We start from the raw sequence: 72,089 nt of genomic DNA on the forward strand, positions 1-72,089 counted from the left end.
GTGGGAAGAAAAGAAGGTAAGAGAAGAAGGAAGGGGCTCTGGATGCTGGGACAGCAAGTGCAGGAGGAGCTCCTATGAGGAGTCAGCCTCACCTCTATGACTCCCAGCCATGGCTGCCCTTCCAAGATACACACCCCTCTACAAGTGATGAGGGCTGCCCTGTTTTCTTTGTCCTAGTGCTATCACAATTTGCTATGAATCAATGGTAGCTACAAACTTTCTTGTGAGGTAAGCCTTTCACAAACACTTTTACTCTAAGGAAGTAAGTCCCTCAGCTAGTGCTTGTCTTGGGGATGTATTCTTGGGTAGGATGACTTGTCTTCTCCCCTTGTCATGTCTGGCCAATGGGGAGGGTGGGGTCCGTAGGACAGTACTCCCTCCTCAGCAGAAGTCCACCTTGTTCAACCTGCAGCCCCAACTCTGGCCTCCTTGACCTTGGCAGTTCCCTCTTACTATAGGGCACTTTTCGAGGGGCCCCTGGGGCTGCCCACATGGAGGACTGCCAGCTGTGCCACCCAGGGGCCTTCTGTGGCAGAGCCGGCCTGGCCAAGCCCCAAGGACTGTGCCGCCCAGGCCATCACTGTGGACCAGGATCCAGCACTGCATCTCCGGTGAGTGCAGGCCCCTCAGAGCCTCCCACAACAGGGCAAAGCTCAGTGCCTGCCCACTAGTGCTTATTGCCTTATGGGAAACAGAGAAGGGCGAGTAGAACAATGGACACTAACTTTACCCAATGAACATGCAGTGACAATAAAGGACACATCTAATGTCCAGGGGTTCTACTGTGCAAAGCCCAAATACAAATATGTCATCAACTGAAAGAAAGCATTGCCCTAACATCAAGGGCACATGAAGCAATATCATTTTTGTGCCAGACACATCTACTAACCCTGGAAATCATACAAGTACTACAGTCCTTGATGGCATTTGCCAGTAAATGGATGAAACTGGAGACTATCATACTAAATGAAATAAGCCAATCCCTAAAAAGCAAAGGCTGAATATTCTCTCTGATGTGTGGATGCTGACTCACAATGGAGGGGAAGAGGGGGAGGAGTGGAGGTTCAAGGAATTGGAAGGGGGGATGGAAGGAAGGGAGGAGATGAGAATGGAAAAGACCATAGAATGAATCAGACATAACTTTCCTATGTTCATACACGAATACACAACAATTATAACTCCACATCATGTACAATCACAAGAATGGGAAATTATACTCCATGTATGTATGATATGTCAAAATACATTCTACTGGCTTGGCTAACTAAAAAGAACAAATTTTAAAAAGTACAGCTGGATGGAGCTGGGGATGTAGCTCAAGCGGTAGCGCGCTCGCCTGGCATGCGAGGTGCAGCTGACAATTTGCCTGACACCTGGTGTAGCAAGGCCTCCCCACTGCACATTAAGTGCCCTTATCCGTCAGGGCCCTACTTTGATTTTCTTCCCTAACTGATAGATAAACTGATTAACTAATATAAAAGATAGGTGATAGATTAACTGATAAAAATATAGATATATGAAAAGTGGACATATTGATTAATTAATAGAGGATAGATGGAAGAAAGGCAGAGAGGTACACTCACCATAATTAAAGCTGTGTATCAGAACTATGAGCTAAGAAACATGGAGTTGGGATTGTTTAGGTTATTAAACAACTTAAAAACTAAAACCGGTTACATTTTTCTGGAAGTTAAGATCCCAGAGTGGTTTCTGGAGAGATACTGGAGTGCAGGAAAACAGATGTGCCTGGACTGAGCCACGCTAAGCTAAGCTAAGCTGAGCCAGCCATGGGAGGGAAGCCAGCTCTCAGCTTTTAAACCTCAATGGCCCCTCTTTCTTCAGGAGGGACTCCCCTTTGGTGACCTCTGCCCACCTGGCCACTTCTGCCCTGCTGGCACCAAGGATCCCAGGCAGTGGCCCTGCCCTGCAGGGACCTGGAATGCAAAGAGAGGGGCTTGGGACCAGAGCTGGTGTCTGCCCTGCCCACCTGGGCTATTCTGCACTGAGGCTGGTGAGGCAGCCCCTAGGGGTCCATGTGCACCAGGTGAGAGCACAAGTGGGAAGAACACCCAATAACCCTGGGAACCACAACACCTAAAAAGAACCTCCAGAGGACAGGCATGCTAAAGTGTGCCTTGGTCAGCATGGCCAGGTTTGGGCTAGGAAGAGGGAGGCAGGCTGGAGAATGACCAGGGTAGGGATGGGGCCTCACACAGTAACCCTGTCATAAGTCATTTGCATCAACCCAGCCCCAATGCCCAAGTAGAGTGGGAGAAGAAGGGGAGAAGGACAGAGGTATCCTCAAAGCTGAATCAGAGGTTCCTGCCTGCTCACTCAGGGAAGAATTTGTATCCTCATAAGACACTTTGGCCAGGCTCTGCGGAAAGCCTAATCATCCTCCAAGAGCCTCTAGGATGGGGGTCCTGTGCACCACAACTTCCTGTGGGCTTGGTAGTTCTTCCACCATTTTGCTACTCAAACCCACAGCCTTCCCTGATCACACAGGGGACAAATTAAAGATGTGGGTTGAAATGGGCCCTAAATCATGAGTTCATAAACATGCTATACAACCAGCACTGGGCAGCAGAAACCTGAGCTGGGTGAGGTGCCAGGCTCCAGTCCACAAAGCTCCAGTCCACAAAGCTCCAGTGTGTTGCTTCTTCTGCCTGCAGGATTTTATTGTCCAGGAGGGGCAAGGACCCCAAGACCTCTGGGAGGACTTTGTGAACATCTTGGAGGCCCCCTAGTGGCCATATCCAAGCTGGACAAGGAGCACAGCAATGCCACCTTCTGAATTACCAAGTACCTGTGCCATTGACTTGCTACAGACCAAGGGGGATAGACTCTCAGATGAGCAGAGCCACTTCTTTTTCAGGGCAAGAGGGCTTCCCCAAGAAGACCTGTCCTCCTGGTCACTACTGCCTCTTGGGCTTGTCCAGTCCCTGGCAGGGTCAAGGCCAGATGCAGAGCTGTCTGCCATGTCTTGCAGGTAAGGAGAACGGGCAGCTGGGGTCTATCCTGGGGAAAGAAGCCAAGATTGTGTCCTGGGATCAGAGAACATTGGCTTGCTAGAAACTGCTTCTTCTGCAGCCTCTGTTTGAAAGTTAAGGTGGGGGGGCTGGGGTTGTGGCTCAGTGGTAGAGCGCTCACCTAGTGCTTGTGAGGCCCTGGGTTCGATCCTCAGAACCACATGAAAATAGATGAATGAAGCAAAGGTATTGTGTCCAATTAAAAATAAATAAATAAATAAACATCTTTTTAAAAAAAAAAGGAAAGTTAAGGTGGGACCTTTGGATAGAACAGAACTGGTTTCCCCTTTGGGGAAATCAGTTCACTCAGGAGCTCTAAGCATCCATTCTCCTTGTAGATCTGAGGTGAACATTAAATAACATAGCGCCAGGAAGTAATAACAGACATTTACCTCTCTCCTGTAACCTCAGAGTGATGGGCACAACTTTGTGCAAATTATAGGATCCTAGTGTTTAAGAATTGTCACACTGCCATCTCTCTGCACCTGTCTCCCAAGCAGGAATATGACCTTCAGTCTCCACACATTTCCCAGTACATACCCACACTGATGCACTGATGACACATCCTTAAACACACACACACACACACACACACACACACACACACACACACACACCTTGAAGACAAAGAACAGGACCATGTAACTGGGTCTTTTATCTTCCCATAATAACACTGGCCCCTTCTCCTTGAGTATATTCAAATAATTATGTGTGTCCACTCTCAGTCTATAAACATCTGAGCAAACCATCAGGAAATGACCTAAAGGTGTAAATAAAAGTGACAATCTTGGCCAAGATGGGAGCAGATTTCAAAACAAATATCCAGAGACCCATGCTCAGTTGCCTGTGCTATCTTTTGGCTGGGTCTGGCACCTCCCAGCTCCCCTGTAGGATCCCCTCCACCCTGAGGAGGACCAAAAGCACTGGATGAACAACAAATCCTGACACCTCTTTCTCATGCTTTCTTTGGATTTCTATGCAGGGTCCTACCAAAATAGCCAATAATTCTTTCAAAGGGGCACCTCTGAGGATCCACCCACTAGTCCCAGGAGAGTCAGGGTTGCCCAGGAACCTGGGCTTGGAAGCTTCCTTTGCCATAGAAGTTTCAGTTACTCCAGTCTTTATGTTCCACTCCATTCTTCTGGAATGTCCTACTGTAAAACTCTGAAAGGAGGGGGTGGTTGGGACCAGGGAAGGGCTGCACTTTGGTTAAACCTTCTTCTAACTATCTGGGCAGGAGCTGATGTGGCACACCCCAATGGAGATGGTATCCTTGTGATGGCAGGGGGGCCCTGCCCTCTAGGCCACTTCTGTCCTATGGGCACGGGGCTGCCCCTGTCCTGCCCTGTGGGTACTTTCTCAGATCAGTGAGTGCTACTTAGGGCCAAACACAGTACCAGCTTCCTCCCAGACCTCCTTCCCAACGACCTGGTCCCCTAATGACAGGGAACATGGGTTTCAGAAAGTAGAACCCTCCCTACCCTGGAAGGGTGGAAATCCCCTGGGAAGTCATTGTGGGTTGGAGAGAGAACAGTCAGACAATTGTGGCCAACATGGGTTCCTGGGGGCTTATAATACTCAAGAGAGCAAAGTGATGAAGAATCCATGTGCTTTCCTGACTCCCATTTGAGACCAGATCCCATATCCCTCTTTAGGAAGCTTCAGCCCCCAAAAGGGGACAACCTAGAGCAAAGAAACAGCCAAGGAGCCCATGGATATTAGAAGGTTATTAGATGTTCCAATTAGAGCTTCCGGGGGGTGGTTAGCAGCCCCAGAAAGCTTGAGTTTGAATTGAAGACAGGCAGCCCCATAAAGGCAGCACCTACCAGGATGTATCCACCCACAACCTACAGAGCCTCCAGGTTCCACTGATCACCTTCTTATCTCCCAGATTTCTTTTTGTCTACCCAGGATATTTCTCTCCATGGCCTCTGAGTGTCTGTCCTGCCCTCCAGGCCATTTCTGTGCTGCTTCTGGCCTTGCTGCCCCTTCAGGACTCTGTGCCCCTGGCTACTTCTGTCTAGCAGGAGTCTCCTCCCCACCCCAACAGGTAGGGAGACTCTCAGAGCATAGCCCCTGCCCCAGTCAGACACCCTACAATAGGGCACCCTGAGGTAGGGACCCAGATGAGTAGGGGCAACTGCATTTGGGGTACTTGGAGGAAAGATGGAACATGTTTGAGTTGGTACTGGACATGACCTTGGCCAAGGTGTCTTGTGGTCTGATTATTACTCCTTCAGTCACCTCCAGCAACAATGTGGCTCGTGTCCTCATACGCCATATTCATATCTGCAGCCGCTGAGCTCACTACAGTTCCACTCAAACCCACTGAATTAGTCATATATTTGTTGGGAGGTAGGCAGAGAAGACAAGGAGGTTGGGGAACTTCCAGTCAATGGGTACAACACTGGTACTCCACAGGTTACCCAGGGACTAAGCTGAACATAGGCTTCATCCTCCATAGGGTCCCTAGGTGGCACCTTGTGGGTAGGTGAGGTCCAAGGGCAAGGTTCCCCAGACACTCTGCAACCCCCACAAGGTACAGGGGAGGCAGATGGTTCAGGTCTTGGAGGCTACAAGCTAGTGTCAGGCTCCCTCTAGACATGGCTGACCTCCTGAAGGAGGTTTCTGTATGGTGTCTCCACTGGGCAGGTGGCAGGTAGACAATACTGAACCTCAGCTTTTTGGGCAAATCTTTCCTTCTCTGCCATGTCCATTATTCCGAAAACATCAGAGACACAGATCTAGCTCCCAGATGGAGGGTAAAAGTTTTGGGGAATTGTGGGTGGGGATCTGGAGGGCAGGAGCCAGTTCCCTCCTCCCCTCATTGAGTTGCTAAGTCAGGACAATGGCCAGAAACAGAATCAGCCTTCAGTGGATAACATGAAAGTAATGCCTCTCAGTCTATTTATGGAAAAGTGAACACCCAAAGGGCCATCCTAGAGAGAATACCTGAAGGGATAGCAAAAAGGGTCTCTGAGCCTGTGAAGTGCCCAGGGCGTTGCTGGCATCTCTACTGACATCTCAGGACTTCATCCTCAAAGACTCATCAGTTTCTCTGCCCACCTGCTGAGCAGAGATGTTCTGAGTCTACAATGACATAACATGTGTAAAACACGTGTCTTCGATCTATAAGGTTCTATATAAATGATAACTAGAAGTGTTATTTCTCTCCCAACCCTTAAAAATCTGATCCAGGTCCACAATGGACACCACTGGCAGCATACAACTGCCCCAGGTTCTGGCATGTTCTGCTGTGACTATGACTATACCTCTCATGCAGCTTCCTTCCCCCTCAGGTCTCTCAGAGCATGGAGGCCCCTGTCCTCAAGGCCACTTCTGCCCCCAGGGAACCAGCGTTCCACAGCCCTGCCCTGCTGGCTCCTATAGCTCCCTACCTGGCCAGGCCTCCTGCTTCCCTTGCCCTGCTGGCTACTACTGTCCTGAAAATGTCACCAACTTCAGCAGTCACCCCTGTCCACCTGGTTTCTATTGCCCCCAAGGTAAGTACCTAGGCTGCATGGTGAGGCTGGATAGTGGGGTGAGAGTTCAGAAGCTCTTAGCTCATCTCTGAAGAACTGTGCCTCCTGCCCAAGCCCCTGGAGGGGAGAGTACCCTCAGGAACCATTATGTAGGGCCTGCTCCTCTCAATTTTGCTTCTCAGGCACCAAATATGCCACCCAGTTCCCCTGTCCTCGAGGCTACTACAACCCAGACCCGCTGACCCACAGCCTGGATAGTTGCCTGCCCTGCCCCCCGGGCCATTACTGTGGACAGGAGAATCTGACCCAGGCTTCAGGACCCTGTGATGCAGGTAAGTTTCCAGCATTACCCTAAGAAGGCTCCTACTCATCTCTCTGCATCTTATTTTTGCCCCAGGCCTGGTGTCGCCTGGAGCAGATACCAAAAGGGTTGTGCCTATGATTTGGTGAGCTCAACCTTAATTCCCCTGGACTATCATCCTCCCCACCCTGCTGGTTCCCACTCCAGGCTGGTTCTGCATTTCAGCAGCATGGACCGCCCGCCCCTTTGACCTGGACAACTACACCAGTACCAACTGCTTGTGCCCAGCAACAGCCACAGGAGGGAATTGCCCAGCTGGTTCCTACTGCCCTGAAGGAAGTCCATGGCCCACACTGTGTCCACCAGGGTCCTTCTGTGCCACCTCCGGCAAGGACTCATTGTGACCTGTCCCCAGCTGATGCAGTAAAAGCATCAGGTTGAGTGCAGCACATAACTTCCTCTTCCCATAAAAGGACCATCAGACTTTTCTCTAACCTTATGGGGTTGTACTACAAGCTTCTTGTTGGAACTATGGAATGCAAATCCTCATTAACCCTCACTGTGGGGTGAGCACAGGCCATTCACCACAGAATAGCATGGGGGTGGGGGGGGTAGTAGCTAGCTCAGCAGGTTCTGCAGAGGGAGGGATCTGGTGATACCTCCCTCTTCCACAACCATGCCTGAAGATCTGAATGCCGCTACTTCCTAACCACTTGCTGTGGAGGGATACTGCTAGTTACTAGGATCCAGGTGTGCAGTAGTTCATCCTGCCCTAGAAGTGCCCAACTCCTTCTCATAGGCTGTGAGGTCTAGGTCCCATCCTGAGTCTACTTATATTCTAATTTCAGTTCTGCAAGTAACTGAACATGACCTCACTCTTTGACTAAGAGAGTAACCATGTCCCAAGCTTCAGTAGGAAGAGAAAAATATACGGAATACTTTTCACAGGGCTCAATACAGGCTCAGCACAGGATTCATCTCAGATTCTTCAAAGGCTTAGGACAGGTTCATCATGAGTTCAGCATAAGATTAAATACAGGCTCTACATAGAACCAACACAAAGTTCAGCATAGGTCTCAGAACAGACTCAGCACAGGACTTAGCACACAACTTAATGCAGACTCTGCAGTCTTAGGATAGATTCAACACAGTCTTCATCCAGGTTCATCATAGGCTCAGCACAGACACAACATAGTGCTCATCACAGGCTTTGCACAGGCCAAAAATAGAGCTCAGCAGAGTTAGTAGGACAGGACCAACACAGTGTTCTTTATGTGGCTCAGCATAGTCTCTGCACATCCTCAGTACAGATTACCGCACATGGCTTAAAACACATTTGGCAAAGACTTAGCACAAAGGCCACCAAAAGAAAATGCTCAACAGAGGCTCAGCACAGCCCTCAGTGATCACTCAGAACAGGATCAAAATTGACACAGCACATGCTAAGGAAAGGATCAACACAGAATCATGGGACATGATCTGCACAAACTTAGCACAAGCTCAACACAGTGCAAACTCAACACAGCTCAGCATAGACTTGGCACTGAATCATCTCAGACTTGGCAGAGACTTTGAATAAGGTTCAGACAGTTTTATCTTGATGTGACTCTAAGTTCCAGCTATGAACTCCAACACATCCTAAGCATCTTCAGGAACTGACACCCACAAGGACCACAGTCTGCGTGGTCCTTTAACGAGTAAAATCACCACCCTGCCTGGCTCCCTCTCACCCCCAGGCCTTTCCACACCCAGTGGGCCCTGCCAGGCTGGCTATTTTTGTACAGGAGGCTCTGTATTCCCAACTCCAGAGGATGGTGTGACAGGGGCACCTTGCCCCCCAGGATCTTTCTGCCGTGAGTATCTCTTTGTACCCCCATTTCAGTCTTAGCCACCCCTCTCTACCTTGTCTGCAAAAAGACCTGATTATTTGGTTCTCCTCAATCTCTTAGGTGGTGGGGAGGAAGCCAGAGGAAGGAAAGGTGCTCAATTGCAGTTGGGCCACAGGGAAGAATCTTTATAGAGGATCTGGTTAAAGGGCACTCTGGGCCTGTGTTATGGTTTGAGTGGGTTGTTGTGAACAGATAAGAGCCAATGATGGTGTCATGATTACACCTAAGTCTAATCACCTCTCAGTGCCCTGAGCTCTAGTGAGTCTTCTGCAGCTTCAGGGGAAGGGACTGGGATCTCTCCATGTGCTGCAAAGGGGCCAGGGAGCCAGACCAGCAGGATGTGGGCAGCAGTGGTTCCTGCAGGTCTATGGATCACTGTCATCCAATGCTCTGAGGTTGCATCAATTCCTGCTGTTCACAAGGAATCTTTGCTTCTGGAACTGTGCCCTTCCCATGCTTTCAGTTGCAGGGTCACACAGGCCCACACCTTGTCCCATTGGCACCTTATCCAGCCTCTCCAAACGAACATTGCCTTCCATGTGCCAGAACTGCCCGCTGGGATTCTACTGCAAGGAAGCTGGTCTCCAGGCCCCCAGTGGGCAGTGTCCAGCAGGTGAGAGTAGGAAAGGCATGGGTAACAGGAAGAGATGAGGCCAGTAAGGACCTAGGGACAGCTTTCTGGGCACTGGGCTTCAGGGTCAGGGGTCAGGGCCCTAGAGGGTCCTGGTGGCAGAAGACACTGACCAAACACAAAACAGGACCAAAGACCTCAGCAAGGGTCAGTATTTCCTCCTCAGTGTACCTCACTCCTACCAGATTATTATTGTGACTCTAGTACTGGGCCTGTCTAGGACTTCAGCCTATCCCCATGTCCTCAAAGGTATTACTGTCCCCTGGGCACACAAAGCTGCCCAATTTGTACTTATGGCTCATGGAAGGGGCTGAAGAGTATCACAGAGTGCCAACTGTGCCCATCTGGGAAATTCTGGCACTGACTGGACTCATAACTCCCCCAGGTACAGACACACCCAGGGTCCTTGGGGCAGAGAAGGCTATGGGCAACAGTGGATTTGAATGGGGGATAGGTAGTAAGGATATGATTCAGGGAGAAGCTCCCTAGTCTGCACTGCTGACCTGCAAATGTCAGAGCAGACAGGGCATATACAGCAGAAGGTTTCCAAAGACCTTTCTCTCACCCACACTCAAGTGATTGATGCCAGCATGATTCTCCAGTCCCCATCCAGGGGGTCTGGCCTCAGTGCCTGGTTCTGGAAAGATCTCAAGGTGTTTCTGATGTCACCCAACATTGGGAACCCATGTAACTGTACCCCTACCTTGAGGCAGAACCATACCCCAGCTACTCTCTTCTACTCCCTTCCAGAGTCTTAGAGTCTCTGTCTTCCTGGTTATCTGATTTGGGGGTTGGGGGAAGCTAGAACACTTTCTTGAGATGTTTTGGTGGCTCCTGGGTGAAATAGCTGGGAATGTTTTGATCCCTAAGGAAAATGCAGGCCTTTGGGCTGACCCCAAATGGAACTGATTCTTGGTTCTGGGACACAGAGGGTAATTGAGGGTCTCTGAGGTCTTTAAGATCACCTTCAAATTGGGCTTGACCCCCAAAAACTTTCTATGAGTTCAGTATTAATTGATACAGGAGGTGGGACCCTTCAGGACCAGCTGCCTCAGGGTTGCATGCTTGACTGGCCTTGGTTCAGGCAGACCAGAGCCCCAACAATGGTCTCCAGTGAGGAGAATGTGGACCACACTGACCAGACATTCCCTCCTTCAGGAGGCAGTACTACAGGGCACTTGTGAAAGTCAGGAGTCACGAGCAAGGATCCAACTAATGGGGCACAGGGCCTCCTCTGCCCATCTAGGCACTACTGTCTTAAGGTTACCTCTCATCCCAAAAGTCAATGCAAGTATGTCAGGGTGAACTGGTCCCATCCCTTCCAACACTCTGCTGTTCCCTGGCTCTGAGCCCTGTTCCCCACACTGTCCATAGCAGCCCTATCTTGCAGTCAGGCCAGGGTTGAACGGTGCAACTGAGCATGGAACCCCCCTACAAGGTTGTCCTACCCTGTTGTCCCCAAACCTCCTGAATGTGGACCTGGAAAACCCTCCTAATAGCTGACTTTATCCCTCTGCCTCTCCTCTGCCCCTTGTGCCTTGGCTACTTCATACCTAGTCAGCCTCTCCAAGCCTCATTACTCCTTCCCTCTTAGATCCTTGGTAGCTGGGCAGCAAGTGACACACAGTCTTGTGTGCACCAACCCCACAAAAAAAGGGCTCTGTGTTCTCTCTACTCACTCCCCACCTTTCATTTAGTTATTAAAGATGGCCAAAGACTCCAGAGCTGAAAGGTCCTTCCTGTGGACACTGAGAGAACATTTCTATCCCTGTCTATGAGGAGGGAGGGTCCAGGGCACAGAAGTAGCAGGATGGCCTGGTTCTCTGAGTCTTGCTGATTCTGCAGGAGCACTGGTCCCAGCCCTCTTCCCACCTGGCAGTTAGTCTGTGGAAGGTACCAGAGCCCCAGAAGGATGTCAATAATACTCTAGAGGATAACTCTGCTCTGGGAATCAATCACCAACGCTGCCAGCACCCTGCTACTCAGGGTGGGCACACAGTTTGTCTCTTCCCTGCTCCCAGGTCTGGACAGGAGGCTGTGTCCACAGAAACAAGAATGAGTTCCATTTGGGGTCAGCCCAACTAGACAGCAAGGGAAGGACAACCTTGCAGGTTAGCCAGGAAATGCCACATGAGACTTACAGAGCTCAGGCCATGCCAGGAACCCAAATACCTTGCAGACAAGGTCACAGAGAAGACTCCAGTGTCCAGTCTGTGACAGATTACACCTCTGACACCTCTTTACTCCCAATAGGGCTAGGCTGGAGGGCAGAAGAGGCCAAGAGTAGGAGGAGCACATCTGTAATCCCAGTGGCTAAGGAGGCTGAGGCAGGAGGATCTTGAGTTCAAAGCCAGCCTCGGCAAAAGTGAGGCACTAAGCAACTCAGTGAGACCCTGTCTCTAAATAAAAAACAAAATAGGGCTAGGGATATGGCTCAGCGGTCTAGTGTCCCAAACAATCCCTGGTACCAAGTAAAAAAGAAGGGGATGAGGAGTAGGAGGACTGAGGAGAAAGCATGTGTTCCCACTCCTGCTCAAAGTCAGTCTGTCCTCAGGCCACATGATCTCCAGGGACTGTTCTCAACTAAGCCTTTTTTACTTGGTCCACATTTTGCAGCATCTGCTGTACTTGGAGAACCATCCCTGCCACCCCCATGGAGGGTATCTCTGGGGGATCCTGCCCACCTGAGCACCTCTGTCCATAGGAAAAGGTAGTCCCCACACCATGTCTTCCAGGCTCCTATACCTCCAGTATATACACAACAGAATGTTGCATCTGTCCAATGGCCACTACTGTGTCTAAGGGCTGAGACCACAGTTGTGTCCCAGAGGTTAATGAGCTGCCAGAAGCCCAGCTGTCTGATCTAAGGCCAAAGGGGTGGGGCTGTAGGCTCTGGGCAGTTACTTGCCCATGAACCCACTTCCTTCAGGTTTTGCTTGAGTCTCTAGGTGCTTAAAGGCTTAGGCCCAGAGGCAATCATCCCTGCATTCACAGAGCACTCACATGCCTTGGGGAAGAGAACCCAGCAGAGAGGCCAGGCTATGTGGACACCTAAGCTCCCCAGCCTACCCCACCAGGGAATTCTTTGTCATCCTCCCCTTTTTAACCTCCCCAGGCCCCCACCTGGGTCCTGCTCCTTCCACAGGTTTCTACTGCCCTAAAGGCACAGGCCTGGACTGGTAGCCCTCCCCCACCCCCCAGATACGATGGCCCCCAGCCTGGGCTAATCAGCCTTCCCGGGCATCAAGCCTGTGATGGGGGCAGGGTCTGCCCCAAGACCAATTCAACGGAGACTGGTGAACAGTGCTTGGAGAGCTTCTTCTGTATCAGGGGCTCAACTCAGCCCAACTCAGGGCCCAGCACTAAAGGTATTCCTGAGGTCCCTAACTGAGTCAGAGTCTTCTACCCAATTACTGGTCAACCCAGAGAGACAGATTCTTACTTCTGTGTCCTAGGTCATGCTCCCGGCTCTCATTGCTTGGTGTAGGACACCATAGCCCAGGGATGAACAAAGCTTGTGTCCCCTCCATCCACTGCTCATGTTAGGTAGGAAACTAAGGATCCCCTGTGTTTCACAGGGTCCAGGGCTGACCCCAGAAAGCTCACTAGGAGTCATGGGTCAGAGATTCTCAGCCACCTTCAGGTTACTATAAGCTCTGCAATGTGCAATAGAGTAGGTAGGCATCAAATCAGAGCATCAGAGATGGTCAATTTGTTAGGCTTCCAGGTGATTCTCATGGGAAACCAAGGGATCATGGCTGTCATTTGAATCACCTGGGATCAAATCCCCTTTGAAATTCATTGACACAATTCTAGAAAACACATCCAGGCACACAGAGCTTCACATGTTTTCCATGGAGATCCTGGAACCCTGTGTCCAGAGACCGAAGGACAAACTCCTGCACTCCCAGCCAATCCCTATCTCTGGTAGGTGAGGAAACTGAGGCTCAGGAGAAGGGGTGGCCCTGTCTGACAGCACACAGACAGTCACCAAATTAGCCACCCAGGTTTCTGCCACTCTGCAACCTCCATAGGACCAAGGGTCACACTAGCCTCTGGCAGGAGGCAATCTCTCTCAATACACAGTTCATTCTCCAGCTCCAAAGGTGAGGTCCTGTTGAGCAACAGCAAAGAAACCAAGCTGTTCCTGACCTCAGTCACTTATTGGCTTATTGGAGCATGGCCTATGCAGGGCGAGGGAAGACAGAAGAGGAGTCACAGCCAGGCAGCTCAGAAACTGTCCTGGTTCATGAGTGTCACTAGAGGATGTAAAACATGAGCCCACACAAGATGTCTGCATGGACCTCATAGTAAGAGCAAGCATGGAAGCTTACTTATGAGCCCCCAACTTTTGAGCCCCCAACCTTATGAGTCAGACACTGCCAGTCCTCTATAGCCTCCCAGACTGAACATTCCAGGAAGGAATCCACACTCCCAGGCTCTGCTTCCAGTGCACACTTCCATCATCAGAAAAGCTTCCCTGACCTCTTCCTGTAGGTGCCAGCAGTATGGGTGTATATAAAGAAGGTGTGGCCTAGGGGAGGGACTCTTCCACAATGTCCTCACAACCAGTAGTAGCCCTATCATCTGAGCACAGAGCCTGCATCAGGAAAGCAGGAGATAATACAGGGAGCACCTTCCTCTTCCTTCTCCTGCCCTTCCCAGTGGCCAGGCTGACCTGGTTTCCAGAGGAGGCTGGCCCTTGTCCTCAGGGACACTAATACCCCAGGGGATCAGCCATGCCTCAGCCCTGCCCACTTAGCACCTTCAGACCCTGATCAAGCTTGGCTCAGAGTTAGGGAAATCTCAGCTGGGACAAAAGGCCAGGGTGGGGAGGACCCTGTTTGGATTTGACCAAACCCCATTGCCTTCAAGGTTAAAGTTTACCATGAAGCCTTAAGGTCAGAGCCACCAGTCCAGCTAGCTGCCTTCCTTCTTCAGGTCACTTCCACCAGTGGCATGCCCTGCCCCATGAACATATAACATAGTCTCATGTTCTGTTTTATTTTGGACCTTATTTATAAGGTTTTCCTCACTAAAATAGGAGAATCCCAAATCCAGGGAGCTTTTCTTTTGCTCACTGCTCTATAGCCACAGTATAGTTCCCACAAGCATGTGTGAGATGCTGAACAAGTAATATAAGCTGGGGCTGAAACATCCGGGAGCCCAACAGGCCCTATGCATGCAGTGGTGTAGGGAGGGAAGGACCCCCACCCCAGTAGGTCTTCAGAGGTAGAGGGGGGACTAGGCATCCTCTGGGGATTATGCTCAAACCACCCAAAGACAATTAAGAAGAAGGGATTGAAGAGATGGAAGGAAGAGATAGAGGAAGGGCAACATATGGATAGAGTAGGTTGAAGGGTGAATTCTTGGCTACAAATGAGACAATTGGATTCATGTTTGGAACTGACACACAAAAGGTTCAGCCTTTGGGGACTGGGCATCCACCCTAGAAAATGTGCCATCAAAGAGACATGGGCAATTCCAAAGTCAAGTGGGAGCTCAGCAGCTCCTTCCTCTGCCACCTGATAGGATCCAAGGACCCTGGGGAGACTTAACAACTGTCCATGGGACTGTAAGAGCCCTATAAGCTTGGGGCTGCTATAAATCACAGGAGGAGGGGGTTCCTTCAGCCCTGATCTGTGGGGTCTGCTTCCTTTTTCAGGACATTTTTGCCCCCCTGGAACTGTCTCCCCAAAACCCTGCCCAGCAGGAACCCACAACACCCTGACTGCTCAAGGCCACTGTGAGCCCTGTCCCCAGGGGTGAGTGCTAAGAGGCATCCTGGGGACCCTTGAGTTTCTGGGCACAATATTTGCATTCCTGCTGCAGAAGCTGACTGAGTCAGGGACCGGCTCAGATCCTTTCGACCAAAGTTTCTTAAAACTATAAGAAGTCACCAGAGAATTTCCACAACTTCCCCTCACCCATCATCTGTCTCTGTCTGTGATCTCTTTGTTAAGTATCACTGAATCATTCCTAATTTCAAGCCTGCAATTGTTACCTACCATTTAAGCCATTCACCTCCTCTAACCCCAAACCCTCAGTTAGGGCAATGCACTGTGCAGGGCTACATCCCCAAGAGGGTGATGACTCCAGAATCAGTGTGGAGAGTGACCCAGTTAGTCCTCCAGCATACATCAGGCCACCCAGAACTCTGATATCTTCCTCCCCTCTCCTTTCTGTAGTTTCTTCTGCCTGGCCAACACCTCATCTGTGGCAGGGAATGAGTGTCCTGCTGGCCACTACTGCCCAGCCTCCACCACCTTTGCTTTTCAGTTCCCTTGCCCCAGGGGCACATACAAGCCACAGAGAGGGGGTTTCCAGCAGTCAGACTGCACTCCCTGTGAGGCAGGTAAGGGACAAGGACTCACCCCATCTCCTTCTTCCCACCTTGGCCACACTGGGACACTGTACTTGTCCAGTGAGTTCAGGACTCAGGCCTGGCTAAGATGGGGAGGCCTGGGCCACAACCTGAGGGCACCTGAATAGATCATCCCTGGGGGAGAGGAAACCCAAGCCCTTTGCCCCCAGCCCAGGGGCATCTTTTTATCCTTCCAGGCTCCTACTGTCTCCTGCCTGGACTGGTGGCCCCATCAGGGCCCTGCAGAGCTGGTTTCTACTGCACTCACAGAGCATCTACCCCTAATCCCACTGATGGGATCACAGGAGACCTCTGCCCTCCAGGACATTTCTGTCCCCAGGGCAGCACCTGGCCAGCTCCATGCTCCCCTGGTGTGTCTCTGATGGGTGAGGTATACTCTCTGGGCCCTTAACAGGAGAGAGGAGCTAGAAGTCAGCCTAAGGAGGGACACAAGAAATCCCTGCATTTCTCTTATGGAGCAGGGTTGATCCTATACAGATGCAGCATGGGGCGTGGAGGTTAAAAGAGTACCTGGAAGGATCCAGAACTGGGCTGTCTCTCAGAGAAGATTACAGAGATGCTGGACTGCGGAGATACTGTGGGGAGATTGGGAGGGTTCCACTGAGCTTTTGCCCAAGAATACCAGGTGGAAAATCAGGGCTTATTAATATCACACACATATGAAGCTGAGGGTGCAGAGCAGGATGGTAGCTCTGCCATGGGTCTCCATCCAGGAGACCTCCTGTCCCAGCCTCAGTGTGTGTACTTGCAGGCTCCTTCCTGCCCATCCCAGGTGCTGCATCTGTGGAAGACTGCCAGCCATGCCCAGCTGGCTGGTTCTGCTCCTTGGCTGGCTTGAGTTCCCCGGAGTCCTTGTGTGAAGGAGGCTGGTACTGCCCCAGTGCCTCTGTCTCTGGGCACAGTCCAGGTAAGAATGGACCCTTCTCATCATTTCCAGTGGATCATCTTGGAGGGAGATGTGAGCCATGGGATCTCCTTCACCTCAAATTCTATGGCTCCTGGACTGTGGCAGAAGGGGTGAGAAATGCTGTGCAGTGGTGAAGCTTCTTCTGAACCCAGAGCTCAGTGTCTGCTCAGAAATGGATATGGAGACTCCTGGGATAAGAAAGAATGAAAGAAAAAGCCAAGAAGCACTTGGAAAAATCAGTCAAGGATGGAGAATTCGTGCTTTGCGGGAGGGAAAATAGTACTCTAGTGTGAAAGATCCTGTCTAGGGAAACAGACCACACAGAGAAGGGGAAAAGGAGCCCAAGGACAATATTGATTCCAGCTCCCCTTAGCAGAGCCAGAACAATTCTTTCTTCTGGGTCCTGTTAAAAGAAAAACTTTAGACAAATTAATAGCATTTATTTGAGTAATTGATGATTCATAAATTGAGCAGCAGTTGGAACCAAAAGTGATTCCAACAATGCCACACAGCAGGATGAGTGACCATAGAGATTTGATTTGCTGCAGGTATAGTATCTGCCTTATTTGGGCATGATGGGATGAGTTGGCAGCCTATGATTGGCTGAAACTGAATTCTTTGTGATTGGCTAAAACCTATCTGTTACAAGAAAATAGACTTCTGAAAATTAAGTTGCAGCTCATTAAGTAGGAACTCAAAATTCAGACATCCTCAAACCTAGGACTCACTGAGCTCCCAACTCTCAGCACCAGAGAATGCAGCCCTGTGGGAAAGATCTCCAAGCCTCAGACAGCCTCCAAGCATTCGGTTCCATCAAACCTGCGGCCACTTCCAGGAAGGTCTCCTGGGAGCACGGGCCTCAGTAAGTACCCAGCTTATCCTCAGAGCACAGCCCCACGCAGTCAACATCTCCAGGGATGACATCATTAACTATCCCAAAAGATAACAGGGAATTCTATAATATGCACTGTGCAGGGCTACATCCCAAAGAGGGTGATGACTCCAGAATCAGTGTGGAGAGTGACCCAGTTAGACCTCCAGCATTTCATAGGTGCTAGCCTCTGATGCTCCCCATCTTATCCAAAAGCAACTACCTGTGGGGCCAGTTAAAGCCTTTATTCAAAAAGGAACAATAAAAAAAAACAGTTCCTGAGCCTGGGGACCCTCCCTGCTACTAGAGCTCAGTGTGAAATGGGCACAGGACTCCTGGGAGGACAGCCCCTCCTATCCACAATCACTTCAGACTCAGATCCTTCCTATTAAGGCTAAGAGGATCCATGTGTTCTTTTTTTATTACATAATTGATTAATATATTTTGTGATACAGTTTTAACCCTTTGCTTTTTAATAGTGAGGAGGCTTTTTTTTACACAATACCTTTATTTTTATTTATTTATTGTTTTATGTGGTGCTGAGGATCAAACCCAGTTCCTCAAACGTGCTAGGCCAACGCTCTACCACTAGAGCCACTACCTCACTCCCCATAATGTTCTTAATACTTGGAACTGGAATTGCTCCCCTTGCAGAAAAAGAAAAAAGAACTGAGTTATAGAAAGACATGCTCACCTTCAGACACAAGGCAGGATGGCTAGGAGTGTCCCGAGTCACAGTGACCCCATTCTCTCACCCACACCAACACAGGAGGAGCAAGAAGGAGTTATACTGGACTCTGGCTGAGGAGAAGCTGGGAACATCCCACAAAGGAACAGCCCTCTCCATTTTCTTTTCTAGATGCTATCTGTCCTCCTGGGCACTCGTGCCCCCCAGGCAGTCTGGAGCCTTTACTCTGTTCCCCTGGACAGTATCAAGATGAACCTGGACAGAGCGTCTGCAAGACCTGCCCCCCTGGAAAGTGAGAGCTGCCATCTGGTCTGGGGCCCCTCTTCTCTGTCCATTAACATCTGGCTATTCTCAAGTTCTCTGAAGGCAAAAGGGGCTAATACACATGACAGGTACCCTCATGGATAGTGACTGATCATCATGGGCAATCCAGATTGCAACTGCCTGACAGGCCCAGTGCCATCAATACCCCAAAGCCAATGCAGGACCCTGGAAGGTTGCAGGTTCATGCAAAAGACTCAAAAAATGAAGCCTTCTGTCTGTTATCTATTTTCTCTGCCTTCTCATGGACCTGTGAGAATTTTGCTTCTGTCCAAATACCCAGGTCCCAGAAGCTTACTTTCCCTGGGGAAACCTCACTTTCCAGAAAGCCTGGGGATGTGTATGGCACCAATTCCTTCATGCCTAACCACCTACCCACTGTGTCCACAGGTTCTGTCTCTTTGGGATCCAGGAGCAAGGAGCCAGGATCATGAGGCCAGTGGATTGTCCTGCTGGCTACTACTGCCCTCTGGGTACCCAGAGTCCCACCCAATACCCATGTCCCAGAGGCACCTTCAGAGAGAGGCCTGGGGCACGCAATGCCAGGGACTGCAGGCCCTGTCCTGCAGGACAATTCTGTGCTGATTCAGGTGACCAGAACTATCTCTCTGACTTTGCCCTGTCCCTAACTGATCAGTTTGTCTCAGAGGCCCCCAGCTTGCTTGTAGAGGAGATTCTAGGTCCAACAGATATGCAGCCCCTTATAGCAGGCACTTTTACAGACCTGGATGGGACAGGGATGGGAATGGATGCGAGAGGAGCTCACAGTAGGAAAGGTACCAGAAGAAGACAGAGTAAATATCAGGACCTGGCCCAGGCATGTGCTGAGCTCTGGCCAAAACTTTCATAGGTTCTGGACAAGGACCCCACAGTATAGGGAGAGGATGGGTAGAGGCTCAAAGGTAATATAGGACATTGGCAGGTAACAATAGGGGAAAGAGAAATGCACAAGACACTATCCAGTCAATACCTGAAGGAAGCAGGGGTTTGGGCCTATGCAAAAAACAAAGGACAGAACTTCAGGAGGCCTGCCAAGGATTAGGCCCAAGGCCGAGAGGGTAGGCATAGCAATGACCATATTGGAGAAGGGGGAGTAACATGCATTTTTCACTTTGTTGTTGGTTCCAATTTATATAAACCACCTAGAACAAAGGATGGTCAGGTGGTAAATGGACAGATCGGTGCTGCTGGAAAAGAGGGGAGCATCATTCTCTTTCAAAGTCCTTGGACCCTGAGGGGCCCACAAATATATGGGTGTGTCACCCCAGAATCAAGTTGGGATCTCAAGTTATCAGTCTATCACCTATACCCAGGCCACACCCTATTCACTCCAACCATGCATCCTGGCCTGTATGCCCAAGTCCTATTTCAGTGTTCCATCCATTTTCTGGGTACAATCCCATGGATGCGACCAGATATGCCTTTTAGCCTTAGAGGGACTGAGCTGCAAAACCAAGGAGGACATCAGAGCCAGGAAGGGACATAAAGTACAGCTCCAAAGCCTCTTACCTTGAATTCCATGGAACTCTATTATTCCAGGAACTATATTATTCCAGCCCAGGGCACTCTGCCCTTCTCATTTGAAGTCAGTTTTGCTGTCTTGGACAGAGTCTATCTCCACACATCTCAACAGGGGCTGTGAAACGCCTTCCAGATGGGCCATGCTCAGTAGGGTATTACTGTCCCCTTGGCCAGACCTCAGCCACCCTCACATCTTTCCAGTGCCTTCAAGGTTTCTACTGTCCTGAGGGATCTCCCCAGCCACAAACATGTGGTGTCAGAACCTTCCAGGCCCAGGAGGCATGGGGCTCCTGTAAGCCCTGCCTAGCAAGAGTTTTATTGTGAAGCCTCAGGGTGCTAGTGGCCAGAGGTGTGATCAGTCTATTTTCACATGACCAACTTACTGTGCTTGAGCAATGACATTTGTGGAGGGGCAACATCCTTGTAATCAGCAGGGTACAAGTGGACAGAATGTTGGGGATTTAAACCAGAATAGGGCCTATTCCTCCTATACCTTTGGATCTTCTACGCACAATTGAGACACAAGTATAGACAGGGAAAGACAATCTGAGCCAAAGGACCCAAGACCTAGTTGGCCAAGGTATGACTTGGTTCCCCCATGCAGGCTCAGCCCATGCAGGGGATGCTGGCCAGCATGGGTGTGGGTGAGTGCTGCATCCTGCAGAAGGAGGATTTATGCTCAATGATCAACAGGTTTCCTGGGTCATACATCTCCTTACCAGATGGTCAGCCACAGTCAGCACAGACAGAAATCAGACAAAGAGGAGGACATACAATCAATCAACAAGTACATGAAAAAATGCTCACCATCTCTAGCAGTCAGAGAAATGCAAATCAAAACCACCCTAAGATACCATCTCACTCCAGTAAGATTGGCAGCCATTATGAAGTCGAATAATAACAAGTGCTGGCGAGGATGTGGGGAAAAGGGTACTCTTAAACATTGCTGGTGGGACTGCAAAATGGTGAGGCCAATATGGAAAGCAGTATGGAGATTCCTGGGAAAGCTGGGAATGGAACCACCATTTGACCCAGCTATTGCCCTTCTCGGACTATTCCCTGAAGACCTCAAAAGAGTGTACTACAGGGATACTGCCACATCGATGTTCATAGCAGCACAATTCACAATAGCTAGACTGTGGAACCAACCCCGATGCCCCTCAATAGATGAATGGATAAAAAACATGTGGCATTTATACACAATGGTGTACTACGCAGCACTAAGAAATGACAAAATCATGGAATTTGCAGGGAAATGGATGGCACTAGAGCAGATTATGCTAAGTGAAGCTAGCCAATCCCTAAAAAACAAATGCCAAATGTCTTCTTTGATATAATGAGAGCAACCAAGAACAGAGCAGGGAGGAAGAGCAGGAGGAAAAGATTAACATTAAGCAGAGTCATGAAGTGGGAGGGAAAGGGAGAGAAAAGGGAAATTGCTTGGAAATGGAAGGAAACCCTCATTGTTATACAAAATTACATATAAGAGTTTGTGAGGGGAATGGGAAAAAAATAAGGAAAGAAATGAATTACAGTAGATGGGGTAGAGAGAGAAGATGGGAGGGGAGGGGAGGGGGGATAGTAGAGGATAGGAAAGGTAGCAGAATACAACAGTTACTATTATGGTATTATGTAAAAATGTGGATGTGTAACCGATGTGATTCTGAAATCTTTGTAATGCTTTGAATAACCAATAAAAAAAATAAATAAAAATTACCATTAAAAAAAATATATATCTGATGGAGAGCCAGACCTAAGCATGTTCAATCAGGGATCCCTGGTCTCTGACTTAGGATATTCAGAGGGTGGGAGTCCTACCTCAACTCAGGATAACGCTGCCATTGCCCCCTATATCCTGTAGCCCGTGGCCCTAGCCTGTGCCTCCAAGGCTACTTCTGTCCCCCGGGTTCTCACTTGGCAACTGCCCACCCATGCCCTCCAGGGACATTTGGGCCCAAGCGAGGGGCTGCTACAGAACTGGACTGTGAGCCATGCCCAGCAGGTTTGTGGACTCTACATCAATCAGGGGTATTCAGGGTGACTGGGATAAAGGATGGGGAGAAAATGAGGAAAAGTGGAGTGGAATTCAGGCAAACAAATCCACAAGGGATGTGTCTGCTTTATAAGTAAGCACTCAGAGCTCAATAGCTAGGTCAAAGGTGCCAGTACAGAGTCCCAAATATGGATCAGAATACACAGTGGACCCACAGTCTCCACTATCCTTAGGATAATCATAACCTCTTCATTCCCTGCATCCTGATCAGATGCTACTGGAGAGACGGAGCAGCCCCACATGTTCTGTTCTTCCTGCCCATTACTCTCTTGTCTATTTGCCCTGTCACCTCACCTGATGCTTATCTTAGGCCCTGAGGAAGAAGCCAGGAGGCGGGGGGAGGGGGGTGCAGGGAGGAGGAGTGCACTAAGAGGGGCAGGGTCTCTGCTGGAGCAGGTGGGAGTAGGGAGAGGTCTGTGTGTCACCTGCTCCACCTGGCTCTGTTTCTTCCAGGAATGTTCTGCTCTTCAGAAGGACTGTCCCAGCCATCAGGGCTCTGTCACTCTGCCCACTACTGTACAGGGGGGGCCATGTCTCCCACACCCATCAAACACAAGGCAGGTAATGCTGGGCCCCTGGCAGCCCAGAGGGGTGTGTATTCCCTGGCACACTCGAGTGTGTATGGGCTCAGGACCACAGAACTAGTCAGGGGCCCCTGCTTCCCACCAGGATTGCAGCTCCCTGGGGGCAGGACCCTCCTCACCTTCTACTTCCCAGGGCCTGGCACAGGGTCTACAATAGCTCATCCCATTGATTTCAAGATGTGTACCTCTTTCACATTTAATACCCCTAAAATTAACAACACCATAGAATTCATGGTGTCTGACAGTCATAGCTAGCAGAGATCTTTCTCTTTTAAATAGTTTCTGTGATCATAGCTCTTCTTGGTATTTGGGGTTGATGACATGTGGTAATAAGAACAGACAACATAGCAGAATACAACAGTCACTAATATGGCATTATGTAAAAATGTGGATGTGTAACTGATGTGATTCTGCAACTTGTATTTGGGGTAAAAATGGGAGTTCATAACCCACTTAAATCAAATATATGAAAGATGATATGTCATGAGCTTTGTAATGTTTTGAACAACCAATATATAAAAAAAAAAGAACAGACAACAATACAGAACGTTTGCTCTGTGCTAGGTGCATTTCAGCATGTGCACACATGCACTCAGCATTCTCACAAGGGCTTGGAACAAGGTGGCCCCATCTTAAAGAAGAAACCAACAGCTTGTGGAATAACTGGCTAGTCCAGGTTACTTGGCAAAAAGCCAAGGGACCATCTTACCCTAGTATAGGGAAAATCTGCTGGGAAGATAGACATACAAATAAGGGTTGCAGGAACAGATGGACAGATGTAAGTAGTGTTTCCTGATTTGTCACTGACCTGCTGTGTGACCTGAACATGCACATTCTTTGCCTTCTCCAAGCCAGGTCTTTTAGAACACAGATGCCCTTTCCTCTGGAATTTCACATTAATGCCAGAAGACACAGAGAGACGGTTAAAAGTAGGCAACTGAGTGGAACCCAAGATTCAACAAGTCAGAGCTCTCCCATAGGCCCTGTTAGTTCCTCAGCCACAGGCCTCCGGGGCTCTGAAAAGTACATATCAGGGAGGAATTCTGCACAGGATCTTATTAGCAATACAACCCTCCTTATATGACCTGGTCCCTGCCCTCCCCCTGAGTCCCAACTGTGGCATGTGCAGCTGAGACCCCAGATCTGATGGTACATTCTCTCTTCCCACTGCACAGGTGGAGGCCACAGGACTTTCCGGGAATGACATCTGCCCCCCTGGCTTCTTTTGCCCCAAGGGAACGGGCCCCCCACTACCATGCCCCCGGGGGTTCTACTCCTCTGCTTCTGGTCTGAACAGCAAGGAACAATGCCAGTCATGCCCCTCAGGGCACTACTGCAGCCAGCCCGGGCTATCCCACCCCCTGGAGGCAGAGCTCTGCCACGCAGGGTAAGATAGAAGGGATGGTCTCAAGCTCCAGTCTGAGCCTTCCAGAAACCCAAATCACAGACTAAATCCCCAAGGTCTCTCCCCAGCCCTGAATGTCTCTTCAGGCATGTTGGCTGGACATCCCACAACTTAGGTGGAGTAATGAGCTGGACACACCCTCACAGTCCCCAGTGCAGACTCTCTTCAGTCCAAGGCACACCCTAGGTTCTAGGGCAGGAGCCTCTGCCTCCACCATACAGGCCTAGGTCTTTTCCTCCTTGGCAACCATCCATTGCCTAGAAGCATCCAAGATGCCTGCAGTGCTTTTGCCCCTTTTTGTCTGAAAGGCTAGAGATACCATAGTCCTCAGGAGCTATAGTCAGGTCTTGGGTGAAAGAAGACCTTCCCCATCTGTTCAGGGGAGATAAGGACAAGGAGCATTTGCAGAGGGGAGCTGAGCTTGTCTGGAAGATGCTGGAAATTCCCAAAATTGTCTCCCTTAGCCCCACTTCTGAGTTTCTGTTCCAGGGGCCAAAGTGTTTTGAGGGCTTAGAGGAACTTCTGCCACATTTGACCCCTTTTGATCCCAGGGATGCTCAGCTGAGCCACCAACACTTGGTGTGCCCCCATTAGCTTTGCCCCAGGACAAGCCTGAGGCCTGGGGCTCCCAAGGCTAGTTGGGCTCCCAACAATATGGAAGAGGTCGAGTTATGGTTCTTCATGTTCTCAGGTATGTCTGCCTAGGAGGCAGCACCATCCCCTCACCCACTGATGGGAGTCATGGATACAGATGTCCCCCTGGTTTCTACTGTCCCCCAGGAGTCCACCATGAGTTGCCCTGCAAACCTGGTACCTTCAGCCCATTGCCTGGGGCTGATACCTGCTTGCCCTGCCCACAGGGCACCTACTGCCCCCAGGCTGCCACTATGGAGCCCATCACCTGTCCCAAAGGTAATCCTGAGGTCAACCTTGCCCTGCTTCTCTAGGGAAAGACATATTGAGCACTTCAGGTATCCCCAACTCCCTGAGCTCAGCTGTTTCTCCAAACCCTGGGCCTAATGTTGAGTGACACCTCAGCCTCCCAAACCCTCTGGCTTAACCATAAAATGGAGTATATGTGCTGAAGAGGGGGGATATGGAATGCAGGTCATGGAAGGAGCTGCACCACCTGTGGACAGTACAGCCCTCCACTACAGGTCTGTAATGAGAAATCCCTCAGCCATCCTTAGCACGTGAAAGGAAAAGTACCCTGTTGATGGCCAGGTGGCCTTTTATGTTACATTCTCCTGATCACAGATCCCAACTCCTGTGGGCTCTGGGGGTAAGCAGACAAGGGTGTTCTGGAGGGAAGAACATGGGCCTTAGAGTTAAGACGTCTGGTCAGTCCCAGGCTGTCAGCAACATGAGGCCTGGGAACCCTCAAGAACCATCCAGGGGTGCTGGGCCAACTCCTCTCAGTAAATACCCCAGTGAATACTCTGTAGAAGACCTGGCTTGATACTCTAGATCCCCTTTTGGGTGCATGGGGACAGTTGCCTGTGGTGATACTTGTGTGTTCCAGGACAAAACCTGGGATGATGGGGATAGAACTCCAGTGTCTCTAGCACCAGAAATTCTTACTTCTCAGCCTTTCAGTGCCAGAGCCATCTGTACTGGGCATACTTGTCCTGAAGGACAACCCCAGCCTAGGGCTGATGGCCCTGCATACACACAGACCTTCACCTAAGCCCACACTTCACAGGCCTGGACTCTGTACCAGTATCCCCTCACACCCTCTGTCTGACCTCTGCCCCCTCAGGGCTACCCTACCTTCTCTACTATAAGTGATGGGAGGTCATGAGGTGGGTGACAACTGTGGGGCCTGGACAATCCATGCTCACTCCTGCTTTGCCTGCAGGTCACTACTGCCCAACTGGGACATCCTCTGCTCACCCCTGCCCAGAGGAAACCCTGAGCTCCCAGGAAGGTGCAGTGTCCCCCAGGGCCTGCCAGCCCTGCCCTGCAGGAAGATATTGCCCTGGGGAGGGAAATGGGCAGCCTGAGGGTAGGTAACAACACCCCAGCAGAGCTGGGCCCTGGCCACCAACTAGTTAGCCTGGGGTCGCCCTACTGCATGGCCTCCTCATAGTGGACAGAACAGGACATAGCAGAGCTTCTAGAGAGCCTGGTCTTTCAGGGACAACCAGACAGAGATGCCCCTGGGCTCAGAACAATCTTCCAAAGACAAAAAGAACGCACAACTTAGGACAATCCCTGCCCTGAGTTCTTGGAGTCCCTAATGTCCTCTCCTCAGCAGAGCAGCATACAGGCCTGGGCCTGGCCTAACACCTCTTCTTTCCACTTCCTTCTCCTCCCGCCCTAGAAGAACCCAGCCTCCTGCCAAGAGCAGGTTCTAGAGCCACAGCCAGGTCTCATACATACAAGTTTGACACTGGACTGTCACTTACCACTGGAGATCAGCCTACTCCCTGATGAATGGGATGACAGCAGGATCACCTTTCATAGTCACTGTAGAGTAGGGCAGTCCCCAGCCAGGTTTAGCCTAATGCACTGCCAGCACCCACAATTTTCTCTCCTATTCTTCTCACATCTATGGCTTCCTCCACAATGCCAATTCTAGAGCCAATGTGGAAGCCATCTAGGCCAGGAAAGACCACTGCTCAGTGAATGGGTCATGTCCCTAATCTTTTCCTTCTTCCCACTTTAATTTCCATGGTGCTATAGGATTAGAGATAGCAGCAGGTGGCAGGAGCATGGTAGGAGCCCAATAGAGGCCTCCCTTAGTAAGGCAGGGTCAGATAAAGGATGTGATGTTTCTATCACTACCTTAAAATTCCACATTTTTCTCTACCCAAGGACCTTGCTCAGCTGGCTACTACTGTGAGGGGGGTGCCATCAGCCCCACACCCCAAGGAAATGTCACCTTTCCCTTTAATGGACCCTGCCCCCAAGGCCACTACTGCCCACAGGGTACTCTGTGCCCAGTGCCCTGCCCCCAGGGGACCATGAGGAACAGACCAGGTAAGCTTTTGTCCTGTGCTAAACCTTCTTCTTCCTGGGGACCCTGAGTGGCATCTTCCACATGTGATATTCAGACTCTACACCAGGCTGCCCCATAAACACTACCACATGACAAGGAGTACCACTGCCTAGTGTCTATGGGTGCTATGCCATGCCCAGGTATGACTGATAGGTCTCTTTTTCAGTACAGGTGTTCCTCCACCCCACAGGCTGTGTGCCATTGCAATTTAAGCAGTATCACTGGCCAACTGAGGCACAGATGCCCTAAAGAGGCCCTAACAACAGTGGCTCCATGCAACAAATTAAGTCAGGCTCTGCTGTAGCTCCAGGATGCAGCTGAGCCCCTCAAAAAACCTCCATCCTCTGGGTCATAATCCAGATTGGGGCACACAGATCTCTGCCCATGTTACCCTTCCTGTGCAGGTGGCACTTCTGAGGGGAGCTGTGGGCCCTGCCCAGCTGGTTCCTTCTGCCCCAACCTGGGCTTCATCTCAGCCACCTGGTCCTGCATGACCAACTCGGACTGCCCCTCAGACTCCAGGGCCTTCAGCCCCATGACTCTTCCCTGTCCTCAGGTACTTTCCCATGGGTTGTGGGAGGCAGCTCATTCCCTGGAGCTTAGGAGGAAAGGGGATGCAGTCCTGGATTGAGACTGAAGCACAGCCCTCAGACTATAGGCATCAGGATAGCTCTTGGGGTGCCTCAAGAAGAGAACACATTCACCCCATCTCCCAGACCCAAACTACTTTCTTTCCCAAACTACTCCTGGCCTCACGGACACTCTGGGCTGCTAACACCTGGACCACACCGGACCTCCTCAGCCTCAGAGAATTTACTTTGTATCCACTGTTCAGGGTCACTTCTGCCAATCAGGGGCTGCATGGCTTTCCCTGTGCCACCGTGGGCACTACCAGCCCTCCCTGGGCTCAGAAACCTGCCTCATCTGTCCACCAGGTTCTTACTGTCCACATCCTGGCACCAAGGCACTGAGGCCCTGCCCAGCCCATGCCTACTGCCCAGCTGGTATGTACAGAAGCCCTTAGCTCCCTACCCCTCCTGGACCCTCTACCCTCTTCCACACACTTTCTGCCTGCCAACCAGCTTTCATTCATTCATTAATTCAAACCCCAGGATATGTCTACCTATATTTGCCTCCAGCCTCCCCTGGCTCTGCCCAGGACTCCCTCAGGCTGCCCACCCCATTGCTGTTCTCTTCATCTGCTGACCCCATGCTCCAAGCCCTGCCTCTTCCATGAGAGCCCCGGGGGTTACCTAAACCAGAGATGTCAGATTATCCTAGTGCCAATCTGGATCAACAGGAAGAGATTGCCTATGTGCTATGGAAGGGCTCCAGGGAAGGGTCTGGGTGCTGGGACAATGACCTAGCATATTCCACAGTGCTGCCCCAGGGACCTGCATTTGTTCTGCCTGAGTTTGAGTCCAGCTTCGCTAAACATACTGTGCATGAGTTATATTCAGGCACACTGATGTGTGGATTTGTATATTCATACACTCATGCATGCACACACAATCATGAAGCCTAGGGGTACCTCTGATCCATCACAGCACAGCACACTTGCACCAAGACAACAAACCCAGGGGCAGGGTGTGACCAGAGCAAGTTGGAGAACAGGCAACCAGCCTAGGCAATTCCCATCCAAATAGTTCCACCCCTGAACAGAGGAGAAATGGCAAGAGGCAGCTAAAGAGTGAGACCTGCTTAGGTATGGACCAAGGTTCGAACACAGAGGAAACTGTACAGTCTAAGACACAGTGGGCAAATAACAAGCTGCATAGCAGGAGGCATGGCCTCCTCACCCCCAATAGCTTTACTTCTATTTAAAGACCCTCCACCAGGGTTGCTCCTTTGTGATAGAAACTGGACTTGTCCTCTTTGTAAAGGACAATCATCCTAGTGAGGGAGACTGAAGTTATTTCCATATGGTTACCAGTCACGAAGAAATGGCACAAAAACCCCAGGACTGTTGGGGGCAGCTGGATGCAAAAAGTGAAACAGATAGGCTCTTACCATGAGTTAGTCCAGGAGTAGAGGCTACATGTCCCAGAGTGAAAATATGGTCCACCTCCCTAAGGTATCTCTTGGCTTACTATCTCTCTCTCCTCTAGGTACCTGGTCCCCAACTCTGTGTCCCCCAGGAACTTTCACCCCCCAGGATGTGTCAGGCCTCCAGGAAAAGCATGATTGCTTCATTTGTCCCCCTGGTCACTACTGCAGGTCAGTTACCACCTACTGCCTTGTCAAGCTGCAACAACCCACAGCCTCCTGCTTGTTCTGTCCTGAGGCTATGCAACATGGGTGATTGAGAAGACCTGCAGCCCAAATTCAGGTGGCACTCAAAGTAGCCCCAGACCTGGTATCTGCAGTGAGCCAGATGAAACAAGAACATCAGGTCTCTGGACAGGGAACGTCCAAAATCTTGTTTAAGACAAATGCCTCTGTTCTCTCAAGACCCAGTGGAGGTCGTCAATGGAAGAGTTGCTCCCATTTCATGCAGCAGTGATCTGCTTCAAAGCAGATCATCTTCCACTTAAAAGATGACAGCAGAGTTTCCTCCAGCTCTTTCCCATCATTGGGAAGTTCATCTAAAGTTTAACTTGCTCTATCCTGCTGCAGAACTGGAGATCAGATTCCTAGCTGCCTGGGAGATTAGCACAATCCTTCAGGGATGTAGCAGGACCCAGAATCCCAGAGAGTGAAGGAAGAAGGTGGGATACCTGCAGCTCACCTCCATTCCCATTTCCACCCTACAGCAGCTGGGTCACTGAACTCTCCAGGAAGGATTCCTCCTTCTGGTGGCAGCCTGAGTCCTGCTCTTGACCACTAAGCCAAACTCCACAACTTGGTGGAGAAAAGATATGCAGGAGTCTATGAGTTGGGGCAATGTGCAGAAGGAGGCTGCCTGCCTGCATTAGACCCAGGTCTCAGCCTTCCCAGTTTTGTGCTCTTGCATCTTATCCGTGTTATCTGTGGGCATACTGACATGCTCTCCTGGGGCATAGTGAAAGTACTTCACACTGTGAATCACAGAGGAAGGCAGGAGGCTCCAGGCTCAACTCAGACCTTCCATCATAAACTTCTGACCCTTCTTCCCTCTCCTTACTTGTTAGAGGTGGACAGGTATGGGGAAAGTGTCCTGCTGGTTATTTTTGCCCACCTGGGACCTCTGAAGTAATGGCATCAGGCTCTATGCAACTTCATAACCCATGTCCCCAGAGACAGCTCTGTGCAGAGTGGTGCCCAACAGGTAATGACCTCTGCATGTTGCCTGGGGGTGTGAAAGACTCAGGACTCAACTAATTGTTGTATATATAACATGAATGTACACTCATATGTGCATGTAACAAGAACATGCATTCCATACAATGCACATGATTACTAGTGTGATAAATACACAAAATAAGTAGAAGTAGGACTAATGTCCAGACTTCTCATTCCTGGCCAACAGGATCACACTCTGGCATAGCCCCCCACAGTCCTGATGTGCTGTGCTCCCCTGCCTTCCACAGGCCACAATGTGACCTCTTGTGTTTTAGGATTTTACTGCCCAGAAGGCAGTGGAGAACCCATCTCGTGTCCCCCTCATACCCTGGCACCTGGCCCTGGAGCCCAACAGAAAGAAGATTGTAGGCCCTGCCCCCCTGGACGCTGGTGCAAAGCAGGTGAGGTTCTAGCAGCAGAGGGAACTCTGCCACAGTTGGAAGATGCTGGTATCTTGGGAAGACCTTGAAGGTCATATTTAGAGAGGAAAATTAGTACATCTCTCACTCTGCAGGGGCCCAGGCCACACAGCCCTGCCCCGCTGGCCACTACTGCCCAGGAGGGAGTGAGACCCTTCCAGGAGCTCCCCAGGCATGCCCTGAGCACACCTACTTAGCAGCAGAAGGAAGCCAGAACCAAGCAGAATGTCTTCCCTGCCCTGCCGGGTACCACTGCCAATGGCCAGGTGAGAACCCATCTGTAGGATGAACAGAGACACTGGGAGAAGAATGGGGAGAGCCTCAAAAAGTTCCCAGGGCCATCACTGCTTTGCCTGGTTCTTTTGCCCTCAGGTCTCTCTTCCTTCAAAGACCATCCATGTCCTCCTGGTCACTGGTGTCCAGGTTCAAGGGGTGCCTTCCTCTGCCCTCCTGGCACCTTTCGTTCAAAGCCAGGGGCATCTACTCCAGAAGACTGTGAGCTTTGTCCCCCTGGCTACTACTGCCCTGATCCTGAGCTGAGGGGCCGTGCCAATGTGTTTGCCAACCCCTGTCAGGCTGGGTCAGAGTGCCCAGCAGGTGAGTCTTCAGGATGTCCCAGCCCTGCCCCACCCTCCACATATGCTGCCTTCTATCACCTACCCATACTTAATATACTCACCTCTGAGGCTCAGGTCAGGGGCCCAGCAATACCCTCTTAACTCAGGCCACAGGCGTGCATGGCTGCCTGCTCACCCCAGAGCCGCCTCCTAGGCCCCAGGCCAATCCAGTCTTTGGTTGGCATCTATGCCATCTGCATCTCCACAAGACCAAAGTGCCTTGAGCCCTGCTCCCTCCTCTGGATCAGGGATAGGCTGACCAACAATTTAACAGAAACAAAAGCCCAAAGCACACTGTGCTGTGCCTCACAGCTAGAAGTACAGGGAAGCTCCTCCCCTCCTCAGATGGAGCTGGAGGGTTTATACTCCAAAACTGCCCTGAGCCCTCCAGCCATACTACCTGCCATCCTTAGAGAGTGGGAGGAGCAGAACTGGGGAGGTGCAACTCAGACTGTGGCTCACAGGAGTCTTCTGAGGGCTTGCCTAAGTTACCCTTGCCTGTGTTCCATCGGTCTATATACCACCTCACCCTGGGCAAGGCATGCCCCCCACAACTCGCTCCAAAAGCAAGGAATGTTTGTCCTTTGATCTCCTCTCTTCCTGTGTTCCAACTCCACAGTGAGTCTCCCTCCCTGATCACACAGTGACCTCTCACTCTTGAATCCCCTCCTCCTAAGCTGGTCCTCACACTGACCCTACCACCAAATGGTTCCACCCCCACTGCTTTCCGCCAGTTCAGACCTTGCATGTGGAACCTAGAGAACCTGGGGACCCTCTTGATTTTCCTCCCAGCTTGGGGTGTCTCCAGGCTTCTAAGAATCATTGACAGGAACCTACTGTGTCCCAAAACTCTGGCCCCATCTCTCTCAGGTGCTGTGGCTGAAGTCCCCTGCAGGGCTGGCTCCTACTGCGGGCCCCAGACAGGGGTGCCCCCACTTTGCCCAGGAGGTTTTGCCTGCCCTGCCGGCTCCTCCACCTATACTGGCCCAGGGCAGCGGTGAGTCCCTCCTCATCCCTATGAGACTGAGACTTTCTTCACATGAGTACCCTCCCCATCCATGTGAGTTTGAGCTTCTAACATCCCTGTGAGTCTGAGACCACCAACTATGGGTACCCTTCTCTATCCTGTGAGTCTTAGCCCTGCCCCATGAACAGTCACCCCCCTAAATTTCTCAAATGATTCCAACCAAATAACTGGGCCCATAGACCAGTCCTTGGTATCCCTTTGCTTTGGGTTCCCAGATAGAGCCCAGCCCTGCCTCTGCCCCAGAAAGGGAGGAATGAAAAAGTCAGTTACAGTGGGACACCCTGGCCAATCTCCTATGCCATCCTGTGTAGAGCAGTCACATTTATCAAATATGAATACAGGACACACGACTGCATTTGAATTTCAGGCATACAACAATAAATTTTTACTCTAAATGTGGCCCATACCATATCTGGGACATACTTATGCTAAAATATGTTCACCGTTTATCCAAAATTCAATGACTGACATTAGTATCAGATCTGATCAGTGTTGTTGTTTGTAAGTGACACCCCACTAATCAGGTCTGCCCCACTCAGCCCTTTTCCCAGACCTAGACACTGCCCAGAGTTCCAGGAGGGCACCTTGGCTTGCAGAGGCTTAGTATACACAGGCCGCCCAGGCCCTATCTGGGTTTATGCTGGCCTCTCCCTCTGGCACCAGTATAAGCCCAAAGCTGTGGATATGGGGCCCTGCTGGTGGGATGAGAAGCCACAAACCCTTCAGCATAACCTGGACTCAGGACTTGTTCTCTGTGCAGTTGCCTGTTTCCCTATTACTGTCCTCCTGGCAGCACCCACCCTCATTCGTGCCCTGGAGGCTTCGAGGCCCTAAATAGGAGTGACCTCAGGGTCTCTGCAGAGACTTGTTGCCGCCTATGTGCAGCAGGCACCTACCACAGCCAGGCCCTAGATGCACTTCCCTGTCAGCCCTGCCCACCTGGATTCAGTTGCCCCCAAGGTGAGTGTTTAGGGAGCCTGGATAGGGGCAGGAGTGGGAGGGCCCAGGCCTGAAGTGAGGTTAAGAGCAACCTTGGGAGCAGCAGGAGATGGGCCTGCAGTTTCCTTAGCTGGATTATCACCCTGACACAGACCCAAGAATGTGGGGAGCCTGGAGGTAAAGGAGGCTGCAGAGCAGCTGGAGCCATGTTAGGTTTACAAAGCCATAAAGCATACTGTGCAAAGCCCCAGACACATGAGCTTGTAGGAGCCCATGGCCCAGGTACTTTTGAGAATGGGACAAGGGGTGGGGATGTAGCTCAGTGGTGTGGTAGAGCATTTACTTAGCATGTGTGAGATGCTGGATTTGATCCCCAGCACTGAAAAAGTAGACAGGGAGAATGGGGCAAGCATTGGCCCAATGTGTAGGCACTGCTGATGCCCTGCTGCCTGGTTGAGATAGAAAAGGAAGTGTGTGCTGTGTGCCTAGGAGACCGAGGGAAGTACAGGGAGGTGAAGGACTGAGCTCAGCAGGGTCCAGGGCCCTCTACTGCTCCAGGAATGCAGAATTGCCCCATCAGCTTCATTTCTGTCCCCTGTCCCCCAGCAAGAGTGGACTCTCCCTACCTCTTCTCAGTCCCACACCAGCCAGGGTCCATAGCTCAGAATTGTCCTTCCTTTCCCTACAGGCTCAGAGAGTTACCACAGCCAGCCCTGCCCAGTGGGTCACTACTGTCCTTTGGGGACACACAACCCCAGGCCCTGCCCTGCAGGGACCTTTGGAAGCCACAGCCAGGCAAGGGCAGCTACGGAGTGCCAGCCATGTCCCTCTGGCACTTTCAGCACCTTGCCTGGCCAGACAGGATGCCTCCCCTGTGGGAGCACTGCTGTCTCTCCCCCTGGTGAGTCTCAGGCCAGTGCCTGCACCCAATTATTCCCCTTATCTGACCCTACAGGTATATGAGGTAAGGTCATAAGAAACAACCCACATGGCTGAATGGAGGTCTGTCAGGAAAGCTGCCTTGTGAGAGAATAGGTTTGACTTAGTATGAATTTGTGTCACAGACTCCAGCAAACACATGAGCAAGAAAAAGAATTAGGCTCATAGAAGTGTAGCCACTCTCTCAAGACTTCAGAGCACCACCAGCCTGGCCCTAATCAAGGCCTGTTCATGGTGCTCTGCTACTGTATCTGCTCTCACATTCTAGCATCACAAATATGTAGCCTCAGTGGGCTCCCTTCATTCCTTCCCTGAGTTAAGGCTGAGCCTGATCTCTGTGGAGGGAGTGGGCAGGAGCCACAGGGGCCCTGAGCACTATTCTGAGTGCATTTCAATATGAACCAATGCAAGCCGCATTATAATGCTATGAAACAAGCAGCACTAAGATCATCCATGTTTTGCAACTATGTAAACTGAGGCATGGAGAATTTAAATAACTTGCCCATATTCAGACTATTAGTGGTTGAACAGGACTTGAATCTTGTGGGCATGACTTGCAAGTTCCTGCTCTGAAGCACTACACCTGGATGCCTTCAATCTGTAAGATCCAAGGTTCTTAGGAATCCTTCCATCATGTCTTGTCATCTGGTTATTATCCCTTATATGACTCCTCTAGACTCTGTGGCATCCCCTGCTCTTTGCCTGGAGATCAGGGGCTGAGAGAAGTGTATGCTCTTATCTGTTCTGTCTGAATTACATTTCACTGGCATGTCCCCAACAACTCAGTGCAGCCAGTTGCAGGTTTTAGTTATTATGTGCTTATTTTTTTTAATGGTTTGGGCATGTGATTGTAATTTTTGTGGTGAGATCACCTTCAGGGAGCACTGAAAAAATTTTCAGGCCAAAATTATTACAGCCATTTTCTGATATAGAACTCTAGGATTGTATTAGTTTGCTAAAGCTGCCATAACAAAATTCTACAGAATGGGTGGATTTTAAAAAGGGAAAATTAGTTTCTCACAATTGTGGAGACTCAAAGATCAAGATGTTGTCAGGTTTGGTTTCTCCTGAGCTTCTCTCCTGGGACTGCAGATGGCCTCCTTCAGGATAGGCCTTCACATGGCCTTTCCTCTGTCCTGGTGTCTCTTTATGTGTCCAAATTTCCTCTTCTTATAAGGACACCATCAGATCACAATTACCTCTTGAAAGCCCTACCTCTACGTACAGTTCTATTCTGAAGTACTGGGGATAGAATTTCAACACATGGCTTTGGGGACAAAAATAATCAGTCCATAACATCAGCTGTATCTTGTGGAATGTCCAAGTCCTCCAGGGAAATGTGGTGCTTGAACGAAGTATTCATTGCTCTGGGACACCCGCCCCCCGCCCGCCCTGCTCCTTCCAGAATTAATTAAGTTCCTCATTCCTTCAAGCAGATGCTTATATTTTTTCCAGGTTTTCTAGCTATATATCATATGACACTTAGTCTCCTAGCTGCTGCCACTTGGCCTCCCTTCACCCAAGACTTAACACAGACACCTTTATGGAGCCATAGGACCTGGCCCAGTGCTCTGGACAATGAGAAGAATAGGAAGTCCCAGATTCCAATAGGACCTACAGTTTCAGTAGAGAGCTGTCCAGATGGGCCAAAGAGCATTTTAGAGTTTAGGATATCAGAGCAGGCATGGCCATGCAGCTCCTGACTGATGAAAAACATTCTCTGGGTCACTACAGTGTTAACCAACTCCCCTCCTTCTCCCAGGGAAATAATGATCTATTATTTATGTCCCCAAATCCCCTTGGGTAAAGAATATGACCATATCTGCATAATAGAGCCAACTGCCTGGTACCTCAGTCATCAAATCCTGCTGTGATAAGTGTGCTGTGTATGAGTGATTGTCTGCAGCACTGATCAGGGCTAAGCTGGAAGCAGGGTTTGGGTTCTCCCAGAGCAGATCAACCCCAAGCAAGACAAACAGGCTCCAGACACAGGGAGCCCAGGCTCCCCCAGGTCCCACTCAATACCTCTCCCCCAACTGTCCCAGCAGAAGAGCAAATCCATCCAGATTCTTTTGGGATTTAAAACCTTGCTCTTGCCAGTGCTTGCCTTCCCCTCCTCCTGGCTCTGCCAAAGTGTCCACTTGATTCCTTAGGCCCTGATCTCTGTAGGTCCCCTCCTGGAATGCCTGGAGAGAATGATTTGGATCAGTGCTCTGGGACCTTCCCACTCAGCTGCAGGTGATCATGTGGGAGAACTGGCCTTAGCACAATGTCCAGTGCTTGCCACTACATCAGTACATCTCAGCCTAGAGTTTTATTTAATTGACCTAAAGGGCACCTGGACACCAATGTTGTTTAAAAATTTCTCACATAAGTCAATGCAAAGTCAGAGTTGAAAATGACTGAGAGGAATTCACCCATCCCCAGACAGTGACCTGAGGGTGGGACTTTATAGTAAAGTTGGCATCTGACACCCCACCTGGATTATAAACTCCCTGAAGAGAGGGATGGGGCTGTCCCCTAGCCAGGACCACTATGTATTAGGCAAAGGGAACTTCTCTATCCCCAGGTGCTTCCTCCTGCACCTGTCGAGGCCTGAACAGGGTCTTCCAGAGGTCAGATAGTTCCTGCATCTGCCAGGCAGGATACACTTCCTATGACCACCGGGGCCTGGAAAGTGACCAAGAGAGCAACAGCCATGGCAATGAGGACTGCCAGCCCCAGGTAAGGCTTTATAGTGCAGACCCAAGACATATAGGCACCAAGAGAGGGAAGGTAAGTATGCAGGAGGCTGCTGTGCCAGGCCCTTATTGTGGGATATTGGACTCATATCGGGTCCTGAGCAATGAGAATACTTTCCTCAGCATTGGGAATGACTTTAAAGGAGTCAACAGCACCATTCTCCACCTGTGGTGTATGTGACTCCCCTGTTGGAATCCAACTAGGATTTTGGGGTGTCTTCAAGACATGTAGCTCTGAGGGCCATGGGTGGGCTGGATTCCTGGGGTTGGAGGGTAGAGATGATTCTGCTTGTGTAACCCTGTCTTGTATCTGTCCCTGGAGCTTTGCAGACCAAAGAACTATAGTCAGCAGGAAGGTAAAACTCCACCTAATCCAAGAATCTGGAGACAGACCACAATGTCCCCTCTCAAGAAAACAACCCCAGAATCCCCTTTTACTATCACCTCAGAAGCTCTGAAAATGGTTCCTTTTTTAAAAGGCAGCAGTATCTTTAGATACTATACTATATATACCATATATACTAGGACTCACTGGGCCCTTTCCTGAAAGTGGTATCCCCTTCAGTGCCCCAATCTCCTGAAGTAGGCTCTACTTCAGAAAGCAGAGCCTTCCACTTTGAACCCAAGCCTGTACTTAACAGTCAATCCCAATCCCACACTTGAGCCACAGTTTTGTGAGTCAGGACCCCAAAGCTGTTTCCTCCCTCCCCAACCCCTGCTCAGTCTTCCAGTAGTAAGATCAGACTGATGTTCCCTTCTCCTTTGCCTTGATCAGGCAGCTCTGCCTGCCCAAGACTCTGCTGCCTGAAGGGAAAACCAAGGGGAGAAGTCCTACAGTCTTTTCTCCACCAGAGGGCGACAGTCACCACCCTGGAGGTGGCCCTGAACCTCAGAGAGTCCTCCTGGCTAAAGCCAAAGATTCTCAGAGCCCTGCCTCATCTGCCTTCCTGGCCTACAGTGTCTCCCTGTTTGGGCCCCTCTGTTTACACACATAGCCCTCCATCCTGCCTTCTTCTAGCCTGGGGTGCTTCAAGTGGGGTCCTTGCACCAGCAGCAGCAGCATAGAGACATTTGTTTAAAATGCACATTCTGCAGCCCACCCCATGCCACTGACAGCCTATGGGGTGGGATCTAGTACCTGCCCTCCAGGTGTGTCTGAGAACCACATATCAGTCAAGCCCAAGCCTTGATCAGTCTAAGCTCAACTGAGAGCCCTTAGCATGAATAAGTTATTAGCCACACAGAGCAGTCTGGGCCTCTGTCTCTTGTCTTCCCACATCTTTACTCAGAAAAAGACCTGGATCCCCTGTAAGCCTGACACAGGCTTGTGATCTGCCTCCTGCCCCTTCTTATCTGAGGAGGCTGAGGATCTGACAGTTTAGAGTCAGAGGCAGGCTTCTTGTTGTAAGAGGGGTGGCTTGTTTCATAGAGACCATCTAGACACCTTTCTAATTTCAACAGGCAACTCCTTCATTCCAGGAAGCTAAGACTTCCTGTCATGACTGCTGGACCTGGTCAGAGGGCAGGCAGGGCTGGAGGCCTGCTCACCCATCCCAAAGTTGGCATGCTTATGACCAGCTGCAAATATTCAGCTGATCCATGTTCATTTTCACTTCTTAGGTTTTCATTAATATTTTTTATATATTTTATGTATAGTATAATATGTTATAATAACATTTTTAGAATAATAGTTTTACTCCTGTAAGGCATAATCACATTTGGCTATCATTAACCTCAATACCTGGGCCATCAAGACAGGTGTGTGTCTTACTGGAGACAACCCCAGGGAAGGTGGCCACAGCTCCCCAGTTCCCTCCATCCTAGATCCACACTGTCAGGAAGCCACACAGGATAGTCTGGGAAAGACCCCGTGTGATGCTGCTTTGCTTCATCCTGCAGATCCTCCACACCAGCTTGGCACATGGGGCTGTATTCCAGACACACCCTTGTCATCTGACCTCTGACACTCCCTGGGCAGTGACCCTTCTCAATCAGACTGCACACCAGGCTGTCCATCACCATCTCCAGGAAGCCTTCCCTGCCTTCAACCCAGCTAAAGCCTGTCACTTCCCAAAACAGCCACCTTCCCTTCTGTTGTTTTTGTGATTTTTTCCTGCCCTTGAGCCTAAGCCTACCCCTAGCACAGTTACCAGACGGGTTCCTGAGGCCATGATTATTTGGAATGTTCTCAAATTCTGATCACACCCTCACCCAGGCCTGCAGGGAGGCCAGGGCTGAGGTTCTCCTCCAATTCCCACAGGTTGCCCAGCGCTGCCTACCTGGAGATGTCCGCTTGGCCTCCACCCACGAATGTGTGTCCCCTAAGCAGCACGACTGTACCTCCTTCTGCCACCCAGGGGGTGGGGAGCTCAGTACTGACCTAGGCATGTGAGTAAAAACAGTGCATCCTAAAGGATGACAGTGAACCTTACCCTATTGGGATGCCTGGTGCAAACTTTCCAGGGGCTTCCCAGGGTCCCCATTCCACGTTCCCCAAGCGGGGGCTAGTCAACACCACCTGAGGGCAGCATTCAGGATTGGGGAGAAACTGGCCCCATGGGAGCATGGGGTCCTACCAAGGCCCTCAGCCAACTGTAGGGGTGCTGGGTGTCCCCATGTTATAAACCAGAAGAGGCCCCACTTTTGTCCTAAATTCTGATCCTCCAATTGACCTGTTGGATTATCCTCTGAACCAAAAGGAACATTCCAGGCTGCACAAGTCTCTCCCCAGGCTTGTCTCTGCAGTACGCTCAAAGCAATAGTATTGAGTACATCAACCTGCATTACCCCACTTTGTGAGACAGACTCCTATAGACTAGCCAGGTATTAAAGAAGGGTGGGAGCCTGCATTGTAACACGTTGTCACGTTGCTGATCTCCAGCACAAGGAAGGAGATAGCTAGCTCATTTCCTTAGGGAGAGGAATCTTTCCTGTGGGGACATTGCTAGCTGAGAGGCATAAGGGCCTAGAGTAGTCACTCCTTGCCCACTGGACAAACCCCACCCTCTCCTCTATTGCAGCTGTCAGTGCTGGGAGTATGTCTCAGCAGAAGAGCTCTGTGATACCTGGTGTCTGGCCAGGGCACCCCAGCTCTCCATGGCCTGGGGCCCTGGCAGGGAGCTGTTCCTCACAGTGAAAAGTGAGGCTGGGGAAACTATTCAGAGGGTAAGCTCACTCAGGGAAGTCTGGCATGGAAAGGCAGTCTCTGTCTGGAGTCAGGGGAGATAGGACCACCCAGTACTTGTGGCTCTGAAGAAACCAGGGGAAAGTGCATTTGATAATGGTCTTCCCTGCCTAGGCTTGCTGCTTTGTGGGCCTTTACATTATGTGGGCTGAGCGAAGGCAGGAAGGAGGCAACATGTGGCCTTTTCATGTCAATCTCAACCTTACACTTTAAATGTCAGAAAGAATATTAGAAAACATCAGTGTCCCTTTATAGCATGTGAGGCAAGGCTCAGAGATGGGAGGCCACTCATGGTCATCCTGGACCTCTAGACACAGTACAGATTCATGTCATAGCCACCACGGTATTGACCACATGGTCTTCAGACTCAATATTTCTTCCAAGGAGGATGAGCAGGAACCAGAGTCTGGTCGTGGTGGGATTGGCCCCAGAAGAATTATTTATCTACCAGAAGGTTCACGCTGCTCCACTGACAGACTGATGAGGATGGCCTAGCTTGGGACAGAACAGCAAATCTGGGATGAAAGGAAGAGGTGTTCATTCAGTCTTTTAGAAAGATATTTTCAGGGAAACAGAAGAGAGGCAGGTGACCAACAAGGGACCCAGGAGGAGTCTGGGTGCTTTCTGAAGAGAATGAGGGAACAGGGTCCAGAAGGCCATCTTGGCGGGTGTCAGTGAGGAAGTAGATGACGTAAGAGAGGTGGAGGTCATATTCCTAAGCCCCAAGAATCCCTGGGGACCAGTCTGAGCTCTCATTGTCCTTCTCTGCTGCCCTCTCCCTGCCCTGGCATCTAATTATATGTCTTCTCTGGAGGTCTCACATGTTCTGAGCCCTGGTCAGCTATTCCCAGGAAGTGCCAAGGTCCACTTGGTCCAATTTGGTCTGCAAGGCGTCTTCGGTATCATCATCTCCAGAGTGGAAGTGCTCAACAACTTCCTCCATGGTAAACTGAGGAGGGGGTACCCAGCCCAGGCTTTCCAAGAAAGGTGGGAAAGGAGGGGATGTGGCTGTGTTTTTCCAGGAAGAGTAAGGAAGGGGCACTGAGGGACACCACCCATGATGTCGAGAGGTGAGAGTGAAACAACAACCCAAGAAGACCACAGAGAAGAGACATTTGCATGGAGAGACCCATGGAGGGTGGGGTCTGTTTCTCCAGAGAGGGAGACTGGAGTGACTTATAGGTGAGCATGTGCCTCCCAACCGGGTCCATATCAACAATGCCTTCCCCATATGTTCCCAGAAAAACCTGCAATCAGCCCCCTGCTGCAGAGGCATGATCGAGCCAGAGACCTGGAACACCCCAACACTGACCCCTATATTCCAAACCCAATGATCTGCCTGGCTGAAGGAGATGTGATCCTCTTCCAGCTCCATCTTCTTCCCCACAGTGAGTCTGCCCTAAGAACTGGGACCTGCCCTCTCTCTCAGTTCTGGATCACCATCCCCTTTTCCCATACAGATGACCCCACATATAGACAAAGTCTTTGCAGTGGAGAAAATCAAAAACCTATGCTGTTCCCAGTTCTTGACCCAATTGCTCACTGCACCCTAGGCCCCAGTTTCCTTATCTATATAAGTAAGGAGTCATGCAGGTGGCCTAGCTCCAATATTCTCTGACTGCCTCTGCAGTCAGAGTCCTGCAAGATCTCTGTGCCCTGGGGATGGAGGGGACTCACCAAGGTACCTGTTCCTGAGAGCCCCAGTTCTCCATCTTCAAGGCTGTGCCACATAGTAATATTGCTTGGCCCAAATCCCTGCAAAGCTGCTCCTAAAACCCCTGCAACCCTTCCCTCTTAGACATGTTGGTTGATAAAGTCAGTCTTCTTTGACATGAGCTAAAGTTAGCATTTTCCTGGGAACATTTTCCTTCTACCCCTGGGAACTCCACAAAGTAGGCTTGATTCCTCTTGCATAGACAATACTCTGCTGATGGAGGAGGGCACCTGGGTCCTTCTTATTCCTGGCTTTGTCCCCTCAACCTTCTCATCCACTATTGTATTTACTAAGCACTGATCCTAGGACGCTCAGAAAACCTTGATTCTCTACCCTTCCCCAAGGGCACTGATGTGGTGTAGGCAGACATTCCCCACCCCACCTCCCATGGCTTCTGGGCTGGCTGAAACTCAGACCCAAGAGGGTTGCAGCCCTGGAAGACAGGAGAGAGGCAGAGTAAAAAGGCAGGAGCTCCAAGGATGCAGGCTCACATGGGTCAAAGAGGGAAATGAACATGGAAAATAAACTTCCTGTTGGACTCTGTGTCTTGGTCTCCCCTAATCCACTAAGACTTGGACAACCCCACCCTCTTTGAGTCTAGCCATTAGTATATGAGGTGGGCACAGTCACACTTCCTTCATACCAGAAGCCCCATCTTGGATATATCTACTTGTGTTTCTGCCAGAGATCCCATTCAGCCCTTAGCTACTAGATTACTCAGCCACCCCCACAGTACACATTGAGTATCTGCTACATACCCACTCCCTGCTCCACTATGATAAACATCCCATGCCTGAGCATACCAGGGCATCAGCAGTGCTCACCTTAAAGGGTCCCTGGCAACCTTATACAGAGCATTCAACTTTGTAGGGGTCTCTGTAAACAAAGGGAAGAAGTACTTACCCTGCTATCAAAACTATGACAATGCACCATCCCATGCATCACATGATGACACATGTCATTTCATTGAAAACATGTCTGTTTCACTGTTTGCCTAAGGTCTGGGTGACAGGTTCCAGATCTGGGCTGCCCAAGACTGGAGCAGCCTCTAGACCTCAGCCCAGCCTTGCTTGTGTCCCCCAGACCGCTCATCCAGTCACTACCCTGTGTACCAGAGACAGCATCTGCTCAATAGCAACCCCTACTGGGACTTCGGGGCCTTCAGGAGACTTGGTCATCTGGTACAAGAGACCCAGCTCAATTTCTCAAGGTAATGCAGCTGAGCTGACAGAGCTGGGGTCTGGGGGGTATTGCTGTTCCTCTCATGCAGGTCATAGGCTCCTGCTAGCAGAGCAAGTAGGAGGACCTAGAATCTACAGCCCATGTGAAAGGAAAAGTCAGAAAGACTCTGAGCATGGGTGGCCTCCAGTGCTGGTACAGACAGAGCCAGGCTGGTCAAGGTCTCCTGTGCAGGGTGGGTCATCATGGGCAGTTGAGTTGGGAATGTATAGGCAGACATTCCCCACCCCACCTCCTATGGCTTCTGGGCTGGCTAAAACTCAGACACAAGAGGGTTGAGGCTGTTCCTGTGTGGGAAGAGGCCCTACCACAGCCTGAGGACACCCAGACTCAGCCTGATATGAGCAACCCACTGAGGCTGACTCCCCATACTCTGGCTCCTTTATCCCCCAGGTTTGCCTACCAGTTCCTAGATCCAGGCACAAATGTGTTTCAAGACAATGGACAGCCTGAAAGCATCACTGTGGTGCTGGTGAAGGAGGAAGGGGCAGCCTGTGGCCCTGGCCTGGCTCCTGTGCAGCCTTTCTCCCCATATCAGCTCCACAGGCTCGGCGTCCTCAGGCATAGACTGCCGAACCTTGGGCCAGACTGGGCAGCAATCACAGGTATTGATCTGGACAAGACAGCCAGGACCACGGGATGGGCAAAAAGCGGCAAAGCCTCAAGTGCATGTCAGCTCCTCTGGGGCTGGTTCCAAAGACAGTTTATGGGCACAGTGACATGGACACAGTGAAGCTTGGCCTAACAGAGCTGTCATTTGCAGGCAAAGAAACCTGAATTTCCTTCTTTCTCACCTTCCCTTCTTCTACCCCTTGGCCCCATGACTCCTGGGAGCAGCTCTGGGGACCCTAATCGAAGTCTCCAGACCAAAGAGACTCCACAAGAGTGTTTCCCACTGTCCTTCCTGCCTTCCCCCATCAGATAACAATCTGCACTGAAGTCTCCAGGCAGTGTCTTGAGACAGGAAGAAATTCAACCCTGCCCAGCAGGCAGAGAGAACACTACCCTACCACTGCTGAGGATCCAAGTCCCTGGGCTTGGGAAGACAGCTCACATATACTAATACATACCCTCAAACATACACACACACTCAAAGCACAGGAAGGGCTATGGGTAGAGAACAGCCACCCCATCAGAGACTAATATTCTGGAACCAGAGGCAGAAAGGGAAAACTGTGGAGTTAAAGCCCAAAGGCAGAGACCAGGACCACAGAGGCAAATGCAAAATGCCATTCTCCAGGATCCAGGAGGCCTTGGAAGGTTCTAAGGGACCATCACCCAAACTTCTTCCAGGGGTGCTACTTGCTGCTGGCTTGGTGACTGCATTGCTGACTGGCCTAGGCCTCCTGCTGAGACCCTCCCTACCTCAGGCCTGCCCCATTAGGTCTTGGCAACCTCGGTGGAGAAATCTTGGGCAACCTCCCAAACTCACTGAGTATGTGCTCCTCAGAGACAGGTGAGTCCTTCCCCAAAGCATCTATCTCAGCCCTGCCCCACTGGGAGGCACAGGCTGGCCCCTTCCTGTGAGCCAGGTGCTGCTAAGCTCTGCCCTGGCCCTGTGGACTCTGGACAGAGCAACTTCTAGAACTGAACTGTGAGGTGGTTCCAAGTGGAGTCCAGTGTGCTTGTATGTGACTGAAGGCTGAGGCCAACTCTTCTTTCCAGTCTCCTGTTCTATGAAGACCTGGATAATCATGGCTCTAGGGAAGTAGCTGATTCCAGGAAAGAGACCAGGATCCAGGACACAGGTACCACATTGGGCTGAGTGAGACCCCCCTCCTCTCTGCCCACCCTCTCTACCCAACCTTCTGGCCCACTTGTACTAGGCACACCCTCCGGGACTTTATCAGGGTAAAAATACCCATGTACCTGTAGCACAAATAGTCATAAGACACATCATGCATTCAACTGAGCCTCACATCACTCCTGACGAGTGGGTGTTTACATAAGTTGTCCCCAACTTATAGACAGAAAGACTGAGGCCTAAGAAATGCAAGTAACTTATCAAAGATTCTCAACTGGTATGATATGGAGAGAGGAAGGCGCTTGGTTTGAGGAAAGACTCTCATATCCTTATTGTGTTGGTCAGTTCTTTGAAACTCAAGGAAAACTCTCCAACTCCAGGCTATCTCACCCTTGCTCACCTCTGAGGCAAGAATGAGGATGATTCTGTCTTGTCCATTACATGCCCATCAGTTCCTCCTTAGCCCTCAGGACAACCTGGGAAACTCCTACACAACTCCACCTATTTTTACAGCCCTCAGGACCAATTGTGAGCAAAGGAGAATGGAGAGGAGATTCTCAGGAGAGAGAAACCTTCACCTTCTTTGAGTTCCAGTTGTTCTACATCCTTGCTAAGACTTGTTATTTTTTGGTTGTATTGATAGTGGCCGTCCTATTGGGTGTGAGGAAGTATTTCATGCTAGTTTTTATTTGCATTTCCCTAATGACTAATGTTGGTAAATATATCTTCATGTGCTTATTGCCCATTTGTATATCTTCCTTGGACAAATGTCAAGTTATTTGCCCATTTTTTAATCAGATTACTTTGCTGTTATTGAGTTTTAGGATATCTCTACATATTCTAGATGTTAGTCTATTATTACATGTATGATTTGCAAATATTTTATCCTATTCTGTGGGTGACCTTTTTACTATTCATAATGCCCTCCTCCTCCTCTTCCTCTTCCTCTCCTCCTCTTCCTCTTCTTCCTCTTCTTCTTCTTCCTCTTCCTCTCCTCCTCCTCCTCTTCTTCTTCCTCCTCTTCCTCTCTTCCTCTTCCTCCCCCTCCTCCTCTTCTTCCTCTTCCTCCCCCTCCTCCTCTTCTTCCTCTTCCTCTTCATCTTCCTCTTCCTCTCCTCCTCCTCCTCTTCGTCCTCTTCCTCTTCATCTCCTCCTCCTCTTCCTCTTCTTCCTCCTCCTCTTCTCCTCCTCTTCTTCTTCCTCTTCCTCTCCTCCTCCTCCTCCTCTTCCTCTTCCTCTTCTTCTTCTTCTTCTTCTTCTTCTTCATTGCTCGTCCTCCTCCTCCTCTTTTTTTTCTTCTTCTTCTTCTCTTCCTTCTCCTTATCCCTCATGTTTTTTCTATCAAAAGACATTGGATTATTGGCAAGTGCTATTGGCAATCCAAAGATGACTTAAACACAGATAATGCCCATAGGAGTTCACAATCTAAGAAGAGATAGAACACACTTATAAGAGACTTAGAGTGTGTTTGTTTGTTTTTGTTTGAACTTTTGGTGCTAGGGATCAAACTAGGGCCTTGTGCATGCAAGGCCCTTGGTGTCTTTGATGAACAAATGTTTTTAGGCTTCATGAAGTTCAATTTTTATATCTTTTGCTTTATTTTCTGTGCCTTCGATTAATCCAAGAAATCATTGTCAACTTCAAAAATGTGAAATATTTCTTTCCAAGAGTTTTATTGTTTTAGATCTCTGATCCATTTTGCTTTAATTTTATGAATAGTCTTAGAAACCTTTTCGAAAATCATTTGACTAAATATGCAAGGGTTTTTTTTTTCTGAACTCTCAACCCACTTAGTATTGCCAGTCTGTTCATGTTTTCTGTTTTTTCATAATTTAGTCTTGGTAGATTTTGTGCTTATAGACACACCTAGATTATCCAATTTGTTGGCAAATAATTATTTGTAGTACTCTTATAATATTTTTTATTTCTAAATAATTGGTGTCCCCTTTTCTCTGATTTTAGGAATTTGAACCTCCTTTTTTTCTTAGTCCATCTAACTAAAGATTTGTAAATTGTATTTATCTTTCAAAGAAACAACTTTTGATTTCATTAATGTTCTCTGTTGCTTCTCTCATCTTTGTTTTATTTATTTATGCTCTAATCTGTGTTAATTCCTTCCTAGTTCTGTGTTGTTTCATTCTTTTTTTCAATTTCCTTAAATTGTAAAATTAAGTTGTTCATAGAGCTATTTCTTGTTGTTTTTTTAATACAAGCATTTATTATTATAATCTCTCTCCCTAAGCACTTCACTGAGTCTCATAAGTTTTGGTAGGAGTTTTTATTTGGTTGGTTTGGGTTTTGGTTTTCATTTATATTCATCTCTAAATATTTCCCAACTTCTCCTGTGACTTCTTCTTTGACTTGTTGATTAAGAGCATGTTGTTTAATTTCTACAATTTTTGTATATTCCTTTTTTCCTTCTGTTTCTGACTTCTCACTTCATTCCATTGCAGTCAGAGAAGATGATTTTATGATATACATCACCTTAACTTAATGTGACTTAATCTGTGGCCTAACATATAGTCTATTCAGGAAAATATCCCATGTGCACTATAAAAGAATGTGCAATTGTTGTTAGTAATGTTGGGTGTGTTTGCTAGATCCAGTTGGTTTAGTGTGTTGGCAAGGTCTTCTGTTCCCTTACTTATATAGATAAGAGATAACTTATAGAAGTTCTGTCCATTAATGGGAATTATTGTAAAGCTATTATTATAAAACCATTATTGTAGAACTCTTTCTCTCTTCAATTCAATCAATTTTTATACTGGGTATTTTAATACTCTATATCTATAATGATTATATCTTCTTGATATAGTAAACTTTGTATTTATATATAATGTCCTTTATCTCTTTTTTGAGTTATGTCTGATATTAGTAGTGACTTACTCACTTTTGTCTGTTTTTGCATGAAATATCTTTTCCTTACTTTTACTTTCAACCTATTTGTGTCTTTGGATCTAAAGTGAGTCTTTGTAGACAGCACAGAGCTGGATCATGTGTTGTTATATATTTTGCCAGTCTATGTCTTTTAATGGGAGAATGTAACCCATTTACAATTTAAGTAATTGCTAATAAGAAAGGATTCACTTGTTTCAATTTGCTATTTATTTTCTACATGCCTTATGGCTTTCCCCCCTCATTTCCTGCATTACTGTCTTCTTTTATGTTTAGTTGGGTTTTTGTATCAAAATGTTTTTATTACTTTCCCATTTCCTTTGTGTATATTTCACAGCTATTTGTGGTTACCATAGGTATTAAACTTAACCTTCAAAAAATTCTAAAACTGTAATCTAATGTTAAACCAATGCAGCTTACATAACATTAAAAACTCTTTTTTTTTACAGCTCCATCCCCATCTCTTCAGTTGTTAATATCACACAAATTACATCTTTATACATTGTGTGTTGGGAAATAAATTCATAATTCTTTTAAATTATATAAAACAACAGGAATTACAAAGCAAACTTACAATAATATAAGTGTTAAACCTAATAATTTAAATGTATTAGTCTCTTAAATCATGTACATAATTTTGTTCATTGTTATAATAACACAAGCTTTTGCAATTGCCTATGTGGTTACTGTTATTGAGATTTTTACTTCTTCCTCTGGCTTTAAGTTCCTATCTTGTGTCCTTTCATGTTACCCTGTGGGGCTCCCCTGAGCATTTCTCATGGGGCAGATCTCATGGTGACAAACTCCCTCTGCTTTTGTATCTCTGGAAATGTTCTTATTGCCCGCTCACTTTTGAATGACATTGTTACTAGACATAGGATTCTGGTGGGCAGTATTTCCTTTCAGAATTTTGTACATAGCAATAGGAGAGGGGCCTCCTTCACTCACACCATCCTTTCTAAAGAGCAGAGTAGGTTGAAAGAGGAGGTAAAGAGGCCAAGAGAAGCCCTTGCAAAATGCAAGAAAGCCCATTTGGGCCACATGCTCATTAGACAATACCTTTAATGGAGTTGCCCTGATTCCTCCCCTCCTGAAGTTGGCTTGATTATACTCCATAGTCAGGGACACCTTAGTGAAACAAGTACTGACCAGTGCTTGGCACTGAGAGATACCCAGGATGAGGTGTCCACGGAGCAGAAGGAACATATACCATAACAGGGTACTGCAAGGCAGCTGTGAGTATACAGGACAGCAACATGAGCTCAGGTGGAGGGAAAGGCAAAGGTAAAGCAATTAGGCCTAGAAGGATCACACACAAAGTCCCCTCAGGAAGGTTGTCAAGGATAACTTTCACAAAGTGGAGAAGCAGTGCCAACCACCACCTCTACTGAGGGCCAGGTCAGCCACAGTCACACAAAATAGGTTCTACCTGAAGCCAAATTACTGCCTCCTGCCCTGAAGGTCTCCTTTCTTCCTGCCCCACCAAACCTCATTCAGCTTTCCTTTCCCAGGCTAACCTCGCTCCCCAAGCTGGCCTCCTCCCTCTCTTCCTTTGCCTCCTTCTCTTGCCTGCTAAATCCCCAAGGAGGGTCCTGGTCTGGGAGGCTGCTCTTCCCTAAGTCTCATTCCAAGGCCTTACTCCACAGGGGAGTTGCCCCAGGCCCAGACCCTGGAGGACTTCAGCATGCGCACACTCTATGACAAACTCGAGGACCAGAACTTACATATGGCAGCTCAGCTGAGCAGGCACAGGAAGGATGCAATGGCCTTCTACAGGGCCACAAGTCAGCAGCTTCAGAGGCTCCAGGTCAGCTCCTCTCTCAGAAAATCACCACCCCTCTGAATACCACTTGAGCCCCAAAAGACCCTCATCACTAAGAAATAATGCAGCACTGGTTCTTCTAGGACTTTCTACAGGACCTCAGCTTAACGAAGTCACAAACTCTGGGCAGAGATGGACACCCTGAGATGGAGCCCAAGGCCACTATGGGAGCAGATATGGGACAGAGGGAAGAGCCACGAAGCAACCACACTGCAGTTTCTCTGAGGGAGCGCTGGCAACTGGCTCTAGGTGAGAGGCAAGTCAAGGTGGGGTGGGAAAGCAGGTGGAGTAACGGCATTTAGGCTCCCTGCCTGACTGTATGATTCACCTTTGTGATCTCACCTGGTACTCAACATAGAAGGCAGCACGGAGGCCAGAGTCAGAGTATGACGTAGGAGTGACCAAGACAACAAGGGGCACAATCAGGTAATTGTCAGTATCACAAGGGAACCAAGCAGATCTTCTGGGAGAGGGTCAGCCCGTGTGCCATCAACAGAGGAAGAAGCTGCCCTCCCGCTTCCGCACACCCCAGTTTCTCCAGAGCTGAATCCTATGCACACCCCTGTGTGGCGTTGTTAACATGTTACTAGGTAGTACTGTTACTGGCAGCCTGACGCAGAGACCCTGCCTGGATTAGGCCTCATTGACTGAATTTGGCCACCCAATCACACAAGAAATAGGCAAAAGATGGAAAAAGGGAAAAGGAACTTCATGTAGTTTTCACCAAACTGGGGAGAATTGACTTCCCACGGAAGCAGTTACAATCCATAGAAACAAAAGCCAGGGGATGTGCGTATGTAGATTTACTTGGTCTGAAGAGGTAGCCAAATGAGACAAAAGGCAAGAAGTACACATAAGCAGATTTAGTTAGCCAGTGCTAGACAGGCCAGGGTAGGGGGCAATCTCTACTCTCAGCTTCCTGGACCATCCCCTAGGCTGGGGGGAGGGTGGGCGGTGCGAGGGGGCATAACTCTTCGGCCTTTACTATTCAGTATAAGAAAATATGGGATGCAGAAAAACTGTTATTGGTAAATTGTCCTTAATTCCTTAATTTCAGTCTGTTTCAAATACCCCCTGTTTTGTTTATCTCTCGATCTTGAGGGAGTTGGTGCTCCATATCATCTGGTTGGCAATCCAGATTTGGATCAGTATATAGAACTCAAATGTAAGGACTCAGATGCTAATTCTTGAAGGAAGCAAATTCTGAGCTCTCCCTAGGGGGAAGAACTTTAGTGCTATTTTGTGTAAGAATTTTTTTCTTTTTCTTTTTCTTTTTTGCAGTATTAGGGATAGAACAACAAGGGTGCTCTACCACTGAGCTACATCTCCAACCATTTTTACTTATTTTGAGACAGGCTCTGGCTAAGTTAATAAGGCCTTTTGCCTCAGCCTCCCAAACTGTTGTGATTATAATCCTGCACTTTCATTACTGGCTAAGAACTCTCTTTTCATAAACTCCCAGCTGTTTATTTTTGGTGGGGTTTGACACGTGACTCCATGTCATTTTTCCCCCCATCTCAGATTTAGTTCCTCTGAAGACCTTGATGATTATTTGCCAAGTTGCAAGAGATTTGTCCCATTATTTGATCAGAATCATCCCATATTGGAGGGGAAGTGATAGTATATGAGTCAGCATCAGAAGATCTCATTTAGCCAACTTTAAGCAAAAGATCATCTTTGGAATGATTAACTCTTAGGCCAGAAAAATGCAAATCATTCATAAAAACAAAGCAATCCAGTCTGTATAAAAGATTTGAACTAGTAAACATAATCGCTTTAGTTCTATCATTTTTTACATAATGAAAGAAAAGCAACTTGTCTGTAAAGAGCAGTCCTGTCAGATCTGTTCTACAGTATAATTTAAGAACTGGAATTATGATGCCTTCTGCTTTGCTTTTCTCACTAAAGATTGCTTTGGCTATTCTGGATCTCTTATGTTTCCAAATGAATTTCATGACTGCTTTCTTTCTATTTCTATGAAAAATATCACTGGAATTTTAATGAGAATTGCATTAAGTCTGTATAGCACTTTTGATAATATGGCCATTTTGACAATATTTTTTTGTCATCTTCTAAGGTCTCCTTCAATTTCTTCCTTTAGTGTTCTTTAGTTTTCATTGTATAGGCTTTCCACTTCTTTTGTTAGATTGATTCCCAAGGTTTCTTTGTTGTTGTTTTGTTTTGTTTTGATTTTTGAGACTACTGTGAATGGGATAGTTTTCCTGATTTCTCTTTCAGCTAATTCAACATTGAAGTACAGAAATGTGATTGATTCATGGGTGTTAATTTTGTATCCTTCTACTTTGCTGAATTTATTTATGAGTCCAGAAGTTTTATTCTGGAATTTTTTGGATTTTCTAAATATAGGATCATATCATCAGCAGACAGAGATAGTTTGAGCTTTTCTCTTCCTATTTATATTCCTTTAATTTCTATCTTTTGCCTAATTGCTCTGGATAGAGTTTAAAGGACTATGTTAAATAGAAATAATGAAAGAGGGCATCCCTGTCTTGTTCCTGTTTTTAGAGAGAATATTTACAGGTTTCTCCAATCAGAATGATGTTGGCTTTGGGTTTGTCATATATATCTTTTCCAATGTTGCGGTATGTTCCTTCTACCCCTAGTTTTTCTAGTGTTTTAAACATGAATGAATGCTGTATTTCGTCAAATGCTTTTCCTATATCTATTGAAATAACCATGGATTTTGTTTGTAAATCTACCAGAATTAATTTTTTACAAATTAAAATAGAGTTTATCACATGTCCATTGTGTGACAGTGAGCAATACATTTTAGGATAGAAGATATAGACCTGGAGAAGTCCTTTACAGTTGGGGATGGCTGGGGCAGGGCATACCAATCATGTCTGTACACTGAATCAATGGTTCAAAGGATGTCCATTCATGAGGTAGATCATGTCAACGGTCACCACTGAATAGGGTTAGAGTTAGTTGGTCTCTGAATAAAAACATCAGGAAAAAAAGAGAGAGAGAGAAAAAATACTCCAGTTTGGCAAAACATCATCAGGAAAAAAAATATTAAGTCAGGTGTACAGGACCAAATGTTAATCCACCTGAAGAACCATGACCTTAAAAAAATGACAGGTATTTTTTTAAATGGCATGGCTATAATTACTACAGTTAAAAAGTACATGGAACATCTATCATATGAGAGTGCCCTTTGTTCAAATTAGAGTCATCCCAGATATCTAAAGAATATGAGAGCCTCTGAGGTCTGGGGGGAGGGTAGACTTCAGGAAAAGCTTCAAGAAAAAGAAAGTTTGTAAAGCAGTTATTTATGTCCTATAGTTGCTTGGATTCTAAAGTGACACATTTTTCCTCTGGTTTCAAGCCAGTTTTTCTTATGCAGCTTATATTCCAGGTGCAAGCCTTGGAGGAATAGGTTATCAGGCGTGCAACAAAGGAGCAAGGAAAACTGTCATTTTTTTATTGGTTGTTCAAAACATTACAAAGCTCTTGACATATCATATTTCATACATTTGATTCAAGTGGGTTATGAACTCCCATTTTTACCCCGTATACAGATTGCAGAATCACATTGGTTACACATCCACGTTTTTACATATTGCCATACTAGTGACTGTTGTATTCTGCTATCTTTCCTATCCTCTTCTATCCCCCCTCCCCTCCCCTCCCATCTTCTCTCTCTACCCAATCTACTGTAATTCATTTCTCTCCCTTGATTTTTTCCCTTTCCCCTCACATCCTCTTATATGTAATTTTGTGTAACAATGAGGGTCTCCTTCCATTTCCATGCAATTTCCCTTCTCTCTCCCTTTCCCTCCCACCTCTCGTCCCTGTTTAATGTTAATCTTTTTCTCATGCTCTTCCTCCCTGCTCTGTTCTTAGTTGCTCTCCTTATATCAAAGAAGACATTTGGCATTTGTTTTTTAGGGATTGGCTAGCTTCACTTAGCATAATCTGCTCTAATGCCATCCATTTCCCTGCAAATGCCATGATTCTGTCATTTTTTAGTGCTGAGTAATACTCCATTGTGTATAAATGCCACATTTTTTTAATCCATTAATCTATTGAAGGGCATCTAAGTTGGTTCCACAGTCTAGCTATTGTGAATTGTGCTGCTATGAACATCGATGTAGCAGTATCCCTATAGTATGCTCTTTTAAGGTCTTCAGGGAATAGTCTGAGAAGGGCAATAGCTGGGTCAAATGGTGGTTCCATTCCCAGCTTTCCCAGGAATCTCCATACTGCTTTCCAAATTGGCTGCACCAATTTGCAGTCCCACCAGCAATGTACAAGTGTACCCTTTTCCCCACATCCTGGCCAGCACTTGTTGTTGTTTGACTTCATAATGGCTGCCAATCTTACTGGAGTGAGATGGTATCTTAGGGTGGTTTTGATTTGCATTTCTCTGACTGCTAGAGCTGGTGAGCATTTTTTCATGTACTTGTTAATTGATTGTATATCCTCCTCTGAGAAGTGTCTGTTCAGGTCCTTGGCCCATTTGTTGATTGGGTTATTTGTTTTCTTATTGCTTAATTTTTTTAGTTCTTTGTATACTCTGGATATTAGGGCTCTATCTGAAGTGTGAGGAGTAAAGATTTGTTCCCAGGATGTAGGCTCCCTATTTACCTCTTATTGTTTCTCTTGCTGAGAAAAAACTTTTTAGTTTGAGTAAGTCCCATTTGTTGATTCTTATTTTTAACTCTTGTGCTATGGGTGTCCTATTAAGGAATTTGGAGCCCAACCCCACAATATGTAGATTGGAGCCAACTTTTTCTTCTATCAGATGCAGAGTCTCTGATTTGATATCAAGCTCCTTGATCCATTTTGAGTTAACTTTTGTGCATGGTGAAAAAAGGGGATTCAGTTTCATTTTGTTGCATATGGATTTCCAGGAAAACTGTCATATTGAACATGAGAGGCAAAGTAGGGCATGTTGACCCAGAAATGGAGGTATCCCTTTTCTTAGATGTGAATTAGAATTCCCACTGAATAGGGTTCCATGACATTCTGTTTGTCCAGAGATAAAAATGAGAGGGTAAGAGGAAGAAAAAGAAGTCTCTACCTTTAATGGGTACAGGGATCTCAAATCTCATACTGGCCTTCTGTTTCTACAAGGATGTTACCCCTGCCAAGAATTTTTTAATTGCCAGTAGAAAAATATCTTCCCCAAAAATGACTGAAAATAAAAGTCTCAATTTTTACCCCTCAGGGCTTTGGCATCTGAGTTCCAGTCAAGAAGTGCTCTAGCAAAAACCTGTAAATTATCTTGAGATTTTTCCCCTACTTACCTAGAATCTTAGGTGGAAGATAAAATTTCAGAAAAGCTTGAACAGAGAAAGGAACCAGAAAAGAATTGGGATAACCAATGAAAATGGTAATTAAATGGGATAGTGATAACTACATATCATAGGGTAGAGGCTCACTGTAAAGCTGAGACAATTTCAAAGCCTTCACTACAAGTATGTTGTGGGCTCAGAATGTTTGGAGAAGAATGTGGCTAGTGAGCTATATATTTTGGTGGTATGGAGGGCATTATTGATGGTCTCCCTAAGACACTCAGTAACGGATCATCTGTGATATCTGGATCAGAGGCAGGAGCAAAGGCTTCTCTGGGGGCTGGTGGATTTTTGTCTTTGCATGATAAAGTGTCTTTGTATAAAGTCATGAAGGCTTGAATGTATGGGATTTTTGACCAAATGACTGTCTTTTGCAAACAAATCCAATTGAAGGATGGTATTCAAATTTGGGCTACTATTAATGGGCTACTATTTTGAGTTTCTTAACTCATATTATGGCCAAGAAGTATTTCAATAAAAGATATCAGGTTATCAGAATAAGGTAATTAGGACCAAAGCTGTCCCAGTGGTGGAGAAAACTGCTGAGAGGGGGCTCATAGTATGGAGTTAGTTCCTCTTGTGGTTGTCTTTAAAACAAGGAAACCCTAATGACCTTAAGACTAGATTCCAAATTCCACTCAAAGTATCCCTCCGAGGAGTGAGTTATCCCTTGGGCATCCCCCGGGGGAATCCTGGCTTAGAGGAGGCACCAGTGCCACTGTTGAATGTCCCCTAGTGCATATTTCTTCCCTAATTCCTTGGTTCCAAAGTCCCTCACTGAAACGATGGATTTTGTTGTAGACTGAACTGGCAGCAAAAGATTGTTTGTAAAAGACAGGAAATCAGGTGAAACCTGGGGCTGAGAAGAGGGATAAGAAGCTGATCCAAAGGCCCTAGGATAACAAGTCCCAGTTTGCTTTGGGGGCACCTTTTTAATATTGGGATGAGATAGAGCTTTTTCCAAGGGAAGTGGCTAGCAACAATTTGTGAACGTCCTGGATGTAGTGCCAAACTTTTGACATCCTTATTACTATGTTTATGGGTCAAACGAAATTTGGCCTCCTTCCCAAAAGGCTAAGAAACAGTCTGCCAAAGACTAATATACTCCATCCTAGTGGCCTGACCCTTTTTCCTATTCCCTCACCATCTATAAATAATAAAAGGAACAGCAATCATCCTCTAGGTCTGGGGAATGCTCTTAATACATGACAGTAGAATGCTATAAGACACTACAGCCAGTAGACCCCAACCCTTCCCCCTTGGAGTAGAGAAAATGGTGGGTACAAAAGAGGCACTTCCATTTCCAGTAGGAGGTTCCAAGAATCTTCAGGAGAAGAGGAATTGGGATCTTAAGTGTAAAGGCCTATAAAAGGTAAATCAAGAAAAAGTAATCACAGCAGTATGTTTAACACCCATAGCAGGAATAAAAAGTGAGGTGTGCAACATGATTAGCCTTGGCTGAGCTATTTTCTACATGGTTTTTACTGTGTTCTGGCAATGGTGATCTTTGTCTTGAGTTCAAATTGGATTAAATCCAACTGCAGCTCACAACTGGATAATACTGTCACAGGCATCTTTAAGTGGCAGGCACCCTAATAGCTTTAAGCTGCCCAACCTGTGCCTGCAGAGAGTGTGGTCAAGGGCCAAAGGCATCTTATTGTCTACAATCAAAGAAGGCAGAGGAAGAAGGCAAATTTTCATTGAGAAAACGAAAACACAGAGGTAGATCCAGATGGCCCAGAGAAGTCGATCACAAGCAAATAGCAGGGCTGAGTACTAGAGAGTATGGCAAAGTCACAGGGTCTCCAACATTTTGGACTATAGAGTTCCAAACTCTCTTAATGGAGGTGACTTCTAGTAATCCTTGGGCTTCCCTTGGAGACTGTCAGTTGCTCCTCATTCTGAACTTGGTACTATCATACAGCCTGATAGAAAAGAGAAGTAGATTTGGGTGATTGCAATTAGGGATCCCCTAAAGGGAGGCTTACCTCCTTGCTGACCTGACAAATGGTACTGGTGGGGTGTCCAGTTGGTTTCCAGGTTCTTGGTATCCTAAACAAAGAACTGAGCAAGACACCCAGAAGTTGCAGTCACAGCAGAGATTTATTGAAAGTGAAAATAACTGCAAAATAGAGTTGAGTGGGCTGAGCAAAAGAGTGGTTCAAAGCCTGATGTATCAGTAAGTCTTGTCTTAAATACTGAGCTATGCCTCAGTTCCCTCTCCACACAGACCTGATTAAAGACCTTGCCCCACATATTCCCTTTGGTTACTCAGTTTTCACCTCATTAGAATACAGAACCTGTGGCTGGAGTTGCCATGGCAAAAAGCCCTTCAGTAGCAGGAGTTGCCACAGTGATGATACTTATCTTAAACAGGGACATAGTGCCTCATCTTCCTGACTTGTACTCCAATCTGCATTTTGCTTTTTTCCTGCCCTCTGCCATTTTGATTTTATTAAACTGCTGCCTCAATTTCAGAAATTAAAATCAGAAACCATACATAGGTCATTAGCATTTTAAATTAAGTTATTTTCTTTTGCTTATTTTAGGCCTGAAATAAGAAAAGAAGTACCAAATAAAATTAAATTGTCTAAGAATTTTGCCTATGTTTTAAATAACACTTAGTTATAAACCTTTTAGAACTCTAAACTCACTCTAGACATTGTAGCATACAGAATCAATTGTGAATTTCCAAATCCACTGAACAATGAATACTTTAGACAAGCCATAAGCACTCCACACTTATCAAAAGAGAACACAACATATTTGAGGTGTGAAAAGCTTTAAGATTTCTAGCTTTGAATCAAGGTTTCCTTGCTTAAAAAAACTACTTAAAAGCCACCTTTTAAAAAATTAAATCTAAGCAAAGAATAAATATGAAAGCAGAAAGAATACTGTAGAGTACAGGCAAGCTCTCTTAGATTTTATCATACACTGTTGGCATTAGGCCATATAAATAAATATTGTTGGTAAACATCAATTTTATTTGGAAAAGCCTTTATTAATGGACTTTTACAGCAAAACAAAGGATGTGTTTTTAAAAAATTGATTGATCAAACATTTGTCCTAATATTTATCTAATTTACTAATTTTAAGAACTATCTTTAGTCATGGAAATCAAGCATAATTAAAATTTTAAGCTATTTTCTTGACAAAACCCCAAAAGCCATTATACATGGAAATCACTTAACCTTATATCTTAAATATCTAGAGACAAATGTCCCAATTTGTTAGCAGGACAGAGAAAATAAATTGCCAGATTTTAAAGACATCCCTTATTATGGACAAGTTTAAATTAACCTGTTTGTCACAGATTAATTAAAGTTACATTAATCAAAAGGCATTTGGGCTAACTTAACAGTTTTAAGTTATGTACTACTTATTTATGAGCCAATCTAGTACCATGCATGCAAATAATACACAAACACATAGGCCCACACAAGAAAATAAATTTAAATGCTTATATTAGTGAATTATATTTATATATAATAGTGGGAATCATTTTGACATAATCATAAATGCTTATAATTTAATTTGCTTCATTTCATTTCCCAGTACTTCCTCTTTCCCCATACTCCTTTTCCTTTACTTGTCTTTCCTCTGTTTATTTTTTTAATGATGCCTTATAGATATACAAAAAGGTGGAATTTACTGTGGTATACATGTACATAGTATAATTTTATAAATTCATTCCACATTTTCTCCATTTTCCCTCTCTCCTCCCTCCCTTTCAATCCCCTTCCTCTACTATGCTGATCTTCCCTCTATTTTTATAAGATCCCACCCCTCTTCCTTTACACCACACCCACCCCCACCATCCCCACCCCCTGTCCTTTCTTTGCTCTAGTTTCCTCAAGTATGAAAACACTTGACCCCTGACTTTCTGAGTTTATTTCACTTAGCATGGTATTCCCTAGTTTCATCCGCTTACCAGCAGATGCCATAATTTCATTCCTCTCAATGACTGAGTTTGTAAGGTTCTTGCTTAGCATCTGGATAACCATCTTAAGTGACAGCCATCATTTTAAGAAAAATTTCATTTTCCTGCCCTGTTTCTGAGAAAGGCTCACCACTCCCTCATACCAACCCCACCCTTCACCACCCACATTAGGATCCTGAGCTCTAATCCCTGAGTCTGCCCCATAAAAGTTTGGAACCCCAAGCCTGTTTTGCCTCTCTCTGTCTATGTCAGCTCTGACAAATAAACTCTCATGTGTATCTCTGCCTGGTCTCCGTCTTTTATTTCTCACTCACCCGTCTCCCAGTTCCTTGCTTTTCTTTCAGAGTTAAACTACATTGTGCATATATACCACGTTTTCTTAATGTATTCATCTGTTGACAGGCACCTGAGCTGGTTCCATAACATGGATATTGTGAATTGCACTGCTATAAATATTGATGTGACTGTATCACTATAGTATGCAGATTTTAGTTCTTTAAAATAAATACCAAGGAGTAGGATAACTGGGTTATATGGTGGTGGTTTTAGTCAGCTTTTTGGTGCTGTGAACAAAATATCTGACAAAAAAATTAAGGAGGAAAAATTTATTTGGGGTCCATAGGTTTTTCAGAGTTCTCAATCTATATTTGGCCAACTCCATTGCTCTGGGCTCAAGATATGGCAGAACATCATGGCAGAAGAGTATGGTAAAGGAAAGTGGCTCAGGATGTGGCATCAGGAATCAGAGACAGACAGACCCCCTCATCACCAAAAACAAAGTACATACCCCAAAGGTACACCCCCCCCAATGACCCACCTCTTCCACCCACACCCCACATGCATATGGTTATCACACAATTAATCCCTGTCAGGGGATTAATGTATTCATTAGGTTAAGGCTGTCATAACCCAATCATTTCATCTCTAAAATTTCTTGAATTTTTTCACACATGAACTTTTCGGGGAACACCTAGTATCTAAACCATAACAGTGGTTCCATTCCTAATGTTTAAAGAATCTTCATACTGCTTTCCAAAGTGATTGTACTAATTTGCAATTCTAATAACAATGTAAGAACGTACCTTTTTTTCCCCACATCCTCACCAGCATTTATTATTCTTTGTATTATTATTTGCCATTCTAACTGGAGTGAAATTAAATCTCAATGTAGTTTTGCTTTGTATTTCCCTGATTGCTAGGGATGTTGAACATTTTTTTCCATCTTTTAGCCATTTATTTGTATTTCTTTTTTGTTAAGTATCTGTTTAATTCTCTTGCCCATTTGTTACTTGGATTATTTGTGAAGTTTTTGGTGTTTGGGAGTTATTGTTGTTTTTTAACAGAAAATTTTCAGTTTATTTATTGTTTTTTTTCCATCAAATTTAGATTCTCTTACTTTTGAATACATTGGTATGTTTTTTTTATTTTCTTGTTGTTGTTTTACTTTGGTTTTTTTACACAAATGGAGTACAACTTTTCCTTTCTCTAATTGTACATGATGTAGTCACACCATTCATGCAATCATACCCACACATAGGGTAATAATGTTTGTCTCATTCCACCATCTTCCCCCATATCCTCTCCCCATTTTTCCTCCTCTCTGCCCAACCACTTATCAGAGGAAACATTTGGCCTTTGGTTTTTTGGATTGGTCTACTTCGCTTAGCATGATATTCTCCAACTCCATCCATTTACCTGCAAATGCCATAATTTCATTCTTCTTGCTTTTTGAATTCTTTATATATTCTGAATATTGATCCCCTGTCAGAGGTGCATCTAGCAAAGATTTTATCCCATTCTGTAGGCTCTCTCTTTGTACTCTTAATGATTTCTGTTGCTGTGTAGAAGCTTTTTAACTAGATGTCATCCCACTTATTGATTCTTAGTTTTATTTCTTGAACTTCAGGATTTTGTTAAGGAAGTTGTGCTTGTGTCTATATATTTTCTAGTTCTTTGATATATTTTCTAGTTCTTTGATCCACTTTGAGTGTGTAGGATAAGAGATATGGATATAGTTTTGTTCTTCTACATATGAATGTCCAGTTTTTCCAGAACCATTTTTTAAAAGGCTATTTTTTTCTCCAACATATATTTGTGAAACCTTTATCAAGTATCAGATGACTATAATTATGTGGGTTTGTCTCTGACACACAAGAAAAATTTAAAGCTTAGATATATCTTTTGCTAATGATTTGATACTGAAAGCATATCTGTAAATCTTAAATTTGCATTTTCAGGGCTAGAGTTGTGGCTCAGTGGTAGAGAGCTTGCCTGGCATGTGAGAGGTCCTGGGTTCAATCCTCAGTACTGCAAATAAATAAATAAAATAAAAAGATCCATTGACAACTAAAAAATATATAGTTTTTTTTAATTTGCATTTTCAAAGTTAAGATCAGGTAGAAAATTTTCATCATAAAGTCTATGAGGCTAGCAAAACTTGAATAACCAATTTCTTTTTTTAATCACAGAGGAAAAAAAGAGAAAATGAAATATCTGTTAGCCAGATAAAACAAAAATATATAATTTGAGTCTGCAAAATTTTTTTTAAAAAGTGTATTTACCAGAAGAAAAAAACATGAGCTCAAAATAAAACAATCAAGGATAAATTTTGATCAAGTTTCATTTGATGACTGAAGCAAGGCCTATGCTCAGGAAATATTTGGGATCAGTAAATGGTGGTGCTTTTACAAGTTCCTTCCCTCTGTGTCAGCAGTGGGCCAGAAAATTCTTCTTATGTGACTTGGACAAGTCCCAAACACCAAAGACTGAAGGGTAGCTCAAGGAATGTAAATGATCAGGCCCTTATGTACACCTTTTACACAAACTGTTCAAATTTCCTTCCAACACAGGAACAGGCTAGGTTCTTCTGAAATGGAATTCCCTAAGTAAATAAATCTGTTGCTGCAGCCATCGAAATAGAGCTTGCTAAGCCAATAGTCAAATTAACAAATATATAAAACTGTTGCCTTAAATCAGCATGTCCTTTTGAAACTGGAGTTTTGATATGAGACTAGATTCCCTGCTTCACCAATTTCTTTCTGGGTTCTTGTCTTGCAATTTAAAGAATAAAATCCATGGATAATAACAGTGGGAAAGAACAGAATAGGACTTATTTAGTGAAAAGAGAAAAAACTCCCACCATAGGGTAGGGAAACTGATAGCAAGAAAATCCCATTTTGGTGTGCTAATTTAGGGTCTTTTATGGTTTGCGGTAAGAGCATTGATGAAAACCTATGCTAAACAGGTTCGGAAAAACTATGGAGGCCATAGATTGCATCCTTTAGCCTGAGTTTTAATCCTTCCTGTGACTCTCATCTGGGTTCACTCCCACCTTCCATTTCCCAATTCTTTGGAACAAAGAAGTTGGCTGGAGTGTATTCTCAGAGTTGAACCTTTTACATTTGAAAAAGGCCTTGACCGTGCTCATTAATATTTCTGGCAGTTAGCTTCCAGGTATGGTCTCTGCCTTTGAAAAGGACCTTAATTGGGGCATCACTGACCATTATCTATTCTTTTTTTTTAATGCTATAGAATTTTTATTTTCCATTTGTAAATCACATGACATGTCTAAGTGTATGCTTATGTTTGTACATTGCCTTTCTTTTTTTTTTGGTGTATTTTTTTATTTATTTTTTTTCATCTTTCATACATTTGATTCAAGTGAGTTATGCATTTCCATTTTTACCCCAAATACAAATTGCAGAATCACATCAGTTACACATTCACAATGTTTACATAATGCCATATTAGTGACTGTTGTATTCTGCTGCCTTTCCTATCCCATACTATCCCCCCTCCCCTACCCTCCCATCTTCCCTCTCTACCTCATCTGTTGTTGTTCAGTTCTCTCCCTCCCCCCCCCTTTCCCCTCACAACCTCTTATATGTGCATTATCTATTCTTATTCAATAAATAGATTGGTCATATTGTAATCTTTTTCCAAACTAAAATCAAAGGAATCTCAAAGAAACGAATATAACTGTTGAGAAATTTTTAGACCTCTGAATTTCATTTTATCTTCCAATATCCCAAAAGTCAATGGCCTAGTCAAAAACCAAACAGTGGCTAGAGCTTTTTATCTTATACCACCTGAGACCTCAGAATGATTCACATGAGGTCCAAAGTCCCAAACACTGGATATAAATTTTTCAGGGTGCACACTCTTGGGACAACCCAACATAGTTCATTAACCAAGCCAATGACTTTGTTTTCCTTACCAACAATGTGTTCTTAGGTAGTTTCTATAGTGGGAAGAAAAGGAGATGGGAGAGCAAGGGGGATTTTCCCTGGAATTGCACCTGCAGCTTGGGCTACTTACAAGCATTTGAGCCCTTACCTCCCCAAAGATCACAGTCAGCTTGAGCTATGTTGCTCAAGGGCATAATCCTTACTCCAGTCTGGCAATCTTACCAACACTGTTGTCAGGTAGTAATATCACCACTTGGAGGAAGAGGCTATGTTACACAGATCATTATTCCACAAATATTCAGAACCAAATTGGCAGAAAATAAGTTTTATTCAAAAATAAATTTTATTCACCTTTGAAGGAAAATTGAAGAAACCTCTTGTTTCCAAATTTCCATCTTCAAAAGCAATGGAGTAAGAAAAAAATTTTTAAAGTAAAGTTGGCAAAATGGAACAAAAGGCAGAAAATATACATATGAATATTTTGCAGATTTAGTTAACGTGTGCTAGCCAAAGCAAAGGGCAATATTCACTCTAAGCTTCCTGGGCATCTCCCAAGTCAGAAGGACAGCCCATCAGTCTTTACTCCCCATATAAAGAAATGCAGGAAAAAGAAAAACAGTTATCAGTAAGTCATCCTTAATTTCATCTATTTCCAAAGCAGGATAAATGTCATCCCCATTTGACCCATTCATTTGTTACAGGAAATCTATGAGTGACATTATCACCATCTCCATAACCATCATTTTTATCAATGGTGGAGAAAATTGAGGTTCGAAGAGGCTACAGGACCCACCAAAAGTTGAGCCAGGCACTCCATCTCTGCCCATACTCTCCACATACCTGTACAGCTGCAGGGCATAATATCTTACTTCACAAGGCCTAAAGACACTCATTTAGCCAGGCTCCACACCTGAGAACCCAGTGAGACAGGCTGTTCAAGCTAGTTAAGGCTTCACCCCTTTGGTCCTCACTGAAGGATATGGGTCCCTTGAGAATGCTTTTGGACCTAAGATATCTGCACCTGGATCACTTTTCCCAAATCATGTCCTTGGGGAAGAGAGCTGAGCTTCAAGTTGGTTGGAAATCAGAAACCTCACATGACCCAGTCCACACAACAAGCCTGGGGGCTGAGACTTCTGTGACTTTCTCTCCAAATTCCCCTTCTTGGACTTCTTTCTCATTAATACATTCCTGGACTAGGGCATCTGGCCAATGATTATGAGGAGAAAGACCAAGAAAGCCACTTTCCTCTGAAAGCCACCTGAGAAAAGCTATAAAGCTCCATGTCCCAGTAACCCCACAGAACCCTTTTGGGGGTCACTGACAGGGCTATGTGTGGAGGCTAACCTCCATCCTAGGCTATTGCCAACTACAAGGGGGTACAGGGCTCGGGGTTTTTTTCTTAGTGTGGGACATTTTTTTCCCAAAAAGCAGTACCTAATGAAATTTTATTAAACAGGAAAAAAGCTATTAATTGGTCCTATGCAGATGTTATGCTCTATAAATTAGGAAAACCACCCTGGGTAGAATTCCACACTCTCCCTGCCAAACTTCAAGAGTCTTGGCCAGATGTGGTGCCATGAAATGTGGGGGTAAAAGAGGCTGAAGGTGCAGAGTGTGCAGCAGGAAAGGAGAAGCTACAATAGAGAGAAGTAAAAAAGAAATGAGTACATAAAATGTGGGCAGGACTATAATCATTTCAGAGTTAAACACAAATAAGAAACAGTGAGATGTATAAATTATTCCATGAAATAGAAAGGGATGGAACACTTCCAAACTCATTCTACAAAGCCAGCATCATACTCATTCACATAAACACACAACAAAGAAAGAAAACTACACACCAATATCCCTGATGAACTTAGATTCAAGAATCCTTAACATTAGCTAATTGTATTCAACAACATATTAAAAACATTGTACATCATGACCAACTTGGTTTTATCTCAAGGTTGCAAGGATAGTTTAACACACACAAATCCAAACATGTAATTCCCCACATAAATAGATTTAAGGACAAAATTCACTTCATCACCTCAATAGATGCAGAGAAAGCCTTCAACAAAATTCACTATCCATTCATCCTAAAAACACCAAAGAAACCAAGGATAGAAGGAATTTACTTCAACATTACAATACCTATATTCAAGAAATCCAAAGCCAGCCTCACAGTGAGTGGGGAAAACGTGAAAGCATTTTATCTAAAATGCATAACAAGATGAGGATGTCCACTCTTACCACTCCTGTTTAATATAGTACTAGAGATTCTAGCCACAACACTTAGGCAAAATAAGGAAATAAAAGGGATAAAAATAGAAAAGGAATAAGTCAAATCCTCCTACTGGAAAATGGTATCATCCATTACTTAGAAGATCTAAAAAGCTCTACCAAAACACTGCTAGAGTTAATAAACAAATTCAGCAAAGTAGCAGGCTACAGAATCAATGTACAAAACTCAATAGCTTTCTCATACACCAATAGGGAATCTGCTGAGAAAGAAATCAGGAAAACAATCCCATTCACAATAACCTAAAAAAAAAAAATGCCTACAGATAAATCTACCCAAGGAGGTGAAAGGCCTCTACAATCAAAACTATGGAACACTGAAGAAAGCAACTGAAAATAGAAAGACTCCCATGTTCACGGATAAGCACAATTAATATTTTGTTTAGATAGCCATATTACCAAAGTCAATACAATACTAAATGTAATTCCCATGAAAATAATAAAAATTTTATTCACAGAAATAGAAAAAACTGTACTAAATTTATTTGGAAAAATAAAAGAACCAAAATAGGGAAATCAATTCTAAACAATAAAAGCAATACTAGAGGCATCACAATACGTCACTACAAATTATACTTCAGATATAATAACAAAACTGCCTGGGACTGAATAAGAACGGATACATAGACCAATGGCATAGAATAGAAGACACAGAGACAAACCTACTCAGATAAACTCCCCTAGTCTTGACAAAGATACCAAAAACATACATTGGAGAAAAGAGAGCCTTTTTAACAAACAATTCTGGGAAAACTGGTTATCCATATGTAGGATAATGAGACTAAATCCTTATCTCTCACCCCAAAATCAACTCAAAATGCATCAAAGACCTAGGAATTAGACCAGAAACTGTGCAACTCCTAGAAACAAATGTAGGGTCAACACTGCAACCTATATGCACAGGCAATGACTTTCTCAGTAGGACTCTTAAAGCTCAGAAAATAAAGCCAAGAGTTAATAAATGGGATGGCATCAAATTGAATAATTGTTTCCTTCTACACAGCAAAGGGAACAATTAAGAGAGTGAAAAGAGAACATACAGAATTGGAGAATAGCTTGGCTAGCTACTCTTCTGACAGAAATTAATATCCGGAATATATTATCAACTCAAAAACCTTAATGTTAAAAAATAAACCAATTAATAAGTGGGTAAATGAACTAAGAAGACACTTCTAGAATAAATACAAGTGGCCAACAAATATAGGGGAAAATGTTCAATATCATTAGCAACTAGGGAAATGCAAATCAAAACTACCCTGAGATTTCATCTCACTCCAGTCAGAATGGCAGCCACCAAGAATACAAATGATAATAAATGCTGGAGAGGATGTGGAGGAAAAGACCATTTTACCCTATTAGTGGGATTGTAAATTAGTACAACTACTATGGAAATCAGTATGGAGTTTCCTCAATAGACTAAGAATGGAACCACCATATGACCCCTCGGTATTACCCTAAAGAATTTACAAAGTCATCATTCACAGTGATAACATGCATACTCATGTTTATAGCAGCACAATTCACAATAGCCAAACTATAGGCCCAGGCTAGGTGTCTGTCAATGAATAAAGAAAATGCAATATATGTATGTGTGTGTATATATGTATACTTATGTATACATATCTACAATGGAATTTCAGTCATTTGTGAAGAAGAATGAAATTATATCATTTGCAGGAAAATGGTTGGAACTTGAGAATATTATGTTAAGGCAAACTTAATATAATAACATAATAGAAGCAAGAGAGGGAAAAAAGGAATGGGTGTGAGAGAGATCTCATGAAAATTGAAGGGAGATTAGTAGTGGAAAGGGACCAGGAGGAGGGAGGAGGGAATGGAAAGGAGAAATACTGAGGAATTATATTGACCAAATTACATTGTTATATTGTGTGCATGTACAGATATTTAACAACAAATTCCACCATTATGTTTAATGCACCAATAACAAAACATGGGGAAAAAAGAATCATTGAGATATAGAGGAAGGGAAGAGACCTATACAATGAAAGTGTTCATGTGCCACCATATGTGATCAAGGCTCTGTCCTCATCATTTAGTACAAGAGAATCAGCACAGGCTCTAGCACACAAAGGAAAATAGAAAGTGAGAGGCACACAAGTTCTAAAACACAGGAACAGGTGTTTTAGAACTTGGTTGGGGCTTCTGTGCTTGATTGAGATACCATGTCAGGGTCTCTCTGTTCTATCTTCTTTCTCAGGCTGCACCCCTAGCATGTCTTTCCTGGACTTTCAGCCAGAGCTTGACAGAGCTATCTCTGCCCTGGCATCTGCACTTTCTCAGGCATGTGGAACACTGGCCAGGACCAGCAGGAAGGTAAGAGCTCTCCAGGGGCAATAGAACATGCCTGTGTATTCATAACAGCCTTAAGGTAACCTTTGTCTCATAGAACTTCATGTGTACCCTCAGGCATATCCCACATGCAAAAATGCATGTACACATATATGCACAAGAAGACAATCACATACTGTGCGCGCGCGCACACACACACACACACACACACACACACAAGGCCTTGATTTCCTGGGATGGTCTCTGCATGGGCTCATAAATTACAGAATTTTTTGTTCTTTCCAGGCTTTCAGTCAGTGTGGTGAGCAACAACCCTCTCCCAGACAGCGAGATATGCCCCTGATGGCCCAACCTCTACCCACAGACCAGGAGCCCCAGAGGACAAGGTAGGGAAGAACAACCTAAACAGACATGTTCCTAGAAGGCACCATTAGCTCACTCATCTGATAGCCTTATTTTTTGTAACCAGAACTTGATTTAGCCTTACACCATTCAATTCATTTATAAGCTTTTGGGGCTCCCTGCCCTGAGTCATCCCCCATTGTGAGAACATCATGGTTTTCTGCGGGATTTGCAGACAGCATTTATTAGAGTTGTTCTCATCCACTTCACTCTGGAGTACCTCACACATCATATCCTAGCCCACCTTTCTTTCCTAATTCTCCTTCCTCTGGTCACCTTCACTGCTCAGTGTAGCCATGGTGTTTCTTTGTTCTTCCCCTAGGTCCACCCAGAGGCTGAAATGAATTTGTTTACTTGTGTGAACGAATTTCTAATCCATGTGTTTAGACCCATAGACTGTGCTTCCCTTCATCTGCCTTTAATGACAACAGGTAATAACAATTAAGGACTGCTTGGATTCACTCAGTGCTAAATGACTACTTTATATGCTATATAATTTAATACTTGTTCCTTCCTGCTAGGAAGTAGATACTTTCACTAGCTCCATGTTAAAGATGAGGATACTGAGACTCAGAGGGCTTAGTTGCATGATGGAGTTAGATTCTAGCCCAGAGCATGTTAAGTCTCATTGTCTAACCTGCACTGCGGGTCAGCACCAGTCTACCCTCCAGCCCTCCATAGAAGCCACAGTCAGTCCTCCTTCTCAGAAACACCCCACTGTTGATTTCCTAATTTAAGGAACCTAAAAAGCACACAAATAACTAATGTCCTTTATAGGAAAAGGGGGAATATATACTCTCCTACTTTCATGGGTTCTGGGTCCTGGAGGACCAGGCACCCCAGAGAAAAGAACCCAATAAAGGGAGGAAAATGTAAGAATCCAGGACCCAGATTCTAGTGTCCGGACTCTGCCCCAAATATTGTGGTTCCTGAGCAAATATTTTCTCCAGCCAGTTCCATTAACAACAACCTGACGATATTGCTATTTTTGATATAGGGCACTGTGCAGAGGGTTTAAGATTAGGCAGATAGAGCCAGGTACAAAGGCATACATCATTAATCCCAGCAATTTAGGAGGCTAAGGCAGAAGGATTGCAAATTCAAGGCCAGCCTTGGCAACTTGGCAGAACCCTCAGCAACCTAGTAAAACTCAGTCCCAAAATAAAACTTAAAAGGACTAGGGATGTACTCAGTGGTAAATTGCCCCTGGGTTTCAGTTCAGTACCAAAAAAGAAAAAAAATGAGAGAGCCAGGAAGAACAGAAAGAATAAGGCTGAGGATGCAATGATTGTAATATAGGAAATGTGAACAGGAAAAGATTCTAGAGGTTCAAAGATGTTTATAAGGATCAAAAAATGGCTTGTGCATATAGGATCTGTTGAAATGGGCTTTTAAATAAGGGCAGAGTCCTCAGTCATAGAGATGGGATGTTCCCTATGGCTCATGAACAGAGGTCCCTGAGACCCAAAGCACCTGGATAGCCCAGGTCTCTCATTTCAAGACCCCAAAACAGATATGGAATTGAGCTACCCAAGATGCCTCTGAAAAACATAGCACTTCATGGATCCAGTTCCAGCAGGACTCAGCTGGCCTGGTCTAGAGGAAGCCTGGAGGCCAGTAAGGGAGGAGACCAAAAGGCATAACAGGTTGCTAGTCACACTGGCATAATTCCCCTCCCAGGCCTGAAAGGATGCAGAGTAAGCAACTTCCACATTCAGCTTGGTGGAAGGAAGGACAGTCCTTTTCTCTGCCCATTGTAGGTTTTCCAGCTAGGCCCTGTAATTAGATTAACAAAAGGCCTGTCTTCAAGAAAAAACAGGAGTGTCCCTGAACACATGCACAGGAACACCAGAGAACATGACTCAAAAGAGGCAGTGTGGGTTAGAGCTTGGGCTTCTTCAGCATCTTAATAAGACAATAGCACATTTTTAGAAGTGGCAAGACAAAGGACTTTGAGTTTCTAGGATGGCATATTGTGAGAAGGTAAACCTGTGGAGGAAGTAATGGCCATTTGAGCAACATATATAGGGTAGACTCCTCGGAGTACCAAGTTCTCCACTAATGACTTTCGGTTCTTCCCAGGGGAGAGGACATACCTTTACAAATGTGTGTCTTGCTTTTAGACCAAGGGAATGACTGAGAGCTTTCCCTGTAATTGCTTTTCAGTGGCCTAATCTCAAAACACTACATGTGCCAATATGGCAACTTTGGGGGCATGTTCTGCTTCCCTTTACCCTGTCCCAGAGAAGGGCAAGTCGTGGATGTATTCATTCTGCTCAGGGGATTGAAAGGTTTGTCACCTTCTCTGTGGCATTAACATTGTATCTCTCTCTAATTTCAGACACCTTCGAGGAGGGTTGCCTATGTTCTTCTGTGATTCTGGCTAAGGTGGACTGTCCTGCTTGGTGGCAGAGCCTTAACTTCCTTTTCCTCTAACCTACAGACTCAAGCAGGACCCAGGACCTTTGAGGCCCCCCGAAGGTGACACTAAAGAAGAAGAAGCTCAGAGCCCAGGTGGGGCTGGACAATGGCATGGTGCCAGTGCTGAGCTGCAGGTAGTTGCAGATCTGGAACTGAGACCATGCTCTCCAGCTCCATCGCCCATCCAGTGCTTTGTGTGTACATCTGTCCCATCTCTTAGCCTTTCTTGCTACCTCTGCACTGTTTGCAAACCTGAGAAACAGAGATATAACAGAAGTTTGGGGAAAAAAATGACAGGAAAGGCATATTTTTTGATTGGAGAAATATCAAAGAGAATCATCCATCCAGTCAACAACTATTGACTGATTGTCTGCAGTATTCTAAGAACAAGAACAAAAAGGAGAGAAGCCTCTGATGGGTTAAAAGAATTTTCAGACAATGGAAAGAAATCCTAACCTTTCTTCCCCTGGATTTTCTCTTCAACTCTGAAATCTGGAGAGTTCTCTTTCAAACATGGGTCTCATTTAATATTTTGTTGTTGTTGCTATTGTTTTACTTCTATTTTCCTTCTTCGTTTTATATTTATAGCTTGTAAAATTGACATACTAATTATAGCTATTTATGGGATAGGGTGTGACATTTCAATGCTTGTGTACATAATATAAAGATTAAGCCAGAGTAATTGGCATAACTATCACCTCAGGCGTTTATTATTCCTTTGCATTAGAAATGTTCAAAATTCTCTTTATTGGGTATTTTGAAATATTCAATTAATTGTTGTCAATCAAGTTGTCTTCTCTTCTATAGAAGAGATTTTTCCTCCTATCCATTTGAACCTCTATCCCTGTTAACTATCTTTTCTGTATCACTTTCTCCCCTTCTCTTTTCTCAAACTTTGGTAACCACTATTCATCATCTACTTCTTTGAGATCAACTTTGAAGAAAAAACGTGCATTATTTGCTTTTTTTGTGTTTGACTAATTATATTACACATGATGTCCTCCAATTTCAGCCATGTGAATAATGAAAAGTTTCATGGCTGAATAATATTCCTTTGTATATATATTCCAATTTTTCTTTATCCATTCATCAACAAACACCTGGACTGATTCTGTTTCTTGGCTATAGGGGAAAATGCTGCAATAGGCTTGTGAATTCAGATATCTTTTCACATAATGATTTAATTCCTTAGGATATGTATTGAGTATTTGATCACTAGGTCAAGTGGGAGTTCCATTCTGATATTTTAAGGAACGTCCCAACTGTTTTCCATATGGTTATATTAATCTACATTCACACAATAGTGTATTCCCTTCTATCTGCTTCCTAAGCTGTGTTTCTGGGTTGGTTCTAGTTTGGGTTTGGGGGGTTTTTGTTTGTTGTTATTTGATATATTTGTTATTTGATATACCCGTTTTAATTGGGATGAGATGATATCTTGTAGCTGTTTGTTTTGTTTTGTGCTTAAAACAATATATATTTATTATATCACATTTTTCACGAATAAATACTCCAGGTACAATTTACCTGGACACTTTGCTCAGGATCTCATAGGGTGGCATGAATTGGAGTTAGCATCTTCTCTGCAGCTCAGGATTTTCTTTCAAGTTCAT

The sequence above is a fragment of the Callospermophilus lateralis genome, assembly GCF_048772815.1.
Source record: "Callospermophilus lateralis isolate mCalLat2 chromosome 12 unlocalized genomic scaffold, mCalLat2.hap1 SUPER_12_unloc_2, whole genome shotgun sequence".
Taxonomy (NCBI): Eukaryota; Metazoa; Chordata; class Mammalia; order Rodentia; family Sciuridae; genus Callospermophilus; species Callospermophilus lateralis.